General features: G+C 40.7%; 1 long non-coding RNA gene and 1 other non-coding gene across 2 annotated transcripts; one reads left to right on the top strand and one right to left on the bottom strand.

Annotated features, from left to right (window-relative positions):
* Positions 1–4212: 4212 nt before the first annotated feature.
* TRNAR-CCU (transfer RNA arginine (anticodon CCU)) lies at positions 4213–4285 on the bottom strand. Its single transcript has one exon. It is a non-coding gene; the product is annotated as a tRNA-Arg (tRNA).
* An 8395-nt stretch (positions 4286–12680) lies between these two features.
* LOC139034746 (uncharacterized) lies at positions 12681–64180 on the top strand. Its single transcript, XR_011487282.1, has 3 exons — positions 12681–12768; positions 15196–15290; positions 63542–64180. It is a non-coding gene; the product is annotated as an uncharacterized lncRNA (long non-coding RNA).
* The last annotated feature ends 7909 nt before the right edge of the window (positions 64181–72089 follow it).

Here is a 72089-nt window from a genome sequence, read left to right as displayed (position 1 = left end):
TCCTCAAGTTGGCTCCTGAGTCCATCTGATACAACCTCAGTAATTTTTTATAGCATCTTTGCTTTCTGGTATGACAAGATATTTCAAGATCATCTTGTATATTTTCTGCCCCAGACCAAGAACTGAGAATCTCCAGAGAGCACTGATCCATTTTAGTGGGAAATAGTATTTAGAGAGCATGGTCTGGACACTAGTGGTGCTTATTGCTGCTGGATTGGTCATTTTTTCTAGGCTTTTTCAGGATATATATATATATATATATATATTTATTTATTTATTTATTTATTTATTTGAGATAAAATATACATGTGTTACAATTCAGATGTTTTTCTCAACCTCTTTGATCTTATACATATTCATCTCTTTTTACTGATACTGAAAATTTCAGTTTTCAAAACACTAGCATGATTATATAATAGTCTTGGAACAAAAATACCAACTGTACTATTATACTGTTACTACTATAATACATGCTTACTATAATTAGTGAAAACTACTGCCCTTAGAGTATATCCCGCTAGGAACATATAGTCAAACAACTGTGTTGTAAGCGTCATTTGAAATAGATCATCTCTGTAAGGTTATGCCATCAATTGGCTATATACTGGAGTTCATTTGTTTCATTTAACTTTTGAGTTTTTTAGATTGTATTGTAAATTTTAATTTTTCTTGGCTATTGTGTAAAATGTTAACTTGGCTCCAAAGTCAAGTCTATAAAACAATGCCTGTGTGCGTGCTCAGTCGCTTCAGTTGTGTCTGACTCCTTGTGACCCTAATGACTGTAGCTCGCCAGGCTCCTCTGTCCATGAGGATTCTCCAGGCAAGGATACTGGAGTGAGTTGCCATGCCCACCTCCAGGGGAATCTTCCTGACCCAGGGATAGAACCCGAATCTCTTATGTCTCCTGCATTGGCAGGTGGGTTCTTAACCACTAGCGCCATCTGGGAAGCCCATAGATTAAAAAATGTCTAGCTATTATGTCACTTGCCCTACAGGTAATCTTAAAATTTTTATGTTACAATTTTTCTTTCCCTTTTTTGATTTTTAATATAATCAAATGTGTATTCTTAGAGAAATGGAAGCATTTAACTTAATACATCATGGAGATCACTAGTAGTAAGATCCTAGTAGTGAGTAAAGATATTCTTTATTTCTTTTCATAGCATCTTTCATAACTTTTTTGTCTTCTCTGAAGCTGATAATAATTGCTTTTCATTTAGCTTTTTTTTTTTTTTTTTTGAAGTTTGGGTTACTTTTCTAGATTTTTAACACTAATTTATCTTCACATGCTCCCTGGTTGTCTAAATCTTTTGTCAGTATACTTAAGCATATTGGGTAATCAATCAAGTTCATATTCTTGGATTCATTCTTCTGGAATCTGCTGCCTACTCTAATCTGGATGAATGATTTCCCTGTCCTGCTCCACAATGCCACCCCACTCTCCATAATCTCCTTTCTCCAGCATCCAAGAATTTTCTCTTTTTATGGAGCAAAATCGCCTGCTTACTAAGTCTCCTGTCACCTTCTTTCTTGCTTTACTCCCTTATTTTAACTCATAGTTGAACTCCTTTAGCTTATACTGTGATGAGACTCATAATCCTTATTCACTCTACCATCATCCAAAGATGAGATTTCACTGGAGCATTATTTGGATGACTTGTTCTTCCACAGTGTGTCCCATGATATGCTTTCACATGGCTCTAAGTCACGTAATGTATAAATGCTCCACAACCTGATTTGGATCCCACTCTTAGTCAAAAAGGGCATGACTGAAGGCTGTCTTCATGACAATTAACTGGAGAATCATTTGCTCCACGTTCAGATAGCTTTTTGCCTATTGTGGGCTTCACTGATAGCCCAGTTGGTCAAGAATCCACCTGCAATGCAGGAGACCCTGGTTCAATTCCTGGGTTGGGAAGATCTCCTGGAGAAGGGAATGGCTACCCACTCCAGTATTCTTGGGCTTCCCTTGTGGCTCATCTGGTAAAGAATCCCCTTGCAATGTGGGAGATCTGGGTTTGATCTCTGGGTTGGGAAGATCCCCTGGAGAAGGGAAAGGTTACCCACTCCAGTATTCTGGCCTGGAGAATTCCACGGATTGTATAGCTCCATGGGGCTGCAAAGACACAACTGGGTGACTTTCACTTTCACATTGCCTACTGCACAGTAGTTTCTGATATAACAGAAGCAAAGCCTTGCAACAGACTGGAAAAACTTGAAAGTTGTTTTATGTACATAGTAGAGGCAAGAAATGCAGCCTAAACAAAGGCTTGACTGTGTCCAAAGACCTCAGAGCATGATTGTTTAAATCAGGTTATCAGTGCACTTGTGGGGAAGATGGGAGTCTATGAAAGTTATGATATCAATATCTTGATGCTGATGGAACATGATTTTCTCATATAGGTAAATAAAATTCCCTGGATGAGTTTAAGAGAAGGAGGGGTATAAGCTACTTGCAATTAAAATAAACAAGCAAGCCAACAAACAAGTAACACTAACAAAATCCTTGTTAAATGATAGATGCATACATGCATGGATGCAGCAGGAAAAAGAGAAAAGCAATTCTCTGGCAGGCTTTTGGTTATGTATTTCAGTAACGTATAGGGTTTGTGGTTTATAACATCATCAGAGTTGTACAATAGCATCATATCCCTGAGAGTTGTGCAGTTATCTCTCCCTCTCTCTTTCTTTTCTTTGCATACAATGGGGGATCTAAGCCTGGATCCATGCCCCGCCTGGGACATTTCCTCTTTGTGGCATGTGAGCCGTACCAACGCTAAGATTTACTGCTTTGGGGATCGGTTCAGAACAAATGTTCCAAACAGCCTTCCGCCTCAGGCAAGGTAATTTTGGACCAATTCAACAAGACTTCAAAGGAAGCCACCTACTACAATGCCTAAGGAGGATAAAGACCTGATTTAAATGAATGTATTGCAATTAGTGGGTATTTACTTTATATGTTGCCAAGTTTTGATAGCTTTCTTTAACCCTCAGGGAAATAATATATATGTCTACTTCTGGTGAGCTGAAGAAATGGGATATGTGCTTCCCAGAGAGACAGGTGTTGAGAATATACACAGATCTAAAGGAGAGGAAAGACAAAAAGTTCATGAAAGCTGGGAACAAAGAATAGATGCAATGCTTGTTTTGGGAAGAAAAATATTAGTGTAAGGGGTATTCTTCCAGCATCTCCTTCCCTGAAAAAGAGACAGACCTTCTGCAAAATTCAATCTTCTCTGCAAATAGCTTGTATTAACTAAGGAAAATAAGAAGGAGGCAACATTTAACATAGATAAATATGAAAAAGCTACTTATCAATTAAAGGAGTCTTGGACCACCAAGCTGATTGAGATACATCCTGAAGTGCTGTACATTTAATCCAATCATTCAGCATGAAGCATTCCAGCAGAAGAGGAAATTAAGGATTAAATGGTGGTGGAAGAATGTGAAAGTAAGACTCTGGATGCAGAGTCTGAGTGGACTTTAATCAAATCAAGTCAGAAACAGATCAGAATGGAAATCTGATCACCCAGTGTTCTCATAACCATGCCTAGAGTTTCATTGGAGATCTTACACTTGAAAGTGAGGTTTAGTGTTTAAGAATTGTTAACAGGGAAAGACTAGAGTGTTCTCTTAGCATAATGTTGAGAGAGAGAGCCCCAAATTTAGTCAAGAAGTGCTGTCTGGAGACCTCTATGTGGAGGTAAGGGGCAGGCAGAAGGAGCTACATGCCAAATTGTTCCCCAATCTGACTTATTTTGGCCCTAAAAAGATCTCAAAGAAAGGAAAAGCAAAATATACTCACTCTAATCTGTTCCTGTGTATTTCCACAGTATACAACTGAGCAAACAATCATTCACAGCAAAATGGAATCAAAGACACTGGTAAAAAACAGGTCTAAAGTTAGTAGAAATCTGTTAATAACATCTTACTCAAAATTTTTTTAAACTAACTTTTTTTATGTGACTTTTTAATTAGAATAGTCTTTCTACTGTAGTATTCTGAAACAACACCCACAATCTCTTTGAGATATGCCTGTTCCCAACTCCAATCTAATCTAGTGATCCTGTTTCACCTGAGGGGTGAGAAAACCTGACTTTATTTTTTAAAAAATATTTACTTAAATATCTGACTGCACTGGGTCTTAGTTGTGGCATGCAAGATCTTAAATTACTTGCCTGTGAACTCTCAGTTGCAGCATGTGGGATCTCGTTCCCTGACCAGGGATTGAACCTGTGCCCCCTGCATTAGGAGTGCAGAGTCTTAGCCACTGGACCACCAGGGAAGTCCCCCTTCTTCAGATTTAAAAATCTGATTTGTCTGGATAAATTGCCCTCCTTCCCTTCTATTGAAGCCAGAGCCATATACCACCATCATGTATAAAATCAACCTCTCCCTGAATTTTGGACTCAAAGAAAATCATATTTTGATATTTAAAATTTATCTGACAGATGAAAACGTGTTCTAAAACTAGCTTGTACAAAAAACTGCTCAAATCTCCTTTTGATAATGTTACTATCTTTTGCTATCTAAAACACATTTCCCCATTTTTATGATTATGTTAGATATTCTGTGAAGCAGTTGATTACTTTATGTTTGGTGGCATGTTTCTCCTTGCTATCCTGCAGCATTCTAGTTGGGACACTTTGCCATGCCCCTGGATTTCTGAGATTTCTGAGACAATTGCTCTCTGGTTACCGGTGTTTTGAGGAAGTGGGGAAAAGAAAGAGAAACTCATTCAGGGGACGGTGAGTGAGGCTTCTGATGGCATTGAGACTATTTTAATCGATCTTAAACCATCTTGACATGTGCTAATGTTTGAAATGTAGGTGTCTTTTAGGTGTGTGGCCTGGCCTGTTCTCCCCTGCTGTTTACTTTAGCAGCTTGTCTGTCTGAAAGTCGTGATACCACAAAGCCTCCTCAGGGTCTCAGGGCAAGATGCAGCACGCAGACTATGAGAAACAGCCCCCAGGGCCGGCCCTCTAAGCCACTGCGGGTAGAACCACCTCGGTGCCGGCAGGTAAGCCTTCAAGGGAACAATGAAAAGGGTGGCTCAGGTGAATGGAGCCTGGCTTCACCTGGATGTCCTGGAACAATTAGACAACTTCCACCCTAAAATGCTTTCCTTAGGAAAGATAAAGGGACCTCTTGTTAAGTGACTACTGTCATGTTCTGAAATGCCATGTGATGCAAAATTTTCATTTCCTGGACCTGCCATTCCACCTAAATCAGATTTTGCTCAGTACACTTGTTAGCGTCAATCCAGGTGATTGGTGGCTTTTAAGTAAGGAAACTTTCTAATTTTTAAAAACACATTAGCCATGGAATTTATTCTCAGATAAGGCAGAGTGAAGTGGCAGTGTAAACAGAATGACCTAAAGGAAACCAGCTTTTAAACCACACACACACAAACACACAGAGGAAAATAAAGGATCTGAAATAATTTCTTTACTCTGTTGGTAATACTTTGGCAAATATGTTTTTGTCTGAATCATGTCTAGAATTACTTCTAACAAAATTTAAATAGTTTATTCCGCTTTGACAGTATTTTTTTTTATTATACAAATAATATACAACTATTGTATTATTGTGAAACGTTAAATGAATACTTTCATTTCCATGCCTCTTTGCTCTTTCACTTTACACGCAATCATGCACTCTGTCTTCCCCTCCCTAAAAGGTAAGTGGTGACTGACTGTCAGAAGTTTTCTTCTTATTTTTTGAATTTCCTTTCACATTTACATACAAATGTAATTTCTCTGGAGATTTAAAAAATAAATATAAATAAAAATCTTTTTTTTTGAAACTTTTTTTTTAATTTAAAAATGTGTCTAGGAGACTGTTCCAAGTTAGTGCATATTTGAGTCTGAATAGTATTTCTTAGTGTGGTGTTATTCCAGCTCACCTACTCATTCCTCCACTGATGGACATTGAGGTTGTCTCTTTTTTTTTTCTATCACAGTTAAACCTCAAAAAAATGTTTTTCCTAGACAAGGGGAATGTATTTCTGGCTGAAATTTCTAGCAAGTTAGAATTATTTAGTCAAAGATGTCAATTTTGCTATCCTTTTCAAATTAATTAATAACAAATACATGACTTTTATGTTTTTTAATTATTTTTTTAAATACATGACTTTTAAAGATTAAATAAATTTCTAGCATATGCTGTTTACCATAGGCTTCCCAGGTACTGCAGTGGTAAAGAATCTGCCTGCCAATGCAAGGGATGCAAGAGATGTATGTTTCATCCCTGGGTTGGGACGATACCCTGGAGTTGGAAATGGCAACCCACTCCAGTATTTTTGCCTGGAAAATTCCATGGACAGAGGAGCCTGGCAGGCTACAGTCCATGGGGTTGCAAAGGTTGGACACAACTGAGCAATGTGCACAGAGCTTGTATACCTACTGTTTGCACGAGGCTTTAGGCAAGACATAAACTTTAGGAAAGTCTTAGTAGGAGATAGAATAAATCCCATTTGGAACCTAGGCCTTTTCAAACAAAACTTTTAACTAATCTTGCTTTCTTTGTCACCAAAGTGTTCTTTAAAGTAATTAAAGGACATGGGCCTTTGCCATAAAGCTGATGGAGGCTACTTCATTATAACAGTAATTTTCAATTTAGGACTTTGCACTACACTTGCACTACAAATTTGTGATTGACTTTTGGCGACGTGATTTCAAAGGACTGGTGGTTGTTTTTGCCTGGTGATTTCCAGGCAAATGCCTAGTGATGCATCTCAGGGCTGGGGGACAGGACTCTGACTGCCCTCCCACAATGCCCAGCAGACTTTAGGGTGAGGGTGGCAGGCATGTCTGCTGGCTTCTCTCCAGGTCAGCCCAAAGTGACAGGACACCAACTCTGGGTGATGAAATTTGCCTGCAACTGGTGAGCAGTAGATCAGGGACTTGGATTCAGGTATTTTGACACCTGAGTCTGAGGATTTTAGTCACTAGGTTGTCCTGCAACTCTCACCACAACATTGCTGTCAGTACAAAAGGGATTCAGAGGAGGGAGTGTTTACTATGTGCTAGGATTGCCTGTAGGGCTTTAAGGTAGGACCTGGGAATTAAATGATTTAGGTTTGGGCTATGAGGAGGAGGAAGGAAAAGGTGTAAATAAAGATATGGGAAGGGAAAAGAAAAAAACAGAAGACTAACAAAGTCACAACCATAATAATAGCAACAAATTAACATTACAGATCACTTAACTCTGGGCCTTGCAAAGTGCTCCATAGGAAACATTTTATTTAATTCTTAATGAATTCTGATGAGATAGGGACTTCCCTGGTGGTCCAGTGGTTAAGAACTTGTCCTGCACTCTGTGTATGTGAAGAAACTCAAAACGAGACAGATTCAGCTGAAATTTCTTTGTGAAAAGAATTGTGCAGCTGGATCCTAAGCTCTAATATAAATACCAGATAAATAAATAAACCTATAAATAAATCTCTTTCTTAAAAAAGAAAATAATTCAAATTGCAGGGGATGGGGTTCCATTCCTGGTCAGGGAACTAAGATCCCATATGACATGGAGCAACTAAGCCTGGGAATAGCAACTACTGAGTCCAGAGACCACAACTAGAGAGTCTGCGTGCTGCATGGGAAGGATCCCACGTTATACAACGAAGATCCTGAATACAACAACTCAGACCCGACACAGCCAAATAAATAAATAAATAAATAAATATTTTAAAAATCCTGATGAGATATAATTCCTAGAGGGGTGGGATGGGGTGGGAGGTGGGAGGGAGGTTCAAGAGGAAGGAGACATATATATATACACATATGGCTGATTCATACTGATATATGGCAGGAACCAACAGGATATTATAAAGCAATTATCTTCCAATTAAAAACAAATTAATTAAAAAAATTTTATAATGGGGAAATGGAATTTAATGATATTAAGTAAACTGTCCAAAGCCATGAAGCTGATAAAGAGGTGTAGCTCAGTCAGTGGACTGATGCAGGGACACAGTGGATTGGAGGGGGACTCACAGATGGGATGGGTAGGAGGAGTATAAGGACAGTCAAGGCCTTGAATGACCGTGTGATGGGCAATCCTTGAACAAATTTTGAGTATTAGAGTCACATGATGAAAATGGATGTATAGAAAAATTCTTTCACTTTTATTCATCCACTCTCCCCACCTCTGATGAAAGATGGAAACCCCGGTTGAAACGACGGTGGGTGGTGATTGCAAAGGATGAATTAAAGATAAGAAAGCCTGAACAGTGTGGCCATATGCCTTCCATGCCTGTTTTGGGGGCCCTAAAATAGTCTAATGTATTTTGAATCCGTGCTTAGGAACCGCAGGGCTCCATTGAAAAGAACTTGAGTCCTGAAAGCAGAAGGACCTGGATCCATATCCTGGCTCTGCACTCTTCAGCTTTGAGCAAATCTGCCTGTTGAATGACTAGTCTGTGGGATCCTGACTGGGAGAGCAGAAACTTGGTCTCTCTATGACTGACTGACTCATGGGTGCTGTAAGCATCTTTTGAATAACAGGTGAATGGATTTTTCTAAGGCTTCCTCTCCATCTACACAATGGGGATCATGAAACCTATTTCATAAAGTCCTGCCTCCTATAAATCAAGGACTTGCAAACACTTCAGGTCTACACTGAAGAAAGAGGCCAGTGTTTTTGCTGCCATAGTATCCTGCTTTCCTGTGAGTTTTGCCACTGGGAAGGGATAATAATTCCTTCTTTGTTATTTCAAAAGGTAATTTTTTTTTCCTATTAAAGCAATGTGTGTTCATTTATCAAGAATTTGAAAAAATTCAGGGAACTTAAAAATAGAAAATATTAATAGATTTTATAAGATAATGGATATGGGTATTCCTGTTTTCACCAGTTGTCTTCTAGGCATTTATTTTTTTCTCTCCATGGTTATTTCATGTAATAAAATTGTGATTATACTAAACATAAAATTTTCTAACCTGTTTTTTTCAAGTCCCATTTAATTATGTGAACTTCCATAGCCCTTCAGTTCAGTTCAGTCACTCAGTCATGTCTGACTCTTTGCAACCCCATGAATCGCAGCATGCCAGGCCTCCCTGTCCATCACCAACTCCTAGAGTTTACCCAAACTCATGTCCATTGAGTCGGTGATACCATCCAACCATCTCATCCTCTGCCATCCCCTTCTTCTCCTGCCCTCAATCTTGCCCAGCATCAGGGTCTTTTCCAAAGAGTCAGCTCTTCACATCAGGTGGCCAAAGTACTGGAGTTTCAGCTTCAACATCAGTCCTTCCAATGAACACTCAGGACTGATCTCCTTTAGGATGGACTGGTTGGATCTCCTTGCAGTCCAAGGGACTCTCAAGAGTCTTCTCCAATGCCACAGTTCAAAAGCATCAATTCTTTGGTGCTCAGCTTTCTTTATAGTCCAACTCTCACATCCATACCTAACTATTGGAAGAACCATAGCCTTGACTAGATGGACCTTTGTTGGCAAAGGAATATCTCTGCTTTTTATTATTTTTTATTATTATTTTTTAATATCTCTGCTTTTTAATATGCTGTCTAGGTTGGTCATAACTTTTCTTCCAAGGAGTAAGCGTCTTTTAATTTCATGGCTGCAGTCACCATCTGCAGTGATTTGGGAGCCCCCCAAAATAAAGTCTGCTACTGTTTCCACTGTTTCCCCATCTATTTGCCATGAAGTGATGGGACTAGATGCCAAGATCTTAGTTTTCTGAATGTTGAGCTTTAAATCAACTTTTTCACTCTCCTTTTTCACTTTCATCAAGGGGCTCTTTAGTTCTTCACTTTCTGCCGTAAGGATGGTGTCATCTGCGTGTCTAAGGTAATTCATATTTCTCCTGGCAATCTTGATTCCAGCTCTTGTGCTTCATCCAGCCCAGCATTTCTCATGATGCACTCTGCATGTAAGTTACATAACACCTTAAATAGAACTAAAAATAGGATTTTGGGAATGCGTTTACAAGTGACAGCTTGGGTCACTTGTAAACAATGGACATTCGTTTCTCACAGTTCTGGAGGCTGGAAGTCTGAGATCAGGGTGGCACCATGGCTGAGTGATGGTCTTCTTCCGGGTGACTTCTCATTATATCCTCCAAAGGTGGGAGGGAAGAAGGCAGCTCTCTGGGGCTCCTTTTTAATGGCACCAACCTCATTCATAAGGGTTCCACCATCATGACCTAATTACCTCTCAAATACCCTACTTCCTAACGCCATCAGCTTGAGGGTTAGAATTCAATATATGAATTTTGGGGGGGACACAAATATTAAATCTATAGCAGTATATATGGGTCTATCTTCACTGCAAGGTGGAGTTTCCCAAGGGTTGGGGAGGCTTATTATTTACCTTTTCATCCTCAGTATCTGGTATAATACATGCTGTAGGGTAGGGACTCCTGATATTTGACATCTTCAGGGACCTTCTATTCAGCATCACCAGCTGTAAACACACTCCCCATCTTTTTTGTTCTCCACGGATGCTAAGCTGCATCTGTGATGATACATAGCAAACTCAGGTTGTCCTTTGTGAATGGCCTCTGTTGGCTGGGTGGTTCCCAGGCCTCCTCAGCCCATTGTTAAACTCCTGAGAAGGCTCTGTGGGTGGGGTGGGATGGGACTATGGAAGCAGATGCAGTACTCAAACTCTCTCTCTCTCCACACTGTTACTAAACTGAGTGGCTTTCTTCTCACCCCATTGGTCTTCCAAGCCCAAATGTATTTAATCACCTACAAGTACCACTTATTAACTGCCCCTAAAAACAATAATTAGGTACCACATTTTAATGTGAAGTGATCCATGTTACTATTGTTTCCTCCTCATACTGACTCTCCCACTGCTGGTATTGTGACAGCTAAATAAAAAGGCCAGTAATATGTGGGTTTCTGGTTTTTGTTTTTTTTACCTTGAGGAAACAAAGACTCCCCTGATGTAATGAGATACTAGGAATCTCAAAAGAGCCAAACAGAACAATATGGATTCTTTTTTTAATATTATTATTATAAAGCCACTGAGAAGGAATTATTCAGCAATAATAAATGGGAGACTGGTTATTGTTAGAGCTTATATCCCATCACAGGGGGAGAAACCAAGCTGTTCAAGGCAACCTGTAAGGGGTGAGTAACCACAAATGCACACAAATTGTTAGAGTCAACACTGTCTCCCAATGAAGACAGACATTAAAAAACAACAAAAATGCTAATAAGAATTGGCCAATGCACCTTTTCAATAAAGCTGTCTAGTATTAAAACAAATTTTAAAAAGACTTTTCTTTACTATGGCTTTCTTTTTTTAGCTACTTTAATTTTTAAAAATTTTTATATAAGTTTTAAATGTTAATGTCCATTTACAGTTATTATAAAATATGTTGGCTATATTCCCCATGTTGTAGAATACATCCTTGAGCCTATTTTACACCCAGTAGTTTGTACCTTCTATTCCCCCAGCACTATATTGCCCGCCCCCACTGGTAACCACTAGTCTGTTCTATCTGTGAGTCTGTTTCTTTTATGTTAAATTCAGTTTGTTGTATTTTTTAGACTTCACATATAAGTGATATAATTTATAGTGTTTATATATTTTTGTCTGACTTATTTCACTTAGCATAATGCTCTTCAAGTCCATCTATGTAGCTTCAAATAACAAAATTTCATTTTTTTTATGGTTGGGTAGTTTTCCACTATATATTTATATTCATTTTATATATTCTTTATCCATTTAACTGTTCATGGACACTTAAGTTGTTTCCATGTCTTAGCTACTATAAATAGAGCTTCTCCGAACATTGGGATGCATGTATCTTTTTGAATTAGTGTTGTTTTCTTTCAGATATATATTGGGTCACATGATAGTTTTAGTTGTGCTAAATTTTTTAAAAGTTGCAAACCGCTTATTAAAAAAGTATTCTGTTAAAAAGAATACATTTGAATCAGTTCTAATGAGATGGATGAAACTGGAGCCCATTATACAGAGTGAAGTAAGCCAGAAACATAAACACCAATACAGTATACTAACGCATATATATGGAATTTAAAAAGATGGTAGCGATAACCCTATATGCAGGACAGAAAAAGAGACACAGATGTATAGAACAGAATTTTGGACTCTGTGGGAGAAGGCGAGGGTAGGATGATCTGAGAGAATAGCATTGAAACATGTATATTATCAAGTGTGAAACAGATCGCCAGCCTAGGTTGGATGCGTGAGACAAGTGCTTGGGGCTGGTGCACTGGGAAGACCCAGAGGGATGGGATGGGGAGGGAGGTGTGAGGGGGGATCAGGATGGGGAACACATGTAAATCCATGGATGATTCATGTCAATGTATGGCAAAAACCACTACAATATTGTGAAGTAATTAGCCTCCAACTAATAAAAATAAATGAAAAAAGATTAAAAAGTATTCTGTCAAGTATTGCTCAGTACAATGTGATTTTAGGGACCCCCACCGAAAACCTGTCTACCCTAATCTCCTAGGAACTTCATTTCTTGGTTGGAAGGTTTGGAATAGGTCAACACCAAGATTCTAATTCACTGGCCTGAGGGGTACCATCCCCTCCTCATAGGGTCCTCCCTGTGCCCTAGGTGGAAAACCCCTCTTCCTAATTGCCATGGAATGCTCAGGGTTACGCAATGACCCTCTCACCATCTGATTGGCCTGGTGCCCAGGTGCACCATGGGAGAGAATTTGAATGCTCTTGGCAATTGAAATTGCGACCTTGACGGTTATAACTGATGGACTGCTGGGGCATTGTTGAGGAATATCATATTCCTGAGAGAAAAATCACCCAAAGTAAGGAACTTTGCATGATAGATGGGACTGAACTTCAAGAATTGTCACTGGAAAGATGGTATTTCCAAGGACAGGCCTTTGAACCCACCTGGTCTCTAGCCCCTAAAAGGGTTCTGTGCCTTGTGAACGAGAGGATTATGAAATAAAACTGAAAAATGTGACAAATCAAATATCATTTGAGGTTCCAGCTGCCTGAGAGAGTTGGGAACTAGTAAAGAAGCTGCTTGGGTAGAGAGAGGTGTTAGGGCTGGAGATTAAGAGGCAGGTGATGAGGAAGTAGAGGCAGGGGTGAGAACTGACCCAGCAGGGTCATTAGAGGTCACAGGTGGGTCAGTGCTCCCCCATGAGGCTCTGAGTTGGTTCTGATCATCACATTGTCAGACCCTGCTCTGAGAGTTGTGGGGATTTTTCAGAATCAAAAGAAACTTTAATTTCAAAGAGAGAATAACTCATGTGAAAGATGGGACATACTGACCAGCAATACAGTTGACATTTTGAAACTGTAGCAACAATAAGAGCACTAGGAGTTCAGAGGAAGAAGGGATTTCTGGGAAGGTGATTAGAGGAGCCTTACTAGAAAAACTTTAGAAGAGAGACAACAGGTAAGTTGGAGGAAGAAATAACTGGGGGCAAGAAACCTTCCTAAGAGCTGAGATGTACCGTGAGTCTGTAAGCATCTTTGAGTACCTTTGGTTTCCCACTTATTATAACTATACACTGCTTTCAGTTCAGTCACTCAGTCATGTCCAACTCTTTGCAATCCCATGGACTGCAGCATGCCAGGCTTCCCTGTCCATTACCAACTCCCATAGCTTGCTCAAACTCATGTTCACCATGTCGGTGATGCCATCCAACCATCTCATTCTCTGTCATCCCCTTCTCCTCCAGGCTTCAATCTTTCCCAGCATCAGGGTCTTTTTCAGTAAGTCGGTTCTTTGCATCAGGTGGCCAAAGTATTGGAGTTTCAGCATCAGCATCGGTCCTTCCAATGAATATTCAGGACTGATTTCCTTTAGGATGGACTGGTTGGATCTCCTTGCAGTCCACGGGACTCTCAAGAATCTTCTCCAACACCACAGTTCAAAAGCATCAATTCTTTGGTGCTCAGCTTTCTTTATACTCCAACTCCCACATCCATAGATGACTACTGGCAAAACCATAGTTTTGAGTAGATGGACCTTTGTTGATAAGGTCTCTACTTTTTAATATGCTGATAGGTTGGTCATAACTTTTCTTCCAAGAAGCAAGTGTCTTTTAATTTCATGGCTGCAGTCACCATCTGCAGTGATTTTGGAGCCCCCCCAAAATAAAGTCTGTCACTGTTTCCATTGTTTCCCCATCTATTTGCCATGAAGTGATGGGACCAGATGCCATGATCCTAGTTTTCTGAATGTTGAGTTTTAAGCCAACTTTTTCACTCTCCTCTTTCACTTTCATCAAGAGACTGTTTAGTTCTTCTTTGCTTTCTAACATAAGAGTGGATTTACTTTCTTTGGATTTTTCAGTATCTTCACCATCTTTCTAAATGCTATTACTAGGGGTCCTGACTAACTGGAGAGACTCATAAATCACAAGAGTGCACTTTACTATCTGAGATGAATACCTTTACTTGGTTCATATTTGGCTCTTAGTATAGGTACAGAATCCTGTAAAATGGAATATATAAAATAATTATAAGGTTAAGAGAGTTTTCAGATAGGTGCTTACCCCCACACTAGCCCCACTGGAAAATTAGGATCAATACAAGGTGCACTGGAGAATGGATACTCTAGGCAGGCTAACTGTTTTATTCAACCCAGGGGAAGTGTTTACTATGCAATGAAAATAACTTTCCCCCAGTGCCATCATTGCCCTTTGGCACCAAGTGAAGGGGTAAGAAGGAGGGGGCCAGGTATATCACTTGACAGATGCTCTGTTCACATTCAGCTCATCTGGGTAGCCACGTTGTCCTGTGCTGGAAGTTTTTCTCCTGAATTATCCCCAGTGGCTCTCAGTGCAACATGAACTCACTGTTCTTTGCTAATCTTTTAGTTCCCTTGAAGGAGCAGATAGACAGAAGCCTGCTCCCTACTGCAAGCTCTGACTTATAACAGTGCGCCCCTCTTGACTATGCTTCTGAATCTGGAGTTTTAGCAACTTAATGCCAGAGGTGCTCTTGGTGGATAGTTTTGAATTTTGGCTTCATGCTTGGTCCAAATGTCATTTTTGAAAAGAAAGTAATTCTTTGGTGTTATTATTTATAATACCACTACTACCATTCCAACTCTACCATTTCCTATTAATGATCAGTCCCAAGCTGATACTAGTTTATTAACACCAGTGACACTGCCAATATTCAAATTATGTTCACTTATTTAATATTCTTTCCTTCATTCCTCTTCCTTTCTTTTTTTATTTTTAATTTTTACTTTTCTTTTCTAAAAACAGTCCACAGAAACATCATGACTGCATTCTCCTGGGCATTTTCCTGTGATCACCCAGACAGAGGGGAGTACATCTCTATGATGTCAAGACTTTTAGAGGTAGGTGTGGTCTATCAGCTGGATTTCCTGGCCCTGGCTCTTGATAAAGAATCTGTGTCTGCAGGAGACTTGCTGGAGACATGAGTTCAATTCCTGGGTCAGGAAGATCCCCTAGAGTAGGAAATGACAGTCTACTACAGTATTCTTGCCTGGGAAATCCATGGACAGTGGAGCCTGGCAGGCTATAGTCCATGGGGCCACAGAAGCACTGGACTTGACTTAGTGACTAAACAAAACCAACCCAACCATATGAACTGTAGGTGTTAGGAGGATCTTTGCTTTTTTACTCTAGTTGCTCTGTGACCTAACTTTTCACCACCACCCCCCCCCCCCCCCCCCCGACTTTACAGCTCTTTGGACTTCTATAGCCATTGTCCGATGGTCAGATGTAGAATCTCAGGGGGCAGAGAAGAATTAAACCATTTTCTCCCCAATGCCCTTCTTCTTCAGAGAGACCATCAAAAAAGCCAATGGAGAACTGTGTCCTAGGAATAACTCCAAACTTTATGAAAATCATGGGGATCGAGGACTTTAAGGAGGGTGACTACTGATTTCTCTGGCACTCTTTTTCCTTCAGGACTTTTAGGAGATGGACTGAGTAGTATGTGTGGTTGTGTCTGCCAGGATATAGAGACTACAGCCACAAGCTACAAGCTCTATAGAGAACCATTGACTGGGGAATTGGTTGTTAAAATATTAAGTGAAACAGGGAGTTGAGCATGCAGTGAGTTCACTTACAAAAGGAGGAATATGTGTAGGTAAAAGATCTGAAATAAAATGAAGTATTCACAGCTGCATATGAATTTATAGTTGATAGTTTTCTTCTTTGTTTTTTAACATTTGCCAACCCACAAAGAGTGTGGTGATTTTTATCAATAGAGGGTTAAAGAAAAAGCCTTTAAGAAAAAATAATGTGGAGGTAGGAATTGTACTTCTTTCATTTCATCCTTGTGGTTAATGAATCCTACAGTGGACACCTGGTCTTGCACCTGGGTTGTGATTTATCAGTGTGGAGTCTGGAGCCTGCTCTAGCGCTCCTGGGGCAGCAGAAACCAGGACGTCTTGGAGACCTGGAAATGAATCCCTAACTTATGGAGTTCTGGGGCTTGTCATGGTAATCAAGTTAGTTAGCCCTCTTGCTCATTTCAGTAACAGGATCATAAAGTTTCTGAACTAGGAGGATCTTGAGGAATCAGCTATTTGTTTTTTTTTCATTTTTGTGGCAGAACCAGGATGAGAGTTTGATAGTAATAATGTCTACCTTTTAGTAATCATGTGCCAGGAATGATACTAGGTACTTTACACAGATTAATCTTTAATCACAGCATCAAAGTAAGCGTTATCCCTACCTTGATTTATAGACAAAGAAGCTGAGGCATATAGATTACTTCAAATTATCCAATTAGAGTCCATGGCTGGTTTTGAACTCAAGTTTGTCTGGTTCTAAAATGGGCTCTTACTAGGCACAGTTCCGTCTCTTTATTTCTAGGATGGGCTACCAGATTCCCAGTCTTAGATCTTTACCTCGTCTCCACATAGAAAATGCAACGTCTGTTTTAACCTGTGTGGACTGAGCAGATCAACCCCGAAAGGACATTGCCCTTGCTGTGGTAGCCTGTATGGTCACAAAGAAGCTCCCTCTGTAGTTTAAAGGCCCATGTTTGCTATTCTTCAAAGCAGCGTGGCCTCAGGCCTTCAGCCTGAGCTCAGACTTGCTTCCCTTTACTGGCGCACTTCCCTTTCATTGTGAGAGCTCCCATTCACACGTGGTGACAATGCAAAGCCACAGTGAGGGTGTGGTGACCAGGAGATTGTTACCAGTGCCCCAGCTGATAGGAGGGAGCTGGGAGAGAAGTCTCAAGGCTGTAGCACCCTGAGGCCTCTGCTGGTGGTGGCTCAGGCCACCCCCTCCTGACCCCTTCTGTTCTCCGACTGTGGGAAGACCGGACTGACCCCGTCTTTAAGAGAAGAGAGACTTGAGGGCAGAGAAATATCTTCTCTTTTAGAGGAAAGTAAAATAGTTTCGGATCATGAATGGGATCAACCTGAGAGTAAGTTCTCTATTTCACATATGGTAATGTGTACGTTTCAGTGTTAGGAGGGATAGTGTGGGGAGGGTGGGTGGAGGGGGTTCAGGATGGAGGGGACACATGTATACCTATGGCTGATTCAAACTGATGTATGGCAAAAACCATCACAATATTGTAATTATCCTCCAATTCAAATAAATAAATTAACTAAAAAAGAACCCCAGTAAGTTCTCTGTTTTTCAGCCTGGCCAGAGGGGTCCTGTCAGCCACAGTCTTCAAACCAAAGGTGACAGTATGTGTTGTAGAGGCTGAAGACTTTTCCAGAGATTAAAACACAATAACATATGGGTAAAACCCCAGTTGCACTAAATATAATTAAACCTTTCTTTGATGATTCAGAAGGCGTTTAGGATACTGTAGTGCCTGAGGGTCACCATTATGCTGATCATCATCCTTGATGAGGCAGGCAGCTGAATGAAAAGGCCAGATTTAAAGTTAAGAGGCCTCAAAAAGGCCAGATTTAAAGTTAAGAGGCCTTACTCCCACTCTGCCTACCTGGGTGGGCTTGGGCAGATGACTTGACTCCTTGAACTTCACAGTCCCCTCAGAGTAGGGGTGTAGCATTGCGTGGTCATGCTGTCATAGTAGAAACTTTGTGCACAGAGAATCTTGCTGTCATGGTTATCATTTCTAGTAAGCTACTAGGATATCCAGCTGCTTGCCAATAGAGAAGTGATATTTAGTCAAGGGCCAGTAAAAAACATTTAGTATTTTTAAACCGTAACAATGGTACATATTTTGAAATTAAAAATGAAAAAGTTACAATATCACAGAAGAGAACTTAACTTATTAAATATAAAAGTCCCCTTCTACCCTCATTGTCTCAGTCTTCCCTGGGGTTCAGCCTAATGTAACTTTGTGTGTGTGTGCATTAGGTTTAAATTACACTAGTCATTTTTGTTCTTGTCTTTTTTTTTTTTTTTGTCACTTAGCATATTTTGGAGATCTTTCAATTCTTTTTTACAGTGGCATATTCATGGCCTTTCATAATATAGATGAGGTTTTTTTTTTTTTTGTTTAACCATTACCCTGTTGATGAACTTTAGGTTATTTCTAGTTTTCCTATGGCCAATAATGGGGCAGTGAGCACAAGATGACAAGTTTATGGACTAATTCAGTTGTGGCCACCCAGTAATTTTGTATTGTCTCAGATTGTTTTAACCCATACTTCCTAAAACATATTCTTCTTGATCTATATATGCCCCAAAAGAGATAGTGTCAAATATGAATGAAGCAAGTGATCTTTTCTAATGGTTTGGTGATTTCTAAATAAATTTATACACTTGTGCAGTTATCACCACAGCTGAGATTTACAGCATTTATGTTACCCCCAAAGTTTCCTTTGGTACCTCCCTGAGATACACATCTGCTCCAGCTCTAGAACTGATCTGATTTCTAGCTCTAAAATTTTGCCTTTATCTAGAAATTTCATATAAATAAAATCACAGTATGTCGCCTCTTGTGTCTGGCGTCTTTCACTTAGCAAACGATTTTTTTGAGGTCCAATCGTGTTGATGGACCTATCAGTTAATACTGAGTAGTGTTCCATTACTCATAGATGTACTCATTTTGTTTGTTCATTTGAACTGTTTCCAGCTGGAAGCTATTTTCAGTATTTGCCTGTCACAAATAATGATACTATGAATATTTGCATACAAGTTTTTGTAGGGACATACATTTTTATTTCTCTTGGGTTAATACCTATGAGTGGAATCACAGGGTCTTATGATGGTATATGTTTAACTTAAAAAAAAACTGCCAAATTATTCCTCAAAGTGCTTATTTCATTTTACATTTCTACCAGCATATATGCGGGTTCCTGTTTCTCCACCTCCTCATTGACACTTGGTATTGTCAGTCTTCTTTATTATAGCTTGTCTAATGATTGTGCAGTGGTAGCACAGTGTCATTTTAACTTGCATTTTCCTAATAATTAATGATTCTGGGCACAACTAATGATGTTGGGCACAGTAAAGCCATCTTGTATGTTCCATGGTAAAATGTCTAGTTAAATCTTTTGTCCATTTTTTTAAAAAGCCAGGCCATTTTTTTTATTATTGCAATTTTTTATAGATTCTGACTATAAACCATATATATATTTATATATGATATGATTTACAAATATTTTCTCCCAATCTATGACTTATCTTTTCATGGTTTTTAATTGTAACTTTCTTTCTAGATGTGACTTTTGAAGAACAAAAGTATTTAATGTTGATGAAGTCTGAATTAGTCAACTTTTTATATTATGGATTATGCTTTGGGTGTCATATCTAAGATTTCTTTGCTTAACTCCCACTCATATAGATTTTATCTTCTGTTTTCTTCTAGAAGTTTGGTTTAAAAAAAAAAGCAAAGTGATTTTATAAGTTATTTAAAAGATAAGCTGACGCTAATGTTCTATAAGCCCTTCCTAGGGTGAAATCAATGGGTCAATGGAGTTAAGTCTATATAGGGGTCTTTCCTACATTTTCAGGGTTGCTTTCACAAGTTGGTTATATTGTGTACCCACAGAAGCAGCTAAGTGTTCCTAATTACTGGTCCCTCAAAATCTTTTCCCAAGGAGAGAATGAGGTCATGCTCATTTAAAGGGATCTGGAAAGGTTTTACTTTGAGGAGGTCATACTTATTTCCTATACCATAAGTAAAATGTTCTTGGTGTGTTATTTCATTTAGCAAGTATAGGCTAATATCTCTCAAAACCAAAGCAGGAAAGAGCCATTTCCTATTACTAATGGTTTTGACATGGGCTTAGTTTCACTTGCTTCTCTTTATTCCTGTGCTGCGCTTAGTCACTCAGTTGTGTCCGACCCTTTGCGACCCCATGCACTGCAGCCCGCCAGGGTCCTCTGTCCATGGGGATTCTCCAGGCAAGAATACTGGGGTGGGTTGCATGCCCTCCTCCATCTCTTTATTCCTAGTAACTCATTTTATTTCTCTAATAATGAAGCAGTTATGTATTAGACATTGAAAAGTTATTTGAACTTGTGTGTGTGTGTGTGTACATGTGCACAATCAAGGGTTACATTGCACTTGATTATTGGGGAAACTTATACCTCATTTCTTTCAAACCTTCATTGGTCATAGCATATACAGGTCCTCATTCCTTATTTGAAACACTCAAAGTCAAAAATGGTTTCAAATGTGTAGTTTTTTAAACTTTAGAGAGATACCACAATGAATATTCTGAATGAATATAATTTTTCCAGAGTTGAGATGACTAGTATTTCCTAATAAGGACATATTCATATATTTTGAAACATACTGAATATTTACAATATGTGAAATAATAAAGCCCATAAGAAGTGTCAATCAGTTCAGATTTTCTACCATTTGAGTTCAGTTCTGGAGGCAAATGAGTTGTAAAACCTTTCCATTTAGAGCATTTTTGGGTCCTGAACTGAGAGTAAGGGCTTGTGGATTCATCCTGCCTTTCCTGGGAGCACACCACAAGCTGCTCCTTGTGGACTGCCGAGATCCTTAGTCTCAGTTGCCGAGTTCCTTGGTCTCAGTTGATCACTGCTGGCTCTGCATTTTCAATTGCTGTGAGTGGCTGTCACATTCCAGGAGACACAGTGAAGCATGGACTTTGGCGAGTCGGCTTTCAGCTTGGAAGAGTTTTCTAAATGAACATTTTAAAGACAGATCATTTCCACCATATACAATGCTATGGTTTAGATTGCTTTCTAGGGAGAAGGTGTTTTGCCATCTAAAATCAATATACGCTTAAAAAAAATACTTCCTCATCCTCACTAATTTTAGGAACTAATTCTATCTGCCTCATGGCACAGGCTCTCAGAGGCAGATGCCCAATAAAGATCTGTTATCTAGGGGGCCTGGATTCCTGGCTTGGGGTGAAATTATATCCTATAAAATGGAATTGAATCAAGCTGTGATATATTTGAATCCCATTGAGAGCTAGATTATATGGTCAATGGCAGCTCAGAGGCACATTTTAATCACTGAACACTGTGGTGCTGACCTGATGGCGCTTGTGGAAACCATTGGCCCACGTTCCTGGGGAAAGAGAGAGCCTCCTTGGTACCCACATCTTCTTTTTTCATGAAAAGAAAGCAGCTTAGCAATTCGTCTAATGGCGCTTTATGAAAAAATTACAGAAGTAGTACACACACTCGTCTTAAAATATTTGCACAAGTAATTATGTAAAAAGGTTTCCTAAGCATATAGAATGAAAATGTAAAAGCCCTTCCAGGCCACATTCCTATCCCATTCCTGCCACCCTCTTTAAGAGGTTGACACTGATCATAACTGAGTGTGTGTCGCTCTAGGCCTTTTCCTTTCTAGCCATGTATGGGCACACACGAATACACTTGCACAGTCACATTTAGAAACAAATGGGTTGTACTCTTCACATTGTCTTGTCACTTGCTTTTCTTAATCATCTATCACAGACATCTTTGCACGACACTACTATCCTTTCGATAGCTGCAGAGCATTACCAAGAATGTACTTAACTGGTCCCATTGTGAAAAGCATGTAGGCAATCTTTTGGGGATGTTGCAAACTGTTTTAGTGAAATTTCTTATTCATATAATTTTATACACATGTATATTTTTATAAAGTAGTTGGTTATGGTTCTTGGTTTAACTCCAAGGGCTCCCTCATTGCTTTAAGCCTGAATTTCCGCATTCTCCCCTGTCCGTCTACTGTTTATCTAGAAATTCACTGGAGTACTGCTTTGCCATTGGGCAGAGTTGTCTTTGCTGGACACATGGGTGTCTCTTGGGGGGAAGATAGAGAGGTTTAAAGAGGAGGATTGCTTATGTTACAACTTTTGATACTTATGATTTTGCCTCCTAGCTTAAAGTCACTTAAAAAAATTTCCTCCCAAGTATAGGACAGGTTAGATAAAATAAAAGCTTGCCTTCAACTGTGTAAATTTTTATAAACTATTTGTGGACCTCTTGACAATGTCTCCTGAAATATAAAATTTTTCAAATTTTAAATTGTTAAAATTTTTAAATTTAAATTTTTAAAATTTTTTAAAAAATTTAAATTTTTAAATTTTTAAAATTTTTTCTCCCACGCATTTCCTCTAGTCACCTCTCACCTCAGTTCAGTTCAGTTCAGTTCAGTCACTCAGTCTTGTCCAACTCTTTGAGACCCCATGGACTGCAGCACACAGCCCTCCCTGTCCACACCAACTCCCGGAGTTTACTCAAACTTATGTCCATTGAGTCGGTGATGCCATCCAGCCATCTCATTCTCTGTCATCCCCTTCTTCTCCTGCCCCCAATTCCTCCCAGCATCAGGGTCTTTTCCAATGAGACATGAGGTGGCCACCTCTTCGTGTGAGGTGGCCAAAGTATTGGAGTTGCAGCTTCAACATCAGTCCTTCCAATGAATATTCAGGGCTGATTTCCTTTAGGATAGACTGGTTGCATCTCCTTGCAGTCCAAGGGACTCTCAAGAGTTTTCTCTAACACCACAGTTCAAAAGCATCAATTCTTCGGTGCTCAGCTTTCTTCACAGTCCAACTCTCACATCCATACATGACCACTGGAAAAATCATAGCTTTGACTAGATGGATCTTTGTTGGTAAAGTAACGTCTCTGCTTTTTAATATACTGTCTATGTTGGTCATAACTTTTCTTCCAAGGAGTAAGTGTCTTTTAATTTCATGGCTGCAGTCACCATCTGCAGTGATTTGGGAGCCCAGAAAAATAAAGTCTTCCACTGTTTACACTGTTTCCCCATCTATTTGCCATGAAGTGATGGGACCAGATGCCACAATCTTAGTTTTCCAAATGTTGAGCTTTAAGCCAACTTTTTCACTCTCCTCTTTGACTGTCATCAAGAGGCTCTTCAGTTCTTCTTCCCTTTCTGCCATAAGGGTGGTGTCATCTGAGTATCTGAGGTAATTGGTATTTCTCCTGGCGATCTTGATTCTAGCTTGTGCTTCATCCAGCCTAGCATTTCTCGTGATGTACTCTGCATATAATTAAATAAGCAGGGTGACAATATACAGCCTTGATGTACTCCTTTTCCCATTTGGAACTAGCCTGTTGTTCCATGTCCAGTTCTAACTTTCTTCTTGACCGGCATACAGTTTTCTTAAGAGGCAGGTCAGATGGTATTCCCATCTCTTGAAGAATTTTCCACAGTTTATTGTGATCCATACAGTCAAAGGCTTTGGCATAGTCAATAAAGCAGAAATAGATGTTTTTCTGGAACTCTCTTGCTTTTTTGATGATCCAACAGATGTTGGCAATTTGACCTCTGGTCCCTCTGCCTTTTCTAAAACCAGCTTGAACATCTGGACGTTCATGGTTCATGTATTGTTGAAGCCTGGCTTGGAGAATTTTGAGCATTACTTTACTAGTGTGAGAGATGAATGCAATTGTGTGATAGTTTGAGCATTCTTTGGGATTAGAATGAAACCTGACCTTTATAGTCCCATGGCCACTGCTGAGTTTTCCAAATTCGCTGTCATAGAGTACAGCACTTTCACAGCATCATCTTTTAGGATTTGAAATAGCTTGACTGGAATTCCATCACCTCCACTAGCTTTGTTTGTAGTAATGCTTCCTAAGGCCTGCTTGACTTCACATTCCAGGATGTCTGGCTCTAGGTGAGTGATCAAACATCGTGGTTATCTGGGTCATGAAGATCTTTTTCTGTACAGTTCTTCTGTGTGTTCTTGCCACCTTTTCTTAATATCTTTTGCTTCTGTTAGGTCCATGCCATTTCTGTCCTTTATTGAGCCCATCTTTGCATGAAATGTTCCCTTGGTATCTCTCATTTTCTTGAAAACATCTCTAGTCTTTCCTATTCTATTGTTTTCCTCTATTTCTTTTCACTGATCACTGAAGAAGGCTTTCTTATCTCTCCTTGCTATTCTTTGGAACTCTACATTCAAATGGGTGTATCTTTCCTTTTCTGCTTTGTTTTTCACTTCTTTTCACAGCTATTTGTAAGACCTCTTCAGACAAACATTTTGCTTTTTTGCATTTCCTTTTCTTGTGGACGGTCTTGATCCCTGTCTCCTGTACAGTGTCATGACCCTCCATCCATAGTTCATCAGGCACTCTGTCTATCAGATCTAGTCCCTTAAATCTATTTCTCACTTCCACTGTATAATCATTAGGGATTTGATTTAGATCATACCTGAATGGTCTAGTGGTTTTCCCTACTTTCTTCAATTTAAGTCTGAATTTGGCAATAAGGGGTTCATGACCTGAGCCACAGTCAGCTCCTGGTCTTATTTTTGCTGACTGTATATAGCTTCTTCATCTTTGGCTGCAAAGAATATAATCAACCTGATTTCAGTGTTGACCATCTGATGATGTCCATGTGTAGTCTTCTCTTGTGTTGCTGGAAGAGGGTGTTTACTATGACCTGTGCATTCTCTTAGCAGGACTCTATTAGCCTATGCCCTACTTCATTCTGTACTCCAAGGCCAAATTTTCCTGTTACTCCAGGTGTTTCTTGACTTCTTACTTTTGCATTCCAGTCCCCTATAATGAAAAAGACATCTTTTTTGGGTTTTAGTTCTAGAAGATCTTGTAGGTCTTCACAGAACTGTTCAACTTCTGCTTCTTCAGCATTATTGGTCAGGGCATAGACTGGGATTACCGTGATATCAAGTGGTTTGCCTTGGAAACTAACAGAGATCATTCTGTCATTTTTGAGATTGCATCCAAGTACTGCATTTCAGAATCTTTTGTTGACCATGATAGCTACTCCATTTCTCCTAAGGGATTCTTGCCCACAGTAGTAGATATAATGGTCATCTGAGTCAAATTCACCTATTCCAGTCCATTTTAGTTTGCTGATTCCTAAAATGTTGATGTTCACTCTTACCATCTCTTGTTTGACCACTTCCAATTTGCCTTGATTCATGGACCTAACATTCCAGGTTCCTATGCAATATTGCTCTTCACAGCATTGGACCTTGCTTCCATCACCAGTCACATCCACAACTAGGTGTTGTTTTTGCTTTGGCTCCATTTCTTCATTCTTTCTGGAGTTATTTCTCCACTGATCTCCAGTAGCATATTGGGCACCTACCAACCTGGGGAGTTTATCTTTCAGTGTCCTATTTTTTTGCCTTTTCATGCTGTTCATGGGGTTCTCAAGGCAAGGATACTGAAGTGGTTTGCCATTCCCTTCTCCAGTGGACCACATTTTGTCAGAACTCTCCACCATGACCCGTCCTTCTTGGGTGGCCCTACATGGCATGGCTCACAGTTTCATTGAGTTAGACAAGACTGTGGTCCATATGATTAGATTGGTTAGTTTTCTGTGATTACAGTTTTCAGTCTATGCTTTGCTGGAGCAGCCATGAAGAGATATTCCACATCCAAGGTCAGAGAAACCTCAGTAAGATGGTAAGCATTGGAGCAGCTGTGAGGAGATATCCCACATCCAAGGGCAAAGGAGAAGCTCTGGCAAGATGGTAGGAGGGGCGAATGTCTAGACAGACCTTTTATATCCATCAACACAAATTTACTTCAGTTTACAGTCAAAGAGAGCATATAGAGAAACTTAAAAAGTTTTTAGTGCTTTAGGCATGGTCAAAGCAGTCTGATCTGTTTAGGAGAAAATCTGTAATCTTGGTCTGATTAGTCTTATGTTCTAAATACTGAGCTTATTAGCCAGGACAAGAGTTCCTGATTGTTCACAAACCAGCCAACCTTCAGAGCTCTGCCTTCAAATATTTTGGCAGCATTTGAATCTGGTGGTTGGGTTCTGACGGGGCTGTGATTATGCTGGGGACCTCCCCATGATGGTCCAGAAGTGAGTCAGAGCCAATTGCCAGGAGACGGTGGGGGGGGGGGAGGGGGCGGGTCGGGGGGTGGGGGGGAGGTCAGGGGGTGGGGGTGGCGGGGCAGGGGATGGGGGTCGGGGTCGTGGGGTGGGGGGGGGGCGGGCAGCTGAAGCGCTAGGAAACCAAGCACAAACACCCCAGGCTCCAGGCAGGTAAGCCACGTGTGTCCATGTCCGGATTAGCTTAAAGGGTCAAAGGTTGGTGGGAAAAATATACTCCTAACATTTAACTCAACCAGTGAAGCAGCTAAGAGAACTCAGGTCCCTCTCAAGCAGTAGAAAACCTGGGTATTTCTGTGTAACCAAAAAAAACCTTTCAGGTTTTGATAAAGCTTTTAGCTGATTTTATGTCATAGTGTTAGAAAAATGATCCATAAGAAGAAGAATTGAGTGCAAAAAGTGAATGATATTCATGGTTTTCATTCAGTGAACACTTTGTTATTCCTCTTTCTACATGATGTGATATTTTATTAATTGATGATTTCCTTGAGTTTTTTAGACATACAGTGAAAGTCACTCAATCATGTCTGACTCTTTGTGACCCCATGGTCTGTAGCCCACTAGGTTCCTCTGTTCATGGGATTCTCCAGGCAAGAATACTGGAGGGGGTTGCCATTTCCTACTCCAGGGGATCTTTCTAGCCCAGGGATCAAACCTGTGTCTGTTGCATCTTCTGCACTGGCAGGCAGGCTCTTTACCGCTAGCACCACCTGGAAAGCCTGGGCCAAAGTCTAGAAGAGAGAAAAGGGATACTGGAAGTGGCCACTCATTTGACACTGACATGAATTGTGCAGCTTCCTGCAGTGAGTGGGGAAACATGGTAGATGCTGTGAGCAAGACTGTGGTCCAGGGACCTATGTGCCCAGGGGGTGGAGCTTGCTTGATGGTGAGGATCCTGGTGTTACTGTGGCAACAGAATGAAATTCAGATTGAGGACAGGGCAAGAAGGGGTAGGGACACTGCTTAGGACACCATCATCAGACACCCTCTTTTAACTTCAAATTTCTTTCCCTTGTCCCACTGCCCCTCTCACCAGCACTTCTCAGAGGCATACTCCAGCCCCACAGTCTCCTCTTTTATCCTTCTGGTCACCTCTTAACCTGTTCATGAAGGCTCCCAACACCTCCCATTCCAAGCCTTCAATAGAGGTTTTATTTTTAATTTTTTTTCCAAAGAAAGGTAGAGTACATGGTCTCTGAAGAATATTAAGACAGTACAGGAGGTATTAAAAAGCAAAGAAGATCATTCATAATCCCACCACTTTATTTCAAACACTGCTACCATTTTTTATTCCCTTCCAGTCTTCTCCATGTATTTGAACTGAGTTGAGAAGAGACCAAATGAGTCATTATAGGCTCTGTTTTTGCACATACACAGAATTGGCTCCAGCATCTGTCCCCACATTAATCACCAGGGTTGATTTGGCTGATCTAATTGGCTAGACCCCTCCCTCCTTCACTGCTCCCTGGGTGTTTCTCCATATGGAGTAATTTAATTAGACAGAGATAAAACTTCTCATTCATTCACTCAACAAATATTTATTAGTTGTCTGCCACGTGCGCTGTGTTAGTTGCTGAAGGATGGAGCAGTGAAGCAGACAGACATTTATCATCTCTTCATAGTTGAACAGTGTCATCTGCAGAGGGACTTGACTTCCTCCTATGGTAACAGGTACTGCACTTACCCGTTAGATCTTCAGACAAGCTTTCAATTCCATTTGTAGAACTTTCTTACTTGATAACTCCTCCAACATTAAAAACTCTTCAGAACTGTTACTCTCAATGGCTGATGTTAAATATTCAGTTTTTCTTTTCCTCTTTTGCCCATAACAATGGCTGCTAGAAATATTTTTGAAATTAAGCTTGGTCCATATTTATTTTGTACTATTTTCCTGGAATGAATTCCTAGAAGAGGAATGTATCCAGTCAAAAGATCTGAACCTTTCTAAGGCACTTAGATACCTTTTGCCAAATTGCTTTTCAGAAAGCACCTACTAATTCACCTGAGAGAGGGTTCATTTGTTTATATGAGTTGGCTGAACTGGTATGAAAGGTTGAAGACAAGATAGAACAAGGTCCCTGAGATGCAGTGTTGGTGAGATCTGGAGAAGGTGCTAGGAGATAGTACTGTAAAGGAAGAGAGAAAACTGTCCTGTTGGGACAGGAGTTAAGGAGGGTGCAGATACAAGGAGTGTTTATGTATGTATTGAGAGAGTGGGATCTGATAGCCTCCATCTTCTTCACATGCCAGGAGGCAAGATCATCTTGGGGAAGATGACTGACATCTTAGGGGAGAATGAGGGTGGTTCAGAAGGGCCATGTAGCAAACGGAACACCAGCTAAAAGGTACAAATGACCAGATAATGTAATGTCACATTTTGTTTATGATTGTAAGTGAAAACTTGATCATTGATACTAAGACCCTGTTTACCAGAGTATAGCGAAATTGAGGATTGGCAATTATTTGATTAATTGATGAATGTTCCAAATTAGAAACACCAGGTCGGAATATGTTTCCGACCTAAATTATACAGTGCAGTTGTCTGCAGTGATCAAATTAACCAGCTGATTGCCAAATTGCTATTTCTCCCTGTCCCCTGTGGACATAGCTTAAAGAACTAATAAGTGAACTGGACTCTGCCCCAATCTATTTTGGGATAATTGATGTCTTTGTACTCGTATCCCAGCAGCTTGGTATTAAACACTGAAGCTTTGTGGAGATGATGTCAGGAGGCGATTTACTACTTCAAAAAGTGGTCTTTCTTTTGTAAAGCTTATCAATCAGAAGTTTGAAGGAAATTTTCCAAACTCCCTAAGGAAAATTATATTTTATTGCTATGGAAAAATATTTTATTCTGTGCATTTTGCTTTACAAAACGAATTTGTTTCAGATTCTGAATACTTTATGATTTTTGTTTCTGTCTTCATAAATTACTTTAAAGCAATTTCAGTTTTACATTTAAATGGTTTTGGTTCTTAAAACACTTATGTTGACTGAAAGTTGGATTTTTTTTTCCTAAATGAAAAGTATTGGTGATTTTAACCTCTTAAACAGTAAGGAAAATCAATTATGGTAAAGAAATATTTCATTCCTTACTGTTAAATATTTCCATCCTAAATTGATGGTTGATGTAATGTAGTCTGTGAAATGAATGGAGGCAGTTACTGGGGTAAATTGGACTCTGAAACCTGTTTTGTGAAATAGCAATGTAACTGGAATAATTTAGGAACTGACCTCAGTGCTTTGAGCTTCCTTTGTATGCTCTTAAACAATGCCCTAACATGTCATTTACTTAAATATGAAAGCAAAGGTAACCACTGTGTATTCCAGTTTTGACTTCTTTTTAATTTGTTTTTTTATTGAAGGATAATCGAGTTTTGACTCTTGCCTTCAGAGACTCAGCCCACCTTACTCATCAACCTGCAGGGCTGTGATGGGGTAAGATGATGGCATGAGAGTTCCTGACAAGAGCCCTCTCTTCTCAAAGAACTTATAAACTGTTGAGATTTACTAGTAGACCAAATTCTAACAAACAATAACCCAGTTTCAGCCTGAATATTATTCAAATACTAATGCAGATTAAAATGGTAAGAACGGCTTTTGGCATTAGATATTTGATCGTCTTGTTCTTTTATCAATTGTAAAATGGACAAACAAGCTAAAGTTCAAAATGGCAGAATTACACGCTTTGCATCTAGATTTCAGTCTCTTCCAGATCTCTGAATTGGCAAGAAAGCCAAGTTGGATTCAGCCTACTTACTTCCAAGCAGCTCCAAGGGATGGTATGCACATGAGGATCCCTGGGGTCATTGTGGCTATTTTGGCTCCCACCTCCCACCCAGAGAGAGGAATCAGAGGATCCCAGAACCCACGTTTTTGGAGAAATTAAAAACCTAGATTTTTACACAACATTCATGATTTTTAAATGTCAGTATTTCAGATATGGATGCTTGTCTGTGGCACAGGACCAGATTCAGCCTGAGGTTGTTGGTCTGTGACCTCTGACTAAAAGGTTTCTGAGCTCTGATTTCTAGGTAAAAAAGCCAGACTTCACCACTTGTTTTAGAAGTCATTGCTTATTTGTTTTTGTACCTTAACCTACTCAGCCTTTTTTTACATTTGAAGAAATAACAAGAAACTTGTATTAGAATAAAATGATGGCAGAACTAAAATTATACTGACTACCTTGTTTTCCTTGAAAGCTTCCATTTCAACTTTTCTGCCTAGATTATGCTTTAAGAAAGCTTTTACTGCACATTCTATGGCATTTTCTTTCCAAAAAAATATGTTGTGATTTTTATTTGCTAATTTTAAGAGTCAGATTTTGTCTGTTGGTTTAATTAACAAAGGAAAGGAAGTATATTATTTTGGCTAGTCTCTATCTAAGGAGTTAACTTTGTGAAATGCCACGAGATGAGGTCTTAATTGATCCTGGGAAGTATAACACCTGCTAAGAAGGAAATGTTCTCTGATTTAGGTGTGAATGAAATGATTTGAGCAGTAGGATCAAGTCATGCTGGAAGGAGTTTGATGTGATTCTTCTCTCTGAACCATTCAGTTTCATAACTGATCTTGTCAGGGACACATCAATATACATATTTGTTTTAGGTGGTGAATACCTTGTACTGTTTGTTTCTTTCTTCATGAAGTAATACAAAATAATGATGGTGTGAGTAATAAACTTCCATTTATGTTAGAATGATACAAGATTAGATCTACTGATAAATGAAACCTGCTTTACCGACTTTCATCCATAAAATAAACATTTATTGTGAATCTACTACTATATAGAGATGCAAAGATAAATCAACAAAATACTTTAGAGTATTAAAATAACAATTAAATAACACACTCTCTCTCCCCTCTTGCTGATAGCAAACTGTAACTTTGAGTTGCAGAACTGGGGAGTAAGAGAGATGGAAAAATCATTTTTTCCAGGAAGCTCTTCTTTCCTTTCTAAACCTGCCAAGGTCTTTAAATAATGTTTTTCACCATCAGATAGGGCTCATTACAGGCTTGCAAGGGTGTCCTGAGGAAGCTTCATGAGAAGTTAGGAGAGGGTTATTGCAGAGTGTCAAATGAGTTCATTCTAGGTGCAGAAATTCACATTACATGCATCACAGGGAAAAATATTGAATAAATTCTTATAATTAAGGTTAATAAAACCTTAATGTTCTATTGATTGAATTTTGAATATTTGTCTAGAGTACTATGTGCTTTTTGATTGTCCAGTTAGCATTTCAGTGTGAATACAGAAGACAAGATTAGTGGAGATCAAATACATGAAAGGAGAAAAAGGAGACAACGCTAAGTGACACAGGGGAAGACAGCAGGAGGAGAAATCCATGTTATGGATTTTGTCCAGGAGTCAAAAGCCATGTTATTCAAAGGGCACTGTAAGTCTTGCCTGTGACATTCTTTCTGTGTTAAAACAGTGAATGCTTATGTGGCACTTAGTATGTGCCAAGCAGTTCTAAACCTTTACATATCATAAATCATAGATGATGTATAGAAAGAAGATGCACAGATAGACAAGAGAAATTAATTTTACAAGGGTGTTTTTTTTTTTTTTTCTGTAAACTCCATTTTAGGCATGGGTTAGAGACCCCGTTTAAGTTTCATTGAGAAGAGAAACCTCAGGCCTCAGGGACCAATGGACATTTGGTCTCAAAGAGATTGCCTTGATGGAGTTAGCCAAGAAAGCATCCTTCAGGTGGGAGTTACAGACTTTGACCTCGTTCAAATTGGTTCATCATGAAAACTATCCAGAAATTATTAATCTTCGCTATGTATCATAAGAGACATTAATATTTTGCAATATCTTAGGATTATTAATATGAATAATAATGAGCACAACACTGTGCCTTGAGAAAATGGTCATTTAAGATTTTTAGACGTCTGATACTAGAGACATGTTTCATGATCAGCTTCTATCACATGGGTATGCAAGGTGTAGCTGTGTGTGTTTCTTTATGTGTATGTGTGTGTTAGCATGTACACTCATGCATATGCCCACATGTGCGTGTTTGCATGTAGTTGATGACTTTGCCAAAGACACAAAGATGAGAAAACTTCTTTGTGATCTTGAAGACTTGCTGCTGGCTTGTAGATAGAGCACTGAGAAGAGACTTTCTGGAATTTGTTTAAGATCCCTGAGACAGAAGGAGGGAGCCAAATTTGCATGTAGGGATCTAGGTGGGGTGGAAGGCGAAATGAAGAGACAAAAAAAGCAAGGTGTGACACTTTGGGTGTAATAGTGAATGACAGTAGCAGGAATTGGCAGAGTCTGAAAGGTGGAGGGGTAATATTGGGCAAGGAGAGGAAAAGAGGCTGTTGATGGCATGATCTTCCCATGAGTCAGATTTGCTTTCTCTTCCTGGCCCTCCTCTCATCCTATTCCTGGTCTTGTTGGGGCTTGATTAAGTAGATACTGGCCCAGGTGATCCTAAGAACTCTCAAGTGTACATTTTGAAACCAAACAGTGTTAGGCAGATGACTTTTATTAACTAGACATTCACTACACATTGGATTAGACTTTTGGACCTTTTGGACATAGGATATTCAACAATCCACTTTTCCTCTTTACTTTTACTTATGGACTGCTTTTTTTTTTTTTTTTTTTTAAAGAACTTTACTTTTTTAATTTAATTTTTTGATTATTGAAGATCTTTTTATTCAGGATTTATAACTGTGCTATCAAATAGCTGAGCAGTATTCAGGTGTAATAAGCCTGACAGGAGAAACTTAAAGTAGTGCAAAGAACCAAAAACACATTTACAAGCAGACCATGAAAACTTGGAAAATAGATAAGAGGCAAAAAACATCCCACCAAATTATTATAATAGTGGGGGCTGAGGCAATAGGGAGGACAAAATATCATTTACATATGAGTCAACGAAATAGCTGTGTTCTCAGGTGGCACAGTGGTAAATAATCCACCTGCCAGTGCAGGAGATGCAATAGACATTAGTTCAATTCCTGGTTTGGGAAGGGTCCCTGGAGGAGGAAATGGCAACCTGCTCCAGTATTCTTGCCTGGAAAATTCCATGGACAGAGAAGCCTGCTGAGCTACGCAGTCCATGGGGTCACAAGGAGTTGGACGTGACTTACTGAGTAAGCAACAACGAGAAAGAAATATAGTAGCTTTTGAAATAAAAGATTTTCTTGTCTCCAGCTAGCCATGGTTCTCTATCCACATCCTTATTTTTAAAAATCTTAGAGGAAGACACAGTTTGTATGAATTATTGGAAGACTGTTTCTATCTTCACTCAGTTAAAAATCTACATGTAATTATTACTGATTTTTAATCACAAAGTGAATTTTTCTGATAGTTCAAGGTGTTTTGAGACAGATAATTTTCCAATCTTTGGAAGTCCCTTAATAAAAAAGGTTATAAGAGACCAACCTGCCTTACCCTAATTGTACCACACTTTCTCTTTAGGTTCCTGCCGGAATTTTGATGACATATCTTTAAGAACACTAAACATAATATACATTATGATGATTTTTTTTTAACTGAGTTATAAACTGTGGAATCTATTTCTAAATTTCTAGATTTCACTACTCTTAAAATTTTAACATCAATTTATATGCTTTTAGTTTTCTTATTTTATCCTGTTTCTTCCATCCGCATTAATTTAAGTAGTTCTTTCAGATTCCTCTAGAAATTTCTTTCAGTGATTACTTCTGCATATTATGATCTCTCTAATCCTTATTTGTCTTTCATTTTCACATGACACTTTAGTTGGTTATAGAATTCTAGAGTGACATCTATATTCTTTCAATATTTTGAAGATATTACTCAATGATTTTCTGGTCTCTTTTGCTACTGAAGAGAGATCTATGTAGTTCTTTGTAGAAAGATGTCTATTTTCTCTGATTGCTTTTGATATTTGATCTTTTCCTCTGAGATCCTGCCCTTCTATTCTGAACTGTTCTGGGTGGATTTGATTATGTATTTATATTTTGAATAAAGTGTTATGCCATATTAACTGTTTTGACATTTACCTCATCAATAAATATTGATATGGAATATATTTCCATGTCAATAAATATGCATCCATTATGTCAATTAAAATGATTGTATATCTGTATAGTTGGAGATTAGAACATTTAATCTTACATTTTATTTGAAAAAGATCATGAACACACATGCAAAGGAAAGGGGTCATAGCCTCCATGTAAGTATTAGACACTGTTGATGTGCTCACTGGTACTCTGTAGCTGCTCATACCATTTCAGAGGGAGTCGGCTGTGTTCATCTCTTCCCAACTCCACATTCAGTGATGCCACTTTGGCCATAGTGGGAGTATTTACACTATGAAAACAGACTAAGGTTGCAAATCAGGAATTTTTATTTCCTTCCAAATTGGTTCTTAAACATTTACTAGCATATTACCAGTTATCTTCCTTCTTTTGGACACTTGCTACCTCTTTCCAGCATCAACGATACCCATCTTCTGTACGCACAGCCTCACCTGGGTCTATAATCACTCTTGACTCTAGCAGTAAGTCTCTGGACAATCTCAAGTCCACTAACTAGTGGACCATAGAGTAATCCATTCATTAGTACATTTCTTTTTTAGAAGAATAATCTATTTATTTATTTATTTTTGGCTCTGCTGGATCTTTATTACCAGCTTTCTCTAGTTGCAGCCTGCAGGGCCGACTCTTTGTTGTGGTGCATGAGCGTCTCATTTCAGTGACTTCTCTTGTTGCGTAGCACAGGCTCTAGGACTCACTGGCTTCAGTAGTTGTGGTGCCCGGGCTCTTAGAGCACAGGCTCAATAGCTGGGGCACACTGGCTTAGTTGCTCCATGGCATGTGGAATATCCCCAGATCAGGGATCGAACTTGTGTCTCCTGCATTGGCAGATGGATTCTTAACCACTGAGCCACAAGGGAAGCCCTATTAGGACATTTCTATGAAGAATGTTTATGAAGATCTTATATGGGCCAAGCATGAACACATGTTGGGCAGCCAAGAACACACAGATGACCAAGGGCAGGATATCTACCAAGCCAAGTGTCAGCTTTAGTTCCCATTCTACCTTCTTCCTACTACTTTGAATAATCACTATTTGGGCTATATTGCTGAGGCCCAGCATATGTCAGTTTAATTTTTCTGTATTATGATATCCATGTTAACTTAATGGGGAGATGTGGTCAGAAGCATGGTATGAGTTGATTGCTTTTGTTTATAGACATGAACTTTTAGCAAATACTGGTTTAGGCTTCTAAAGAGTAGCAGAACCCAATGTTTATCTGTAAGTTCTTAAACTCACTAAGTGTCTTTAGGTAAGCAATTTTAGTTAAGTTTTCATCTCTAAAATTATACATTTTGAAATAAATCTTAGATGTTCGGGAATTGATTCCTTCTTACTATAGTTCTTAAAAAATGACTTATAATTTAAATTCTGGAGACATCAAGTAGTTCTTCCAATACTATATTTTGATAAATTCAGGATAAATTAACAAAAAACAGATGAATGAAATCCTTTTTTAGAGTTCACATGGATTTAAAAATTAAGGCTAGATATATTGAGAAAACATGTTTTGGTTTTTGCCAAGCCCTCAAATTTTTCAAGAGCTTGAAACATTTTGAGTTGAAAATGTGACTGAAACTACTAATGCAATATTTAATCAGTATAGTGTCTGTTAAAACAATATAAACATTTTAACTGAATTGATTATTCTGTCTTTATGTAAATATGATAAAGTTAATATCTTTAAATTTTACTCAATTAAAAATAATTATAAAGAATATGTATTCATAGATTAATTAAAAGTATCTGAAAAGAAGAGCCATGTATCAGGACCATGAACACATTTAAAAATAAGATTGAAATTCAGTTATTGATGAGATCTTCAGTTCAGTTCAGTTCAGTCACTCAGTCGTGTTCGACTCTTTGCAACCCTATGAATCACAGCACGCCAGGCCTCCCTGTCCATCACCAACTCCCGGAGTTTACCCAAACTCATGTCCATCGAGTCAGTGATGCCATCCAGCCATCTCATCCTCTGTCATCCCCTTTTCCTCCTGCCCCCAATCCCTCCCAGAATCAGGGTCTTTTCCAGTGAGTCAATTCTTCGCATGAGGTGGCCAAAGTACTGGAGTTTCAGCTTCAGCATCAGTTCTTCGGATGAACACCCAGGACTGATCTCCTTTAGGATGGACTGGTTGGATCTCCTTGCAGTCCAAGGGACTCTCAAAAGTCTTCTCCAACACCACAGTTCAAAAGCATCAATTCTTCGGTGCTCAGCTTTCTTCACAGTCCAACTCTCACATCCATACATGACCACTGGAAAAACCATAGCCTTGACCAGATGGACCTTTGTTGGCAAAGTAATGTCTCTGCTTTTTAATATGCTGTTTATGTTGGTCATAACTTTCCTTCCAAGGAGTAAACGTCTTTTAATTTCATGGCTGCAATCACCATCTGCAGTGATTTTGGAGCCCAAAAATATAAAGTCTGACACTGTTTCCACTGTTTTCCTCTCTATTTCCCATGAAGTGATGGGACCAGATGCTATGATCTTAGTTTTCTGAATGTTGAGCTTTAAGCCAACTTTTTCACTCTCCTCTTTCACTTTCATCAAGAGGCTTCTTAGTTCCTCTTCACTTTCTGCCATAAGGGTGGTGTCATCTGCATATCTGAAATTATTGATGAGATCTTATATACTCTAAAAAATTCAACACTTATATAAATTATGCAAATTAAGAAAGCATGCAAATTCTAGTATATGTGTTACAATAGTTCCCAAACATCCACAAACCTGTGAGGCAAATACATACTTTGTATCCATTGAGATCTGAGACAAAAACACAAGATTTTGCCCTAAAATCGTGAAGGAATCATTCAAAATATTAGAGGAAGTATCTGAAGAGAGAGATGTGATTGCCCAGGGAGTCCTTTGATGAACTCAAACGTTAAGGAGCATGGGACAACGACCACATAAATGCAGATTCATGCAAAAGAATGATAAAATCTTGCTTAAAGGGTGTAAGAGAGGTTAATTTTAGTGTTCAATAGTCTGCATGAAACACCAAAGACCTCAAAAGGGGCATTCAGAGCAAGAAGAAAAAGATACACAAATTTGGGAAAGAAAATGTAATGATAATAGAAGTTGGAAAGAAGAAAGATATATTCAACTCTTTTCATCTATTAAGGAACATGATCCCCAGACTCTGAAATGTAGAGTTAATCTTGTAGACAAAGGTACATTTAACTAGGCTAGAATAAGAACTTTAAGTCCAGAGTTTCAAATAGATTCCTGCCTCCATTTTTGAATGACATGTGCAGGAAGATTACAGTCTACAGCTATGACCACCAACCCATTGCTGATAAAACTTAATGAGACATTGCTGATAATGTGAGCGGGGCCATAAGATAGGAAATGGACATATACTATTGCTGTTAACAAAGGAAAAACAGTTGGACTACTGAACTGCAATGCTAATCTTGGGCAATAATTGAAAACAAATTATAAAGTTAATGATTTTTAAGTACCTAAAAGAAAAGGAGAGCTATTCATTGTTATTGGTTTGGTTGAAAAACCAAATACCTGTGACACTCTGGATGTCTTGGTGTACGTGAACACACATCGCAGACTCACACAGGACTTCAAACATCTGCTGAAATCTTGGGGTCAAGGAACATTTCATTGAGTTGTTTGGTCCCCACTCCTCCCTTCCCCTTGCTCATTTGGATGTCACCTCTCTTAATTCTGCCACCACCATCTTTGATTCACCCAGGATGTACAGTTTACAATCAAAAAGAGCAAACGGAAGGATTTTCTCTCCTAGTGGAATATGCAGAACTTGGGATGTGTGTATATATAAACATATAATATATATAAATATATATAATACTGACTTAAAAATCAAATTCCCTGACATACATTTTTTTTAATCTGTGCCAAAAATGTGTTTTCAGAGAAAATCTTATTTTCATACTCAGATTTTGTATTGTCACTCATTTGTATAAGTGTGCTTTGTTATAGCACGGGCCCTGCCCCCACAATTTGGAAGTGTCACACACACAAAAAGACTGTACAAAAAGACTGGCTTCCCTTCTTCCTGTGACCTTGACCTCTCTCCCAACTTCCTAACACTTATTAATTTATGAAACTGTTTTTCTCAGCACAGTTTTGCTTTGTGTGTCCATTGGATTACAAACTTTATTAAAAAATACAAAACAAACAAACAAAAAAAACAAAAACAAACAAACAAAAAAGAAAAACCAAGTACATCGACAAACTGTATCTTCTTTTCAGCAAGATGATAGCTCTCATGAAAATCTAGATGATAGGAGAGTTGGATGGATTAACAGATGCCTCTGACCAGAGAGAGGGATTCTTAGAAGAAAGAAGAGTCCTAAACTTAATCTTGTTCTGTTCAGTGTCTTTATTAATGACTTAAATGGGGCATAAATAATGTTCATCAAATTTACGGAGAGGTTCAGATTGTGATGGGGTAAGTTAATAGAAAAGGTGTAAAAAGATAACTGATGCCTGGAATAATGGGCTTAAACCGACATGATGAAAACTAACAGAGATTACTATTAAGGTCTGGATTGAGGTAAACAAAATAAAAATCAAAGCATACAGGAAGGGGCTGGAAGTCCAGCACAGCAACAGTTTATATGAAACACTGATAGAGCACCTCAGCTGCTCCATTTTCTGTCTCATGAGAAATAAAAAGTCATCCTACACTATGTTGGTCAGAAAGCACATTTTGATTAGAGTGTTCACTTTGGGAGCAAAGTAGTGAGGATGATTCTTACAGTTAACTAAAACTGCTGCCTGGTTGAATGGTTCGACCTAAATCTAACAGGCCAGCTTACCTGTGAAGTGTGGAACAGGCAAAGGTTTTTGAACACTGCAGTAAGATCCAGAAACAAATCCTTGCCACACTGTTGGGTGTCTGTGTTTTCAAAGAAGTTTCATAAATTCGATGAGACTCGGTTTCCTTGGCTGAAAATTAAGGATAAAAATACCTCCTTTGCAGAGTTTTCTTGAAGACTATAGATGTTTAAGGGACTTAGCCCAGGGCCTGTCACCTAGTATCTACTTGGTCAGTGGTAACTGTTAGTGTGATAATGACCATCTAACCAGTGCTTGCAGACAGAAGCATGTGTGTATTTTGCCCATTAAGATACTGGTCTCCTGGAATTGGATATTCATAACAAAATTAGGGAGAGTGTGAGGACACTGTCTTTAAACTATGCTCAAGATTAGATGATTGCATTTTGATGAAAATGGTCTCTAATAGAAGCAAATGTTATTTGATATGTACATCTTGAAGGAAGATGACTCCCAAGCTCTGACATTTAAGACTGCAAATGAGAGATTGATTTGAGGCTAGGTGCTAATGCCAAGAGGATTTTTTTAAGGACTGTTAATGTTTTTATAAATGTTCTGTTCCAAAGGTCTACAACTGTGGAGTGGCCTGCCTTACCCCATTTCCTGTATAAACTTATTTTTTAAAATACCTTTAGTTATTTTAATATTTTTGGTTGTGCTGGATCTTCCTTTGTTCGCAGGCTTTTCTCTAGTTGCAACAAGCAGGGGCTACTCTCTAGTTACAGTGTGCAGGTTTCTCACTGTGGTGGCTTTTCTTGTTGTGGCGCACAGGCTCTAGAATGCATGGGCTTCAGTAGTTGTAGCACATGGGCTCAGTAGTTGTGATTCCCGGGCTCTAGAACACAGGCTCAAGAGCTGTGGTATAGCAGCTTAATTGCTGCAAAGCATGTAGGATCTTCCCCAATCAGGGATCAAACCCATGTCTCCTTCATTGGCAGGTGGATTCTTTACCATGAGCCACCAGGGAAGCTCTCTCCATAAACTCTGATTTTTCATGTGCAAATTTGCAGAAGGCAAGGGATTTTCAATAATGCATATGTTGTAGTATAGCAGAAATGCTGTACATGGAACAGAGGAATATAAATGAAACCTTATATTTACTTGATAATCTTATCTTAAAATAATTCCATGAGCAACATGTAGCTAGGAATAAACAAGGACAGAAAGTTGCAATGGACAAGAGCCTTGATTAGGCCTTTGGGGCTGCTGGACTCTAGTCCAAGTCCTTCACTCACTAACTGTGTATTATGGGATGAATTGTGTGCACCAAACTGTAGTCCTAACCACCTACCCAGTGATTGTATTTGTGACTATATTTGGAGATAAGGTCTTTAAAGGCTCTTTAGCTTCACTGAAGGCTAAATGAGGTCATTGTGTGTGTATGTGTGCGGGTGTGTTAAGTTACTTCAGTTGTGTGCAACTCTTTGCAGCGCTATGGACTGCATCCTGCCAGGCTGCTCTGTCCATGGGACTCTTTAGACAAGAATGCTGGAGTGGGTTGCCATGCCCTCTTCTGAGGAATCTTTCTGAGTCAGGGTTCAAACCTGCATTTCTTAGGTCTCCTGCATTGGCAAGTGGGTTCTTTACTACTAGCACCACCTGGGAAGCCCTAATGAGGTCACTGGGAGGCCCTAATTCAATATGACTGATGTCCTCAGAAGAGATTAGTACATATAGGCACAAAGGAACAAGAAGGAGATGGCCATCTGCAAACCCAGGAGAGAGGCCTCAGAAGAAGCCAACCCTGCCAACACCTCTGTCTTAGACTTCCAGCCTCCAGAACTTTAAGAAAATAAATGTCTGTTCTTTAAGCTACCCAGCCTGTGGTATTCTGTGATGGCCGCCCCAGCAAACCAATACACGATTTAACTCTGATATATCATCCCTCTGAATTTTCACTTCCTTACCTGTAAAATGGAAATTCTGATATAAAAGTGGGTGGTATTTTAATGTAGACAGATAAAATAACCTATTTTGTATTGGTGAAAAGATAGCAAGAAAGCACAATTGGATTATAGTAACTTTAATTTTTTAAAAAACTTTAAATTTTTATTTATTTCTCTAGAAGTCAGAGAGAGAAAATATAGATATATCCTGCCATGAAAAGATAAAAAACTCTTTTAAAACTAACTAAATAAATAAATGGATAATTATTTATAGGAAAAATCCGCAGTAGCCTAATGCCACTGACTAGAGAGTGTTCAAAGGGATTTTCAATTTGATCTCCTCTTCCCCCCGATTTCAGTTTGTACAACCTTTCCATGGACATGAGTTTGAGCAAGCTCTGGGAGTTGAGGATGGACAGGGAAACCTGGCATGCTGCAGTCCATGGGGTCACAAAGAGTCAGATGCAACTGAGCAACTGAACTGAACTTCCAGAAACATACCTGTTTCATAAATTAGGACATATCTGTACATATTAGATACTTAAGGTTTGATTTAGTAAAAGATTTCAGGTTATTGAGAGCAGCTTAGCCCTTATTATTGTAATGCATGCATAGGCTGCAGATGATAATCAGAGCTGTGTTGGGCATTCCACTTTGCACCTCCTAGGGCACCAATTTTCAGAAACTGTTAGAATCCAATAGAAAAATCTCACCTAAGATTCATCTGTGAGCTAAATTACAGGGAAGCCATTATCATTCATTTTACATGCACTATTGGTCCAGGTTGTCAGCCAAGCACCTCTGGATCCCAGGGAAGGATTTTGCTAGATTAAAGAATCCTGAGAATTGAAATGGTTAACTGAGGTATTTCATTGTTCTTCTGATCGAGAAATAATTCTTAATTAAACCAAAAGGATATATTGAGTTTCCATTAGATGCCCTGGATGCCTATGTTCTGGAATGAAAATGGAGGAGTGGAAATTTAAAATCTGGTTTGAAGAGACGAAACAAATGCTAAACAATTAGAAATCAATGAAATATTAAGCTAAAACAGAATTAAGTGAAAAGGAATTTCAGAGAAGGGAGTGAACAATGTGAATTTGAGGAAATGGATAAAGCTCGGGTAGGAGGTGGGAAGGATTAGGAAATGGGAATTTAAAACAGAGGATACATTGGAAGTTATTCTGAGATGGCTGCCCTTTGACAGGAGTGCTGTGTGTGTTCCTTGTGCATGCATGTTCAGCACCCCTTACTTGAGGGTAGGGTTGAGGAGAGAGATGGCATGAGCAAAGACTTGAGTGGAAGAACCTAGATGCTATGTGTGTATAAGGCATGGAGAGATGCCGGGCTGTGAGGATAAGATGTGCTACTCCTTCACATGTATTACCACAATTACAAATGTGTAATTTTTCAATACTAAGAATAACTTACAAGATTAAATATAACCAACATCATTTTGCAGATAAAGGAACTGAGGTTTAGAAAAGTTAAGTGACTTGTCTTCAGTCACCCATGGTAAATGCACAAACCTCCAAAGTCTTCATGAGGTTGTTCAGGCATAGTGGGAGGTACAAGAGTTCATATGAGTGCCACAAATTAATGAGTATCACTTTCTCTCTTCAGTTTCATTCACTTCCCAGGAGGATACACCCTCCAGACCTTGGCCAATGACCATTATGCATGGAATGTAAAAAGCTAGCCCTCTTGCTCAAGTAGGGGCTCACTTTGTGATATGTTTGGTTCTCCAGAACTTCTCCCTGGGATCAGATCGAAGTTTGTCTGAAGCTGAGCTTACATTCCTGCTTCACTTCTCCTCCCTCTCCATATACTCTCTCCTGAGAGAACTCCCCCAATAAATCAAATCCTACCTAAGACACAAACAGTCCCTAGATATACCTCCAAATTGTGATCCATGTGTACAGTGCATCTTTGCTACAAGTGAGGATGCTGTGTTGGGGATGTTCTGTTTGACAGCATTGTGCAGTACCAGCCATGAGAGTGGATCGTGATGGCCTCTGCCATTAGCTGTCTTGTGGATGTCAAACACTTTTCCTTCATCTTCTTACCCACAGTCAGGGCAGTAAATAGCTCTACTCAGTGTTGAAGGGAGAAACAAGTTATAATGGTGGATCCAATTTAATCTCTTAAATAGGTCACCATGAACACAAAATGATTTGAGAACTACTGGGCATGAAAGACTAACAAGTTGGGCAGAGGAATTTGAAGTAGGTAGGAGATAGGGTGACCACATAATTATCCAGATTGGAACACTATTGAGGATAATAAGAGATGCCATCAGTAATTACACAAGGATAACAAGTGTAAGCCAGTACTATCTAGCAAACCAGGATGTACGATCACCATAACAATAGGGGACTATGAGGAGCTATAGTAGGTTCTTGAGCAGGGGTGTGAAATAATTCTGTCAGGGCATGCAACATGATTTAGAAGAAACCTTAGAGCTGAGAAAACAGCAGACAGGAGATTGTGATAGAGATATTAGTATGATTTGTTTGGGTTTCTGTCTTGGCTCCTGGTTTTTTCTCTACTTCACTAGTTGAAATGGTTATTTCTGGACATTAGCATGCTTACCAGAGACTAACTACAGTTCACAGTAACTGTAATTTTGTACATTTCCACCAACAGTGTAGGAGGGTTCCCTTTTCTCCATATCCTCGTGAACGTTTATTATTTGTGTTCTTTTTTTTTTTTTGATGATAGCCATTTTAACAGATGTGAGGTGATATCTCATTGATTTGCATTTCCCTGATGATTACAATGTTGAGCATCTTTCATGTCCCTCTTGGCCATCTGCCTTTCAGAGGACCTGTTATTTATTGATGGAGCACTCCTTTGTAAAAAGAAGACTATGGACTTGCAGTGTTGAAAGAAGTGGAAGAGAGAGAATATTGTCTCCAGTAAATTTCCAAGGTCTGGAGACATCCAAAAAAAAAATTAAATGTGTAGTTTGTGTCTTTTGGAATTGAAACACAGGTACTTTCTTGAAGCTTTCTGTGCCCTGGTCCTCTGGAAAATACTGCTTGTATGAGGGAATGAAGAAAACAAGAAAGCTGGGGAGTTAGTGAAATTTAGGGAAGAAACGAAACCTTCACCGTATGGATGTGGGAATTAATTTCTGAATTCAGGTTGAGTATCCTGTTGTAGTAAAGAACTGAAACCTATAAGATGGGCATAGAGTATATTTTTGTGACTTACAATGCAGTGAAAAACAGTCAGACTTTGGAATCACACAGACCTGGGTTCAAATCCAAGAGCTATCATGTAATAACTGTGGAACTTCAGGTAAACTCTCTACCTCTGACCTCTATCTTCTGCCTCTATACAATGGCAGGGGAAAATAGCACCCACACCCTGAGGTTGTCATGGGATATAAATGAAGTATGTATGTATATCACAGCCTTAAGCTTGGAACTTGGCATTCAATGCGGTGAGCGGTTGCTATAATTGTTCTCATTCAGACAAGGTTGCCTATGGGTTGACTTCTGCCTCCTCTGTTCTCCTGTATCTCTTAGCATAATAGCCCACTCTTTTTTTTTTTTAAATTGAAGTATAGATGATTGACAATGATGTGTTAATTTCTGCTGTACAGAAAAGTTATTCAGTTATACATTTGTACACATTCTTTTTTATATTCTTTTCCATTATGGTTTATCATAGGATATTGTGTATTTAGCATAGCTGACTCTTATGGCATGTATTTATTGCTCAGTTGTGTCTGATTCTTTCCAACACCATGGACTATAGCCCATCTGTAGACTCCTCTGTCCATGGGATTCTTCAGGCAAGAATACTGGAGTGGTTTCCCATTACCTTCTTCAGGGTATCTTCCAGACCCAGTGATTGAACCCAGGTCTCCTTCATTGTACACAGATTCTTTACTGACTGAGCTACCAGAGAAGCCCATCCTCTTAAGGCATGTATCACACCATCTTACACTCATTTGTCTGTGTGCCTCCCCCAACAGATCACCTGCTTCTCCTTGTATTCCACAGCGTGGTAACAAGTGCTCAGAATATGGTCAAAGGATAGAATTTCTTTTCTTTTCTTTTTTTAATTTTTGGTGTTAGCAGTAACAGCCTTCTGTCAATATTCTCTTTAAAATGTTGAACTGACAGTTTGTCCTCTCTCTCTCTCTCTTTTTTTTTTTAAAGAAGAGACTACCTGAAACTATAATTGCGCTTATAAATTTCTTAAAGACATACACTTCCAACTCTGTTTTCTCATCAAGAAAATGGGGAAACTCATAGAATTCCATTCTTATGGGGTTGCTGTGAGAAGATAAATGACTCAGGGCTGAGGAGGGCTTTGCACACACAGGTGTTCATTAAGCACTTGTGATGATTATGATCAACTTGCTGTGTATTTGCTGTTATGGAAACATAACATTTGAGGTAATTTATTTTATAATTTCTATTTTTTTAAATATGTTTATATTACTAAACTTAACAAACATACTCACTGCTGAAAAAAGTAGAAAATAAAGAAAATGCCAACTGCTCAGCTTAATGACCGACTCCTATCTTAGGTTTTTGTGGAATGAGTTTGTGGCGGGTGATACTCTTCTTGGAAGATGTGATAGAATAGGAGACCAGAACTGGGATCTTCAGACAGACCTGTAGATGTAGAAATCCTCTGACCCTGGGCCTTGGCCCAGGCCTGGAGCATATTTCCTGTTGGAGTTCCCAAATGGGTTTGGAGAGCATTATCAATGATCAGCTGGGCTACACGGCTCCTTTTATTCTAGTCTGTGTTTCTGAAGCCCTCTTAATGGCACTAGAGTCTGGAACCTCTTACATAATCCTGCTTGACCCACCACTGCTAGAGTCCCCATCTGGACTCAGACTGCCCTGGCTGCCTGTCCAGTCTTCCAGAGCCTGATCCCTGGATTTGGAGAGGTTTGTTTCATATTGGCTTGTAAGAGCTTGTAGGGTCAAGTAGGCTATGAGTATGTTCACGACCACCCATTTGTCTCATCAGTTGCTTGAAATGCATTCTCTCAATTTAAACCTCTCAACCACACAGGGACGCTAACATTTCTCCCACTCATCAAACTGACCCTTTAGTAGTGGGTCCGGGGACTGCACATGGAAATGGTCCATATTAGATGTGTGCTGCGACACACACTCTCTGTCTTCCCATTCTTTCCACAAATGAGGAGCATCACCAGGGATATAACAATAATTACATTCTCTTGATTCAAGCTCAGAAAGAGCTTTTAAATTAGCCCTTCCTGTCCATCCCCATTGTCTAGTCTTCTTGAAGTCCTGAAAATGTGTTAATGTCATGCTACAAAGTTCTGTCAACCTAGTTCCAACCCATATTTCCAGTTCCATTTCCTGGAAGAAGCTGTGGCCAAGACTCAGCTGCTACAGACATTTTGCTGTTGCCCAGGAGTCCATCACAAGTGCCCAGAAATCTGTGTCTTTTTAATGCTGTTCTCTTTGCTTAGACTATTCTTCTATATTTGAAAAGTCCTGCTTATTCTTTTTTTGCCTAATCTGAATGTCATTGCACTGGCATCCTTTGTTTTCTTTTTAAAGTAAAAAAAAAATTTTTTAACTTTATGTTTTGTATTGGGGTATTGTAATTAACAAGCAATGTTGTGATTGTTTCAGGTGAATAGTGATGGGACTAAGGCATACATATACATGTATTCATTCTCCTCCAAACTCCCCTCCCATCCAGGTTGCCACATAACTTTGAGAAGAGTTTCATGTGCTATACAGTAGATTGTTGTTGGTTATCCATTTTACATATAGTAGCGTGTACATTGTTGTCATTCAATTGTTAAGTCATGTCCGACTCTTTACGACCCCATGGACTACAGCACACCAGGCCTTCCTGTCCCTCACTGTCTCCTGGAGCTTGCCCAAGTTCATGTCCATTGAGTTGGTGATGCTATCCAACCAAGTATACATGTCCATCCCAAACTCCTTAACTATCCCCTGCCCTCATTCTTCCCTCCTGGCAACCATAAGTTCATTCTCTAAGTCTGTTTCTTTCTGTTTTGACATCTTTTGTTGATTCTGGTAAATAGACAGCTGTCCGCTTCCTTCCAGTGCTCTCAGCTTTCTCTGCATTCTCTCTTTCATGGCCCTGATGGTGTGCTGCCATTATCTACACATCTATCTCCTCCCTCTGGATCTGAGATTGTGGAAGACAGAGAGAGCTCATATTCAGTGGTGTGTCCCTAAAGCCTAACGCACAGTAGGTGTGCAAAGCTGGTAGAAGGAATAGCTAGTGACTGGATTAAAGTTCTCCTGCTCTTGTGAAATGGCCTTTAGGCTGCGGTGCTATTGTGATCCAATGTAAAATGATAAAGTTTAAAGGGGAAAACTTTCCTGACCTGTTGCAACATACAGCAAGAGATTTTATAGCTTATTTCTGTTCTCATCTGCCATATGGCTTTCCATTCACAAACTGCTCTAGTGAGAATTACTTTTGCAGGTAATTTTCTAATGATTGTCTTGGGATAAACAAATTTATCAGACTTGTTTGGCTAATGTATTCAAGGAGGTTCACAGGGGAAAAGATTAATCATCTAAGAAGCAAGCCGGTGTCTGTCATTAGGCGGAAGGGTCCAGAGATGATCAGAGCTGAGTGGGTGGTTGCTATGACTGCAGATAGTTTCTCTCCCTTTGTGAGGTCAACAGCAGCTCCCAAGCTGATTGGCTAAAATTAGATTATCCTGCTGACCAACCATGGGGAGTTAATTTCATCAGAAAGAGAAAAATGGTGGGAAATCCTGTCATGATACTACAAAGGAATTTTCTTTAGAAACCCACAGAGTCCAAGTTTGCTTTTATTGTAATTAGTATGTTCCTTCTAATAAAATAATCTAAGGGAGGCAGACAATAGCATTAGTCTATTATTTTATGTATCCACATAAGTTTAATCTGGTTTGTCCTCAAACAAACTCTCAAAGTTAAAGTAACCTTTATTTTCTAATAATAGCTCCATAACTGAAAAAGGTCATTGTGTATCACATGTTTATATAATTGGAGATTAGCTAATTGTGAAAAATACAAAAAGAACTGGTGCAATTAAATGTATTTGCTGGCAGTGCTCCTATTCTAGGGAAAGAGTGGGTACAAAAAACTTTGAGTAGAACCACTTACCTTCGGATTGGGAGCATCATTTGTATTGAATTTGAAAGGTTTCCTGCCTTCCAAAGCATTCTTTCATAGAAGTCTTATATGGCCTATCCTCTGGCATTCTGGCATTGTACTTAGTACACCATCCCTCTCCCGCCCCAGGAATTAATTATCACTGACCTCATTATTGCTTTTATTTCTGTATAGGAAAGATACAGAATTAGTAAATCTGCAGGCTCTGCTGAGTTGTAAAATTTAAGTTGATGGGAAATAAAAAGCCAAGGAAAACCAGGATTTGTTCCTTTAACATGTATGTGACTATAGAAATAAAATATGATTGAGGAAGAAATGGACAAAAAAGAACTAATGTTGATTAATTATGGACAAAATCCACTCCAGTATTCTTGCCTGGAAAATCCCATGGACAGAGGAGCCTTTTAGGCTGCAGTCCATGGGGTCACAAAGCGTCGGACACGACTGAGCGACTTCATTTTCACTTTACATAACATCTTCTATCTATATGATCACCAAATAAATGTGTTTTAAAAATCAAAATAACTTGTGATGATGCATTTGGTTGGACACTTACTCCTTGGCAGGAAAGTTATGACCAACCTAGACAGCATATTAGAAAGTAGAGCCATTCCTTTGCCAACAAAGGTCCATCTAGTCAAGGCTATGGTTTTTCCAGTAGTCATGTATGGGTGTGAGAGTTGGACTATAAAGAAAGCTGAGTGCCAGAGAATTGATGCTTTTGAACTGTGGTGTTGGAGAAGACTCTTGAGAGTCCCTTGGACTGCAAGGAGATCCAACCAGTCCATCCTAAAGGAGATCAGTCCTGAGTGTTCACTGGAAGGACTGATGTTGAAGCTGAAACTCCAGTACTTTTGCCATCTGATGTGAAGAGCTGACTCATTTGAAAGGACCCGATGCTGGGAAAGATTGAAGGCAGGAGGAGAAGGGGACGGCAGAGGATGAGATGGTTGGATGACATCACCAACTCGATGGAGATGAGTCTGGGTAGACTCCAGGAGTTGGTGGTGGACAGGGAGGCCTGGTGTGCTGCAGTCCATGGGGTTGCAAAGAGTCGGACACGACTGAGCGACTGAACTGAACTGAACTGATGAAGGGCCAATGAAGAGGGATCCCAAGTGACCCCTTTCCTAAGAGCCATGTAGGGTAATTCAAGGATCAGTATGTACACAAAACAGTAATGATGAACTCCAGGCCACATGAAAGTGCTGTCCAGCAATATTGTCCAGCAGGAAGCACCACAGGAGGTCCTAGGAGGAAGAAAACAGGAGCACCATGGGTGGAAGTGATCCAGACCCAGGCATTTCTCCCAGAGGAGGGGGAGAAAGATGAGCGCACATCATGGCTTATGTACTATTAGCTCATCACTGAGGATTTAGGGATTCTGCCTACAATGCCCCCTTGGGTTTGACTCCTGGGTCGGGAAGATCCCCTGGAGGAGGAAATGGGAATCCACTCCAGTATTCTTGCCTGGGAAATCTCATGGACAGAGGACCCTGTTGGGCTATAGTCCACAGGGGTCACGAAAGAGTCAGACGTGACTGAGCATGCACGCATGCACGAGGATTTCGGAGATGAAGACAAAACTCCATAGTTTCATCGCCCTCATAGTTACACTGGAGTTAGCACATCTGCTGAGTGCTTACCCTCTTCAGTCATAGCACTCATTTCCCTCCTACTACACTCCTAAGAAGTCAGTGATTTAATTATTATTATTATCACATTATAGTTAATGTGAGGAAATTGGACCACAGAAATGAACCCACCTAAATTAATGCAATTTGTGCACTGGTCAGACAGAGTTTAAATTTAGTTCCCCTTGGTAGCATTTTCTGCATGAGTCTCTGTGCATTTTACATAGGTATTATCACAGTGCATGATTTGTTACTTTTTCCCTATTATGTTACATAAATTTAATATCATTTTTGATAACTACAGTGCTGTTTCATGAGTGGTTACATCACCATTTGCTTAACATTTTATTATTGCTACACTTTAAACATTTTAAAATTGTGGAAACATTTTTTAAATGAACTTCCCCTTGTTCTTATGAGTCAATCCATAGGAGAAAAATGATATGAAATCTCTTAAAAGCTATGTTATTAAATTCTCTTTTGTCAAAGATATGAGGATACTTAATTTATCACATTCCTGTCAGCACTGGGGAAGAATTATTAAAGCAAACAAACAAATAAAAAAATCCAAACCAAAAAAATGTAGATTTGTAGGCAATAGTAAGCTTCCTGTTTTAATGTTTTGATCTTAAATTAATTCGCTTGTTAAAAATATGTTTATTGTGTGCCTATTAGTCTTGGGATGTATCAGTGGGCAAAACAGATAGTGATTATCTGTTTGACAACTTTACTCAAATTTTTTTTATAAATACCACTATAGCAACATGTAGAAGGCAGATTGATTAGAGGAAAGAAAGATTTGAGGAAGGGAGACCAGGTTCGGATGATATACTAATAGAATAAATAAAACAAGTATTTAGCAAGTTAGCCATTAAAAAAAAGACAAAAAGGTGCATAGGATATGTAGTATCACAAGCTCCATGAGTTGTTTAGATCTTTAGTTCTTAGTGGAATCTTCTTATAATGAAGATGTTATATAAAGTACAGATTTCAGGGAATTCCCTGGCGGTCCAGTGGTTAGGACTCGGTGTTCTCACTGCCAAGGCCCCACATTCAATCTCTGGTCAGGGAAGGAAGATCCCTTAAGTCTTTCAATGTGGCCAAAAAGAAAAAAAAAGGTGCCCATCCCAAACAGTGAAATTTAATAAGAACCTTGTAGGTTGAAGGGAGAGATTGTCAGAAGTCACCTTCACACGTATTTCTCTTCCAAACTTTTAATCCTGTGGCTATGGGGTTGTCATGTTTTATAGCTTCAAATGAAATGAAGGTAGCATTTCAAGCAGGAGGGATTTGGTGGTGGTGAGAGATGTTGAAATTTGAGTTTGGTAGCCTAACAATAAAACCGAGACTGTATTGTTCCATGGCACTCGGAGGTAAGAGGGAAGGTGGTTATTCACCCACCCATTTCTGGCTACAGTGTAGCATCCTACAGCCAGAGAGTTGGTTCTTTTTTATTTTTTTGGCCATGCAGTATGGAGGATCCTAATTCCCTGACCAGGTACGGAACCTGCGCCCCCTGCTTTGGAAGCCTGGAGTGTTAGCAGATGAAGTGGTTCTTGAGTGTAACTGTCTCATTGTTAGTCTGCTTGAAAGTGGTCATACGGTAACACAATCCATTATTGTCATCTTAGAGGGTGGGTTGCGAAGAAATCAACCATAGCCTGTGTTTCCACAGACCACTTATTATTTGAGACAAAAATAGCTTGCAAAACAGAAAAGGTGTTTATTCAGAGGTCACGCCTGCTAGGTATTTAGCTCGGTCCTGGGTACAAAGTAAGTGCTCAATAAATATTTGCCACTTTTGTTACTTATTGTACATCATCACTATTTTATTATTAAATTTGCCGAACACGATTTTTTTTCTCTCTTATTCCAAAGGCACCTAGAAGCGAGAGGGAAAAAGGAATAACACCACAGATGAAAGAGCAGGCAGGCATCAAGGGGGAAGCTATTTTTAGGACCAGGCTGTGGCTAGGAAGTGCGGAGGAAGGAGCAAGAAGAATAAAGAGGCTGATGAGGAGGGCAGAGGGGAGCTGAACAGTTAACTGTGTGGAGTTGCAGGAGCAAATGAAAGGTCCCGGATGGGAAGAGCAGTTCATCGCAAAAACTAAAGAAGTGTTAGCAAGTCAGGGCTCTGAAATCCCTGAGGAATTTCGCTGCCTCGGGCTAAGCCCTGTTCTGTTTCTAAAAGCCGTGTAAGTACTTCAGGCCTGGCTCACTGCTGCAGGCAGGGGAGTGGGGATTTGCAAATGAGAACAAATTGATCTGTTGCTACAGAGAAATTAAAGGCTGAAGCGCGCTCACTGGTGATGGGTGGATGGACCTTTGTTTTGTTTTCTTTTAAGCGAGATTAATAACTAAATGTGGAGATTTCAGTTGGTTAACTCCACAGAAGGCCCACACTGTTCTGTGTGAGAACCAGACAGAAAGTTCCAAGATGGGGCTCCCGGTCTGAGGAGGTGGCCAGGAGGCAGTGACTGCTGAGCACGTCCTCAGGTGCTTGCTGGGTTTTGCCTCGGCTGAGGAGAGAGGAGGCGGCATCTAAATGGTTCTGGAGCACACGCCTTGTTCAGGGCTTCCAAAAAGGACTGGCTCAGTGGCATCTCCACAGCCGGTCCTGAGCACTGTCCAAGTGACCTGGTTTGTGCCAGTGGGAGCGACACCGTGGTGAGTTCAGACTCGGTGCACTGCCATCCACTTGTGTGCATGCTTGCTAAGTCGCTCAGTCACGTCCGACTCGTTGCAACCCTATAGACTGTGGCCCATGGACTGTAGCCCACCAGGCCCCTCTGTCCATGGGATTCTCCAGGCAAGAATACTGGAGTGGGTTGCCATCCCCTCCTCCAAAGGATCTTCCCAACCCAGGGATCGAACTCGTTGTCTGTTATGTTTCCTGCATTGGAAGGTGAGTTCTTTACCACTAATGCCACCTGGGAAACTTGAGACAAATCCCTTCACCTGTTGCGCGTCAGTTCCTCAGTCTGTAAAGCAAGGGGAAGAGCCTCCTGGGTGCTGGATCATGAGTTAAATACAGCCTGCGGAGCAGGGGCCTGAAGAACAATTGGGCCCACGGATATGTGGGCTGTTGTCGGAGGAATAACATCTAAGTCCTGTCTTCTCTGACCCGAGACCAAGTCTTTAACCCCTTCTTTGCCTTGGTGGCTCAGACGGTAAAGCTTCTGTCTATAATGCAGGAGACCTGGGTTTGATCCCTGGGTCGGGAAGATCCCCTGGAGAAGGCAATGGCAACCCACTCCAGTACTCTTGCCTGGAGAATCCCATGGATGGAGGAGCCTGGTAGGCTACAGTCCACGGGGTCACAGAGAATCGGACACGACTGAGCGCCCTCACTTTCACTTCTCTTGCCTTGGTGCTGTGGCCTGTATGATAGTTGTAACGAGTTCTTGCCCATGGTAAGTGTGTTCGTCTGTGTTGGCTATGAGCTAGTCAAGGAGAGGGACTACCTTTACATAGACTGAAGTCTGTTCTCCCAGCCACCCATTTTCCCCCTCCCACTGGCAATCAAATAGTATTGTTCTCTTGGGTCTCTCTCCAGAGTTCTTTTATGCCTGTACTAACAAATACATATTTCCCTTCCCCTGCTCCCCGTATCATTTGTTTCAAAATGGTAGCATAGTATAGTCCCTGTTCTGCATTTTCCACTTACTACCGTATCCTTTTTAACTTAGTTTATAACGTGCTTTCCCAGGCTTTGAAAAATAGCTTTATGGTATTTCATTTTATAATATGCCATCATTGATTTAAACAGCCCCACATTGATAAATATTTAGGTTATTTTCAGTCTCATGGTATGATAAACATTGCTGCATTGAATAATCTTACCTATAAGTGATTCTGCAGGTGTGTGGGTGTGTGATCTTGTGCTAATGAGACCAGCGGCGGATGTCATTTAGTGTGATTTGGAAAATTCCAATGGGGTGTCTCCCACTCAGATATCTAGCCCACCAACTTAATTTGATTCTTCCAAATTCTACATCCAGAGTCATTCCTTTGCTCGTCTGTTATCAAAACACCAACTGATTAAATCTTACCAGTCCTTTGCACTCTATCATAAATACTTAACCCCTTGAGCCATCTGGCTGAGGAAGAATCAGGGAGGAGATGGCAAAGAAGACTGTGAAAAGAGAGAGGCCAGAGGGAAACAGTCAAATATCCCCTGTTTATTAATTTTGCCTACTTCAGCTCTCTTATCAGAGAGACCCCCTCTAAAGCCCAGAGTGGGTCATAGCATGCACCTGCTTAGTGTATTTCCGTGTCCTCTCCACCATCAGGACCAAAGACACATTTGGCAGAGTGCCCATGCTCAAGTTGAAAGCTTCTTCTCTCTCAGCCTTCACTCTGCAAGCCACAACCGTTCTTCACCCGAGTCTTCTCACGTGGGCGATGCTTCTCGTCTGCAGGCCTCTGCTCACAATGCCTCTGTACTGTGCACTCCCTCTGGGCCTGGTTGTGCCTCAGCTCTCCCCGCCGACCCAGCCGTCACCTGCCCCGGTGTCCTTTGCCATCTTGCCTAGTGTCAGCTCTGAGGGCCGTGCTGTGCCCTTGTGCTTAACTTTCACCATGCTGAGACTTCCGAACATGGCAATTGCCCTTAAAACTTCTTGGTTTTTTGAACTTACGGTTACCAAGGAGGAGGAACCAGGGAGTTGGAGTAGAAAGAGAGAGCTCAGGATTGACATGTACACACTGCTGTATTTAAAACGGATAAGTAATAGGATCCTACGGTATAGCGTAGGGAACTCTGCTCATTGTCTTGTGGCAGCCTGGATGGGAGGGGAGTTTGGGGGAAGCTAGATCCATGTACACATGTGACTGAGTCCCTTGCTGTCTACCTGAAACTATTACAGTGTTGTTAATCAGCTATATCCTGATACAAAATAAAGAGCTTTATTAAAAAATAAAATGTGTTTTTTTTTAATTCCTATATTTTAATAGACCATAGCTCCTTAGAGATAGGAACTCTTTCTTTTTCAGTCTTTTTTATCTCTAGTGCCAATAGAACCATAGGTCCTCAGAATAAGTTTTTGCAGTGATAAATAAATGGAATGTCCTTCAGCCCAAGGGATGAATTTTTTAAAATTAACGTTTATTGGAATTTAGTTATTAAGTTGCATACAATGTTGCATTTGTTTCTGGCGTACAGGAACATGAATCAGACATACACATACATATCTCCCCTCCCTTTCGGACTTTCTTCCCATTCAAGTCACCGCAATGCAGTAACTACCAAGGGATGAATTAATAGTCAACTGATCAGAATGGAATATTGGGTAGAAGGAACTAAAAATCAAATTAGATCACCATCTGGATTATTAGACCGAGGATTCAAAATCTGACTTTGTTTTTAAAAATAGACGCTGGCTGGAATCCCTTACAGAACTAGTGCAAGGAGGTTCTGCTTTGCCAGTTCCTGCACAGAATCTCCCGGTCACAACGATGGTTTCTGGTTTTCAAATCCCTTTAGTCACAGCTGTTTTGCTTTGCATTGATGTGATGAAGATGCCGCCTGATCATTTTTTCCTCTGTAGTCATCTAGGGAATGAGAAGGGAGTGGAGAGCAGACCCAAGCCTGACTCATCTGGCCTGGCAGAGACATGGCTGAATGAGTGATTCTGGTGTCTAGCTCAGTATATTTGGCTTGAGAGGTGGGTTTGAATTCAGTCAGTTCAGTTTAGTTCAGTTTAGTCACTCAGTCATGTCCGACTCTTTGCGACCCCATGGACTGCAGCACACCAGGCCTCCCTGTCCATCACCAACTCTTGGAGTTTACCCAAACTCATCTCCATTGAGTTGGTGATGCCATCCAACCATCTCATTCTCGGCTGCCCCCTTCTTCCCCTGCCTTCAATCTTTCCCAGCATCAGGGTCTTTTCCTATGAGTTAGTTCTTCACATCAGGTGGGCAAAGTATTGGAGTTTCAGCTTCAACATCAGTCCTTCCAATGAACACTCAGGACTGATCTCCTTTAGGATGGACTGGTTGGATCTCCTTGCAGTCCAAGGGACTCTCAGGAGTCTTCTCCAACACCACAGTTCAAAAGCATCAATTATTCAGTGCTCAGCATTCTTTGTAGTCCAACTCTCACATCCACACATGACTACTGGAAAAACCATAGCCTTGACTAGATGGACCTTTGTTTGAAAAGAAATGTTTCTGCTTTTTAATATGCTGTCTGGGTTGGTCATAATCTTCCTGTGAAAGAGTAAGCATCTTTTAATTTCATGGCTTCAATCACCATCTGCAGTGATTCTGGAGCCTCCAAAAATAAGTCTGCCACTGTTTCCACTGTTTCCCCATCTATTTGCCATGAAGTGATGGGACTGGATGCCATGATCTTAGTTTTCTGAATGTTGAGCTTTAAGCCAACTTTTTCTCTCTCCTCTTTCACTTTCATCAAGAGGCTCTTTAGTTCTTCACTTTCTGCCATAAGGATGGTGTCATCTGCATATCTGACGTTGATATTTCTCCTGGCAATCTTGATTCCAGCTTGTGCTGCATCCAGCCCAGCGTTTCTCATGATGTACTCTGCATTTAAGTTAAATAAGCAGGGTGACAATATACAGCCTTGACACACTCCTTTTCCTATTTGGAACCAGTCTGTTGGTCCATGTCCAGCTCTAACTGTTGCTTCCTGACCCACATACAGATTTCTCAAGAGACAGGTCAGGTGGTCTGGTATTCCCATCTCTTTCAGAATTTTCCACAGTTTATTATGATCCACACAGTCAAAGGCTTTGGCATAATGAGGCATTAATGAAGCAGAAATAGATGTTTTTCTGGAGCTCTCTTTTTTGATGATCCAGCAGATGTTGACAATTCGATCTCTGGTCCCTCTGCCTTTTCTAAAACCAGCTTGAACATCTGGACGTTCATGGTTCATGTATTGTTGAATTCATGAATTCTCCTGGCTTGGAGAATTTTGAGCATTACTTTACTAGTGTGAGAGATGAGTGCAATTGTGTGATAGTTTGAGCATTCTTTGGCATTGCCTTTCTTTGGGATTAGAATGAAACCTGACCTTTATAGTCCCATGGCCACTGCTGAGTTTTCCAAATTTGCTGTCATATAGAGTACAGCACTTTCACAGCATCATATTTTAGGATTTGAAATAGCTCAACTGGAATTCCATTACCTCCACTAGCTTTATTTGTAGTGATGCTTCCTAAGGCCCACTTGACTTCACATCCCAGGACATCTGGTTCTAGGTGAGTGACCATACCATCATGATTATCTGGGTTGTGAAGATCTTTTTTGTACAGTTCTTCTATGTATTCTTGCCACCCCTTCTTAATATCTTCTGCTTCTCTTAGGTCCTAACATTCTGTCCTTTATTGAGCCCATCTTTGCATGAAATGTTCCCTTGGTATCTCTAATTTTCTTGAAGAGATCTCTAGTCTTTCCCATTCTATTGTTTTCCTCTATTTCTTTGCACTGATCACTGAGGAAGGCTTTCTTATCTCTCCTTGCTATTCTTTGGATCTCTGCATTCAAATGGTTATGTCTTTCCTTTTCTGCTTTGTTTTTCACTTATCTTCTTTTCACAGCTATTTGTAAGACCTCTTCAGACAGCCATTTTGCTTTTTTGCATTTCTTTTTCTTGGGGATGATCTTGATCACTGTCTCCTGTACAATGTCACGAACCTCCATTCATAGTTCATCAGGCAGTCTATCAGATCTAGTCCCTTAAATCTATTTCTCACTTCCACTGTATAGTCATAAGGGATTTGATTTAGGTCATACCTGAATGGTCTAGTGGTTTTCCCTACTTTCTTCAACTTAAGTCTGAATTTGGCAATAAGGAGTTTGTGATCTGAGCCACAGTCAGCTCCTGGTCTTGTTTTCGCTGACTGTATATAGCTTCTCCATCTTTGGCTACAAAGAATATAATCAATCTGATTTCGGTATTGACCATCTGGTGATGTCCATGTATAGTCTTGTGTTGTTGGAAGAGGGCGTTTGCTATGACCAGTGTGTTTTCTTTGCAAAACTCTATTAGCCTTTGCCCTGCTTCATTCTGTACTCCAAGGCCAAATGTGCCTGTTACTCTGGGTGTTTCTTGACTTCTTACTTTTGCATTCCAGTCCCCTATAATGAAAAGGACATCTTTTTAGGGTGTTAGTTCTAAAAGGTCTTATAGGTCTTCATAGAACCATTCAACTTCAGCTTCTTCAGCATTATTGGTCGGCGCATAGACTTGGGTTACCGTGATATTGAATGGTTTGCCTTGGAAAGGAACAGAGATCATTCCATCGTTTTTGAGATTGCATCTAAGTACTGCATTTTGGACTCTTTTGTTGACTGTGATGGCGACTCCATTTCTCCTAAGGAATTCTTGCCCACAGTAGTAGATATAATGGTCATCTGAGTTAAATTCACCCATTCCAGTCCATTTTAGTTCGCTGATTCCTAAATTGTTGATGTTCACTCTTGCCATCTCCTGTTTGACTACTTCCAATGTGCCTTGACCTAACATTTCCAGGTTTCTATGCAATATTGCTCTTTACAGCATCAGACTTTACTTCAATAAAGTTTGAATTGAGGATGTTTAACTTTATCCTGGAGACGGAAATGGCAACCCAGTCCAGTATTCTTGCCTGGAGAATCCCATGGATGGAGGAGCCTGGTGGGCTACAGTCCACGGGGTTGCAAAGAGTCAGACACGACTGAGCAACTTCACTTTCACTTTATTTCACTTTCAACTTTATAGACCTACGCTATCATATACAAGTAGGTGTCCCTAAGTCACTCTTTGCAGTAAGATTTGTCATATGCATGTGCTGATGGTTGGGACGCATTTCTGCTGGGGATATAAGAGTGGTATAAGGTTAAGTAACAAAACATTGCTTCCAAATACATCCATGGGACCAACCCATGTTACAATTCTCTGGCCATCTTTTCCTAGATATTATTTCCTTTATTCTTTGAAAGTAATGGATTGTTCCCCAGACTTACATGCAACTTGTTTGGCTTTCAGTTAAAACTAGGCAAGGTAAAGTCCAAGGCATTTTTAATTTGTAGTATCATAGTTTATTTAAGTGCCATAAGACCACCAACCATATCATGTTGGTACTAGGATGTGTTTTCCTCAATATCATAAAATATTAGTGAAATTTCTCTCTATATAAATTTCTCTTTATTTCTCTAAATACAGTGTGTGTACTTGTGTGTATGTTCATGTGTTATCTGTGACTTGAGTGGTGGCCAGAGTTCCTGATGAAGTTTACAGTCAGAGTATGTTTAGCTTGACATATAGTCCAGAATCCTTGGCTTTTAATCCTGGCTTCATACCAGCCTTATGACCCTTTGCAAATCATTTAACATTTTCATCACTTGTGTTGTCATCTGTAGAATAGGTTGATGATAATTCATGAAATATTTTGGGGATAAATGAATTAATATATGGAAAATATTTTGGCTGGGTCTTGGCACTTAGTAAATGTATGATACATGATAGTGATTATTATCAAGCCCCTCTACATGACATTGGGGGTGCTCAGTGGATGAAAAATACTGGTTTGTATGAACCCTGGGTTGGGGTTTAGTGTTGAGAATATGCACCAGTTCTCATTTTTCTCCTCACCTCTTTACCTCCTCAGGGGAGCCTGAAAATAGAATAGCTAGATTGGGGTAAGTTGGCTGTCTTTTAGAGGAGAGCAAAATGTGGGGGATGAACCCAGGCTGTGGAAGAAAGCTTGGCCAGGCAGTGAGTAGGTTTCATGAGAGTTACAGGTGGCTTGGTGGTAAAGAATCCACCTGCCAATACAGGAGCCACTGGGGATGTGGTTTAGATCTCTTGGTCAGGAAGATCCCATTACGGAGGAAATGGCAACCCACTCCAGTATTTCTTGCAGGGATAATCTCAAGGAGAGAATAGCCTGGAGGGCTACAGTCCATGGGTTGCAAAGAGTCAGACATGACTGAGCAACTGAGCACGCACATATGCACACACGTACGCATGCACGCATGCATGCAGGTATGGTTGGGTCACCATGGTGACGGCCAGGCTGCTCGTGCTGGTGCCACGACTGTGGACTGGGCTTCTCAGTGGACGCTGACAAGAGAGGGCAGATTGTCCGGCGTAAAGAAACTGTGCAACTCCAGTCTCAGACAAAAGTCTAGTTTCCATACTCTACAAATCAGTAAAAAAAAAAAAAAGTCCTAAGCCCTACAAAAAAATGAGCAAAGGAGAGTTTGCAGAAAATAGAAATGCAATACCTTAAGTACATGAAAAGCTATTCAGCCATGCTCATAGGAAGAGAAATGTAAATTGCAATGACAGTGAAATTTCATTTCTCACCTATCATAATGGCAAACAAAAAGAATTTGATAACATTGAGAGATCATTCTCTGCCAATTGATAAGACTTCTAGAGATAGATTTGTTAATATCTATTAAAATGAAATGCAATTTCATTGACTGAGCAATTCCACTTGTAGCAGTGAAACCCACATATATATTCTCAAATGTCTGAAATGATCCATGTACAAGATTATTCACTGAGATATTGTTTATAGTAGTACAGTTTTCAGAACATCCTGAAAGTCCAGTAATAGGATTGGTTAAATAAATAATAATGTATCAATTTCATGAAATATTGACAGCAGTAAACAAAAATGATGGAGGACTTTATTTACAGATGTGAACTCCAATATTTCTTGTTAAATGAGATGGAGCAAAGTGTGGAAAAGCATATCTAGCGGGCTACTATTTGTGTCTAAAAAAGGAAAAAAAGACTATATATGTATATATTATTGTTGTTCAGTCACTAAGTCATGTCCAACTTTGCACAAAATAGACAATAATTTGCTTATTGAAAAGGGAATTAAGCATTAAGGCTTGGAGGTTAAGTGAGAGAAAAACTTTCCACTTTATACCATTTTGTAGTGTTGGAATTTTGAATCATATTAATTCATTACCTATTCAGTCTTTTCAAAAGTAGGAATATGGCCTCTGGCTCTCCAATATAACCATTGACTTTAATATGAAAAAGTGTGTTTTGACATACTAATCAATGCAATTACTTAATCCTACCCCATCCTACTTCTGGTGTATGGTGACACCAACCAATGTTTGAGTAAATGTGATGCCCAGGACACTATGACGGATCTCTCCCATAGCTCCCTGGTGTCCACAGTCAAGTGGTGCTGGACATGCCCCGCCCCAGAGGTGAGATGGTTGTAGTGGCAGGAACAAGACTGCTGAGTTGGAATACTGCCTCCAGCAGTCATTGACTGTGTTAACCTGGTTGAGTTGCCTTACCTCTGTAAACCTCAGTTTCTTGAACTATAAAATTGAATTAATAACTGCTCCCTGTTGCATCATGAAGTCAGCCTTGCTACCCTGATATACCATAGGATTTCAAGTATTCAAGGCTCAAATTCATGAATAACAACATCTCTATTCTGGCCCACCTCATCGATGTCCCAGCTGACCTCTGTCAGAGTCACAGGAGAGCCGGCCAAACTCATCTCTGCACCTTGTTTCACTAACTCACTCGGAAATTCCTCAGGACCACAGTTTTCTGGCCCCTGCTGTGTCCCTGGACATGGTCTCTGTTCTTTCCAGGGCAGCCAGCTTTCCCTCTAAGGTACCCTCAACTTATCCCTAAGGATGCATCCCTTATTCTCTTTCAAATCCAGTCTCTGGCAGCTTTTTGGACAGTCTTCTCATTTTCTTATGATGGAGAGAAAGGGTATTCCTTCAGTATTGAGGTGGGGGCCAGTCTATGGTGTCTGAAGCCCCAGGGACATGGCAACAATGATACGTATCTTGTGGATATTTGTGCCAGGGCTACAGGGATAGGCCAGTCTCTTCTCTTCTCTCCTCTTCTCCTTCAACTAACCCCTCATCTGGGGCAAATGTCAGACCCCTATGCCACCTCTCCATCAGCTTGAGTTTGGCTTGGTGTGATTTGCAATCAACTGTATGTAAAATGTGTATGTGTCTTGCCAACTGTTGACTTAAGCAACTACTGGGACCTGTTACCAAGTGACATCAAAGGCTCTGAGGTGGTGGTTTTATAGTCTGCCTAAGAAATCGTAGAAGCTTCAGGTTTATATATGTTCATATGCTTTATTTGGAGAAAAAAATGCATATATGGTGAATAGCTTCGTTGCTATGGTGAGACAGAATGCTTTTTGAAAAAGTTTCTCTTTAAAGTCAACGATTAATCACTTTCAAGGCAGGGGGAAAACAGGAGGAGGAAAAAAACCCAGACTGTGGTAGGCTAGATTTCCCCCAGATATTATTGCCGCTTCTGTCTCTGCAGCCGAACATAACAGCTGGTGAGTAGGGAGAAACTGGAGAAAGATCTTTTTTGCCTTTAATCCAGTATGCTGTTTTCCTGTGCCCGTTTTACTGTAATTCTCAGCGGCTGTGGGACAAAAGCTGTTGACTGATACATGCAATTACCTCCTCTAATATTGCTCTCAACTGTCGGCCCTGACTGACAAAAGTGGATGAGGTTTAGTTAAGGTCTGGGAAAACACTCTTTCAATAAAAGCCAGTCTCATCTCTATGATCACCTCCCCCCGTCAGACCTTTTCATCTGTTTTCTGGAAAGATAAGGCCTGGTGATGGAAAGTTAAAAAGTGGTGCTGAACTTGGACATTCTGGATGCCAGCATTTACCTCACAAAAAGACGCCACAGTGTGTGTGTCTACATGTGTGCGTGTGTGTGTGTGTGTCTATGTGTGTGCTATTTGCATTGGAAATGAGGAGAATCAGTTTGGGTCATTGGGTAGGGTTTTCCCAGAAAGAATAAGAAGTTAGTTTAGACAGTTATAAACCAGCTCCTTGTTGATTTCAGCCCTTGTTTGGTTTTGGTGGGCATGGGAAGCCTTAAGGAGGGGACCCCTTGAGTCCTTCTCTGGGTTGCTGGACTTGGGTGGCCCCATTCCTATGAAGATGTACACAGCGAGAGTGGTAAGGAGCTGGAGATGGAAACCTCTCCCTCCCGAACCCCCCAGTGGCACAGTGCTATGTGTGCACACTCACGGTGGCAAGAGAGGGGCTAAAATCCCAGTGGAGAGCCCTCTGGGTGTACCTAGTAAGAAGATCACCACCGCCCTGGCCCCTGCTCCTTGCCTTTGCTTCTAAGAGCTCCTAGTTCACACAGAATAGGACAGGATCACAGAAGTGAGGCCGGTGGCCTATTTACAAGCATGGTTTGGAAGACTGAAGTGGAAACTGTAGGGAGATGTCCTCATAAGAGCCCCAAACTGCATGGATTGGACTGTGTCCCTGTCTGCTGAGAGGCCTGCCGGTTGCTGTGAGTGCAGCTGCTGGCCCTGATGCCGACGGAGCCAGTTCTTCAGGTCGGCTGGGAGCACTTGGCAGTCGGTCCCCTGATGGGGGCAAGTTTGCAGAGGGGGTTGGGCCTGAAGAGGTCACAGTTTATTCACAGGCCCAGGAGGGAGCTAGCTTAGGTCTGAAGGCAGTCAGCTCTCTTATCAACAGTGCAGGTAGCGGAGTCTATCAGTTTTCCCCTGTGTTGGCACTCAATTTTCATAACACAATTTGTAATGTGATAATGTCTGCACAGTATTAATCGTGGCAATAGCGTGGCAAGGTTATTCCTGTGCAGTTTTATTTTATTTTATTTTTTCCTGTGCAGTTTTAATAAAAAAGCAAGGGGCCACTCTGCTGATGGAGTGAATTATCTCGGATTTTAGAACCAGGACACAATCTCTCTCTCTCAAGCGTCTGCAGACCCTACTAAAAAAACTTCTTCCCGCAGAGATAAGCCTGCCTTCCAACCTCCACCCCCAACTCCCCACTGATATGGAGACCAAGTTAACATCTCCCTTGCTGTCCGCAGGGGTTTCAGAGCATGTCGGCTGCGGAAAGGAATGGACTGGAATCTGGGAGTGTGTCACAGGGGAGAAGAAAAGAGTCCTTGCCCAGGGGTCGTCCACCTGGGAGGAGAGGCCAGATTCCAGCCTCAGGTGACAGAGAGCTGACGTGTTCCAAGGCAGGCAAATGCAGAAGCCCGTGAGGAAGAGGAGAGAGTCAGCCACGGCTGGATGAGGAAGAAAGAGGTGCCCCAGCTGAACCATAAGAAAGGACACACTCAGAAAATGAAACAGGTGGCAACTGAGTAACTCTGGAAAGCGAGAAGTATAGAAGTGTGTGTGTGTGTGTGTTTGTGTGTGTGTGTGTGTGTGTGAGGGTCCCTACTCAGGGTTTCAAAAGAGATAGTAAAGAGGTAAAATGTAGCCCTTAGGCCTTCTCTAAGAATCTCTTGAGATCTAGAGGAAGAGACACAGAGGCAAGTGGGAAGCCATTTGAGGAAATTGGAGTGTCTCCTGCAACGGGGACAAGCGCTCAACTCCAGGAATTTCCATCCCTTCTCCTCCTCCTCCTCATAACTTACCCTCCTTCAGCTCTGCACTACCTGCAAGGTGGGCTAGGCTTTTTAACCTTGTGACTCCTTCCCTGATGTGCTTTCAGGTGCACAGAGACCACTGTTCTATGCACAAAAGACAACAAAAAATTAAACAAGATGCCGTGCCTACCTTAGGGCACAAAAGTGCCAGTAATGCAGACAAGGACGAAGACAAATAATAGCATCGCAGGGTGACTCCACAGGGACAGGAGGAGAGCTCTGCAGGGGCCCTGAGGATGACCTGGCTTCCACCTTCCTCGTGAGTACTCACCTGTTTTCCTCATTTGTGCTGATAGCCAGTGATTGCATGGTCCTTCTCCCACACCAGGCCTGGCTCAAAGCACTCTGGACATAGCAACACATGTTGTCTTCGCACAATCCTACACGAGGGAACAGAGTCAGAGAGCTGTGCCCCAAGGAGCGCAGTGAGCGCCAGGACTTGAACCTGCGTGCCTGGCCCCTGACTCCATGCTCAGCACTGCTCAGTACCCATGTTCCAGTGGGGAACAAGCTCCATCCTGGCCTTTCCTTGGGAGAAGATGACTGAGTCCAAAACTAATCTGACTTCTGGGAGGGGACGGCAGGGGAATTTTGACATGAGACATACTGGGAAGGAGGACTATTTTTTTTTAACTGTGGAATTCTGCCCCCACTGCTACACACAACCGCATATGCACTCACACCTACGCAAACCACACACACACACTCACACTTCTTTCCCCTAGTCCCAACTCTGTCTTTGCATCAAAATCACCCAGAGCTTTAAATAAAATACAGATGCTGAGGCTTCCCAGAGCTGCTCTGCTTTTCTCTGGGAGCAGAGTCTGAATTCTTTCATTTTTTAAAAATTTAGTTACATGCATGCCCAAAGTGAAAATTCATAGTACAGAAAAGAAAATCTCTTTCACCTAACTCTCAGTCCTACTCCCCAAAGGCAGACTTTTTTTTTTTTTTAAAGACTACACCGTGCAGCATGTGGGATCCTACTTCTCCATGATTGAACCCATGTCCCCTGTATTGGGAGCACAGAGTCTTAACCATTGAACTACCACGGAGGTCCAAAGGCAGACATTTCTAACAGTTCCTTGAAATCTGTTTTCTTCCAAAAACTGTGTTCATACATAGCCATCTATTATTATTTTTAACCTCTGTTGATGATTGTACTGAATAGTCAGGTGAGAATCTCCTATTTGGGCCCTGCTCTGTCCCACTCAGAGATACATCTTTTGTGGGAGAGGAGGGCTGGAAGAGGGAAGCTTAGGAAGTGGGGAGCTTTCTGGGTGGATGAGCAGATGGGAGAGCCAAAGGACAGAGCCCAGAGAGAGGCTACTCAAGGAGGCAGAGTGCTTGAGCGTGAGAAGAGGCAACACTTCCTCTTAATGCACATCAAGTCCCCAAGAGCTGAGAAAGGCAGAGTGGCAAGAGACAGAATCCAGGGGGGCTCAGTGAAGAATGCCTTCCAGAGGAGACTTGAAGAGTCTCAAAGATGAGAGGAATGGGTATTCAGGGTGGAAAGACTGGCATGGGATGTGAATGCTCCTTCCTCCTTTATTCCAGGCATTTTTTTTCTTCAGTTCTTTAGGAGGCAGGGGCAATTGTAAGAGTATGCAGTTTAGTGTCCAGCTGCCCTGGATTCCAGAGGTTGAATGCATAGTAGATGTGTGGTGACAGACATACAGGAGGCACTGGGGAGAGAAGGGTGAAGGAGACATGCCCTTGTATTCAGTCTTGAGGGTAGAGAGACATGCAGAAACCCCAGTGCAATGTGATGAATGTTTTCCTAACTGCAGGTCAGTGCAAGTTGTATTAGGTAGAATAGGACTAGGACTCATATTACTTCTTTTAAGAACTAAATCAGGACCTCATTAGCCAGAGTCTTCAAATAGGTCATATGTTTTTATTGCCAGATTCTGGAAGGGTCCGTATTCATCTGTTTCAGACAAAATTGCGGGACAGCTGAGGTTGGGATGACTTTGGCCAACCCTTGGTTATAGTTTTGTGGTCTGTTTGCTTTCTAGGGTCTCCACAAGTCACACACGGGCACAAGTGGTTCCCGCATCCCTGTTTGATAGCTCTTGTTCTTCAAAATGCAGGCGGAGTCAGAGGTAGAAATCAGAGGTTTACTTCAGTCTTATGGCTTTCAGGACTTTTACAATTGCTTTACTGTCTTCCTGATAATACAATTACATTTTCTGCAGACAACATGTATCTGGAAAGGATCAGGATGTACTGAAGTCAGTCTTTTTTTTTTTTTTGAAAAATGGGTCAGAAAGAAATATTCATGTTGTATCACAAACTAGCCCTGGGTTGGGTTCCCAACTTTTGTTTGTTTGTTTTTTGCTGGTCATTTCTGTCATAGAAAAGCCTGTGAATCTTTTTTTTTTTTTTTAAACTTGAAGGACTTTCGACAGTGACAGTTTTTCTTTTTCTATTAGAATTCCTACCATGTGTCAGGTGTGGCTGTTGGCATGGTGTCTCTGCTGCAGTGTTGCAAAGGGAGTATTTTGCTCTTGTCATCTTTTTACGGATGAGGGAAATGAAGACCCCAATACATGCAGAATCTTACCTGAGCTCCTGTTCTGTTGTGGCCAAGCTGGTATTTGAACTTGGATGACTCCACATGAAAATTAAGCCTCTCGGTTTAAAGATGAATCAACTGAAATCCCAAGGTCACCTGCCTCATCACTTGCAGATTTTGGAACCCAGGGCTTCTGCATTTGTGACCAGTGTGCTTTGCATGACAAGAAGGTCGATCATAAAGAGCAGACTCTGCCTTTGGTCTCTTCCCTTCTGAGGGCATCCTGCATACTATCACTCTACAACCTGCTTGAACTCCCAAACCCACAACACACACACATCCATGCTTTGGTTTCCCCCTAACCACTGATGATGGTCCCAGGCTCTGCCCATCCTGACCGCCAATATCTCTGACGTGGATCCCACAGTCCAGCCGGACAGCCCCTCTGATGCCTGCAGGAACAAGATACATGCTTTCCTCCCTCCATCTTTATTCACCATTTCCCACTAGTTGCCCTGCTTTCTTCCTGCTGGAGCTACCAGTCTAAATGATACCTGACTTTCAGACCCATCGGATATGCCACCACTTTCATGAAGCTTGTGAAGTTGTGTAGGATCTGTTGCTCTTGTTGAGGATTAAGGGACTGGGGGAAAGAAAATGGGGTGGAACTCAGGAAAATAGTTCTGAAGCTTGGAAATGGGTGTAGCATTGTATAACCCAAGGCCAGTCAACAGCCACAAGACCTGTGGCTCTTTGAGTTCTTACTGTGTCTTGAAACAATGAGTGCCACGACACCTTCTGAAGTGTCCACAGCAAGTCATCACGTTGCTGGAGCTGGAATTCCAGCCAATCCTGCCTGAAGTCAAAGCTTCTGCTCTCCTTCACCATTATATGTTCTCCCAAGACAACTGGTCATGTGGCAAGAAAAGAATAGAGCCATCCTTACATGGAGGATTAAAGAGATGAAACAAAATTGGGGTCATGGATGGAGACAAAGCAGCGAGGGGCCCTGGAATTGGAAGAGATGAAGGAATGGCCTGGCGTGGAACTCTCATCAGGCTGTGGCCTTTGGGTCTCTGGAGCCTCTGTCATTAACAGTGATGGTCTGGACACCAGGTGCTCATAGCTTGTGTCTTTTTCTTTGTGTCTTAGGGCTTTGAGGCCCAAGCTCCCTGAAGGCAGAGACTACATCCATACCTTTGTAGGGTGGAGACATAGTCTGGAGAAGCAGCCACAGGGGAAGTGCAGAGGGGTATTCATCTTCATCTGCCCAGGGATGTGGGGAGGCTTCACAGAGAGATGAAGTTCCAGGCAGAGAAGGGAACAGGATGAGGGATTCAAGATAGAGGGTGGGGCACACATTCAGGCAGGAAGGCCAGGAGAGGCAGCAGGCTGTACTGAGGGATGTGGCCAGCCTATTAGTCAAGGCTGGAGAAGCAGCTCAAGGCTGGGCATAGATGTAAAACCTGAAACCTCCTGCCCCCACTTATATGATTTCAATGCCCCCTGCAACAGACATGCCCAGCACCCTACCACTTGAAACATTGCCTTGTTTCTGAGAGGGCCCAGGGTATCCATCCATACTCATCTAGAGAATTCTATTCATCTTTTAAGACACTTTAAACATGTGTCCTGTGAGGCTTGCCTCACAGTCTCAAGTAGAATTCCCTGTTTCCTCAGAAGTATCTTTTCTACCCTCTGTTCTAGCACTGATCACCCTGTTTTGTCTCTCTTCCCTGTTATCGTGGGAGCTCCTCCCAGGGGAGAAACTGTGTCCTGTCTTTGCGTCCCCAGAACTAGCAGATAGTCGGTACTCAACACATTTTGATATTAGAGCAGCTTCAGCCCAGCATTCGTGTGTTTTTCAGGGAGACAGAGTGAGCAGCCAGTGGGGACTCGTGAGTCTGGGAAGAGGAGATGGGAATTTGCCAGTTTGCTCTGTAAAGTCTGCTGGGGACATCTCACTGTGATGGCAGGCAGCACCTGCTCACCCTGACTCCTGTTGGCCTCTGCTAACTGCCAACCAGGCCCTGTAATGTCTCTGCATTTGTCCCCTTTGTCACTTTTTTTTCTTTCCTGCGAGGAGTGTAGCAGCCCCTCAGGAGTTTGATTATATTGCAAGATGAATAAGATATTTGAATTGCATTATTTAAATGAGTCATCTCAGCCCTAGTGTAATTGTTCACCCCCTGTCACACTCAACGTGACTACATTTCCAAACGAGCGCTTTGGCCTGAATAGGGCATCGCTGAAATTGTTTGGTTCCAGTTATCAATGGCTTTATCACTTGCATCTCAGGGTATGTCTTTTGTTTCACATCTGGGCAGGTGTGGACTTTTACAGGTCACCCACCAGAGCTATTGGAACAAGCAGCGTATCCTTACAGAAAGAAGTTGAACTGATTTTCTAGATGTTTGCACATGTGTGTGGTGTGTGTTGGGGGCAGGGAGGGGGCTAGGCAGGAGTGGCAGAGAGCAAAGTGTCACAGGTGATGTCTGATTGTGACTGAGAAGCTTCTCAACATAGAAGAGGACTCAAGCTGAATAGATTTAGATTTTGGATTTGTGGTCTGAAATCTCCTTGATTCATATTTCTGTTTTGAGGGTTTTTGTCACTTTCATGACTAAGCCTTCACTGATGGTCTCAGGATGGATGGCCCAGGGGCCCAGGGTACCTTAACATTTCTTCATCTTGGAACTGAGCCAGAGGACAGGATGGTGACCACTGCCCACAGGGAGTTGAGCACCTCTCTCTTCCTTGTTCATTTCTTCTAATGAAGAGAACATGATTGAAGATCAGACTGTCAAACCTAACTAACTCCAAAGCTGCCTCTCCACATCTGGGAAGAGGAACTCCACCTTAGGAACTGGTGGAGAAGTTGCCACAGCGTGGCAAGACCCACACTGAGATCAAAAAGATTTAAACTTTCCAAATTAGGGGCATTCAGGTGTTAACATTCATTCAGTAGATGTGGCTTGTGTGCCCATGAATTGAGTTCAAGCTCAGGGGGTGGTGGTACTAGAGAAAGAGGCCCTTGAGACCCTGTCTGCAAGAAGTTCACAGCCTAATGTGGTTGATGGGCATGCAGATGATCATGACAGAGTAGAGGTGTGTCAGAGTGCTGTGGAAAATTAGGACAGCAGGGTGTGTCCAAGGAGATTGGCCAAAGTTTTTGAAAGTAGGAGTTACTTTTGTTAGAACCTGAATGATGAGTAATGGCGTTCACTATTAATAAATTGGACAATTTGGGAGATGGTATTATAGGCAAACTTTAAGGTGGCTAGAAACTCATGTATGGTGCTAGAGATGAGATGGTTAAAACATGAAGAACAAAGTGTCTGTTAGTTTTACACTGTAGATGTACTAGTATATGTTCAGCTGCAAGGTACAGAAATCCCCAACACAAAGGGGTTAAACTCTAAAGAAGATTCATCAGCATATATAATATGCTCAAGGCAGGGATATTTCAAGAAGGCTGGATTCAGTGGCTCAACTCTATCATTAAGGACCTAGGTTCCTTCCACCTTTCTGCTCTGCCTTCCTTGGTATGCTGGTTTATCCTTAGACTTGCTTTTCTCCTGATCAGGAGATGACTGAAAAGAAGGAGAGGTTTGTTTGTTTGCTTTGTTTTTTGATGTGTATCTTCTTAATCAGTGAGGAAAAGCTTTCTTAAGAAGCTCCCATCAACTCATCCTCATGGCTCAGTGGCCAAAACTGCATGACATGCCTGATCCAAAACCATTCACTGGCAAGGGGAATGCGACCACCATGACTGGCTCACACTAACCTTGACTCACCCCCTGGAGGGGGAAAGACACAACTCTTCTGAAGTATATGGCCAGGTAGAGGATAGTGGAGCAAAATAGAGCCTGAGAGAAAGTAGGGGAAAGGGGACAAATGATTGCAGAGTTGGCAGTCAACAGTGTTTGCTACAGTAGGTGATAACTATGATAGTTGTTTGAGCAAGAGTTGGCATGATTAGCTCTTCGTGTCAAAAAAAAAAATCCTGTCATTAAGGTAGAGTTTAGTTTTGTAGACAGAACAAATGGAATAATTCTATGAGAAGTCAAGCTACCAATCTATACATAAATATGTGTACACACACACACACACACACACACACACATATAGAATTGGAGCTGAATTTTTCCTTGGGCCATGCTCTCCTATGTACCTTCAGGGATAAAGGGGAGCTGAGGGGTGGGGAGGTTTCAGGACAGAATAGAAGGTTTTCACTCAGGATTTGCCAGGAAGTCTTTCATGGTACTGTGACAAGCATGCAACTTCTTCAAAATCCAGATGATATATGGTCCACTCCAAAGGGCTGCTGTCATCACAGAATCCCAGCTTGCTGGAGCTGGATGTGACTTTGAAGTCAACCAGTTCAAGACTTTTATTTTACAAATGAAGAAACTGGGACCCAGACAAGAGAAGTGACTGGTTAAGTTCCTATGTTTGTACATGGCTGAGTGGTAACCAAACCAGACTTTCTTCACTCCCGGCTCTGTGCTCTTTATAATGGGTTCTCTGGGCCAGCTTTTTAGGGGGCTTATGTGTGCATTCAGGGGTGCTGGAAAGGTTCTGTAGGCCCTCTTCCTATGTTTCTATTATCCTTGACAATAAATCTATTGTTGGAATTGAAAAGCAATAATGCTTTGGTTTCTTTAAAAGGTAAACAATGCTGACAGGTATAATGCCTCACCTCTCTTACTCATTTCTAATATAACCCTTAGGTTTTTTTCTTTGAAGCAGTTTAGTGGGGAATGAGGATGAGACCTCAGGGGCACTGGGAGCCTGAGAGAGTTGAAAGAAGGCCCTAAGGTGTGGAATCGGAGACTTGAAGCCTCTTTGCTTTGTTGAAGTCTTTTCCTATCTCACTAAGTCAAAAATAAACTAAATAAGAGCCTTGGTGACTGAGGCATTAATGAGTGGCAACCAGTGTTGTTCTGTGAGGTGGAACTTCTGACCCATTTTTCCTGGGAACTCAAACATCCTCCAGTGACTCCTTACACTTGGTTTCCACTCTTTCCTTTGACTTTTGCTGTCTGTATATGTGCCTGGTCCCCTGAGAATATACACGCATCTTGGCCAAAATTTTTACCCAGAAACTTCTGAAAGTTTGCCACTGTAGATGAATAGTGCTTCAAACAGCAGGCACCAAAAAGAAAAAGAAAAAAAAAAAAAACTTTCTAAATACTAGAAATGGTTTTAAAATCAGAATTGAATTTTACTGAAAAAACGCTATGTGCAAATCACCAAGTTAACTACAGAGTGCTCTATAAAATCCATTTATTTCATCTTTACTTTTGAAAATATCTTTAAAGTATGTTAGTTGATTTTTCTGGTAGTAGGCCAAACATAAAGCTACTAGTTTTAGATGTGGAATGTAGATAAAGATTGGGCTGAATCTGAATAACCATTCTTGGATGTTGTGTAAAGATGGTTTCATTTCTATAAAACTAA

The sequence above is a fragment of the Odocoileus virginianus genome, chromosome 4 (assembly GCF_023699985.2).
Source record: "Odocoileus virginianus isolate 20LAN1187 ecotype Illinois chromosome 4, Ovbor_1.2, whole genome shotgun sequence".
In the NCBI taxonomy this organism is placed as follows: domain Eukaryota; kingdom Metazoa; phylum Chordata; class Mammalia; order Artiodactyla; family Cervidae; genus Odocoileus; species Odocoileus virginianus.
Note: the sequence above shows the minus strand (reverse complement) of the source record. Positions and strands in the feature narration are given on the sequence as shown.